Here is a 72089-nt window from a genome sequence, read left to right as displayed (position 1 = left end):
AGAGACCTTACAACGTCTTGTATTCATATGCGGAGCGCTGTTACACAGTTGTGTATGACAAAGAACGCTACCCATGGAGGGTTTGTGCAAGAAAGCAAAAGCTCACCGAAAAGTGGAGGATCATAAAAGTTGTTGGGCTACATAATTATGCTGACCATGTGCTGACACTGAAGCATCGACAATTGACATCTACCCTCATTGCCTAAGAGGTTGATGGGAATATTGCAGGGAGAACCCAATATGAAGGTTAGGACAATTATTAGGACCGTTGAGGCGTTGTATGGAGATTATGTGGTAACTTATGGTAAAGCTGGAAGGGCTAAGTAGTGAGCGTGGAAGATGATATATGGGGACTGGGAGGATGGGTATGAGCAGCTACAAGTACTTTTCAATGCAATCAAAGTGGTGAATCCAGGCATGAATTATGAGTACATTCCAAAATCAAATGCATGGAAGGATGAGAGGCAGATATTCTTCCGTGCTTTCTGGTGCTTCCCTCAGTGTGTCGAGGCCTTTAGGCACTATCGTCCTGTCTTCTCCATTGATGGTACGCTCTTGATTGGCAAATACCAGGGCACACTTCTTATAGCCATATCCTGTAACGCGAACAACAAGTTGGTTCCTTTTGCATTTACTTTGGTTGATAAGGAGAACAATGATAGTTGGGGATGGTTTTTAGGCTAGTCCGGATACATGTGGTTGGGTCTGACAGGAAGGTTGGCGTCATATCTGAAGGCATCAGGGCATACTTAATGTCGTGCGAGAGCAGATTGAGGGGTATGCACCTTTGTGCCATCGTTGGTGTACTCGACATCTTGCTGAGAATCTACTCCGGAAGGATGGTGTGAAGGATAACTTTGATATGTTCTAGGAGGCTACTTGATGGCTCGAGGACAAGTACTTTTAGAAAAAGTTGGAGCAGGTCAGAACCGCATCAAATGTAGAAGGTAGACAATGGCTCACATGTTTGATGAGGGATTTAGAGAAATGGACAAGAGCTCACGACATCGGTGGATGGAGGTATGAGTTTCAGTGCAGCAATATGGCAGAGTCATTCAATAAGTTGCTATTGGGGATACGTGGTTTAGTAAATTTTCTTCTACAAAAGAAAACAAAACTTGTTGCTATCTATTGAGAAGTAAATGTAGGAGTTTTACTTAGAAGCTAGCTTTATTAAAACAAGCTTTGTTTGAAATTTTATAAGAAAAAAACAAGCTTTGTTTATAATTTTAGAAGAAAAAAAGTTTCTGATTGTAGTTAGTTCATTACTTAATGTTTATGTTTGGTTGTGGAGGAGGCAACACACCACCACAATCTTATTGAGAACTTTGTTGCAGTGCAATACCCTCAAATGCTCAGTTGAAGATATTGAGCGCTTTCGTCCGAGAGTCAGGGACGATGACACGTGTAGCTTCCTAGACGTAAGATTCAAAATATTCTTTTAAATATATTATTAATATGTGAAATTCTTTCAGTTAACAAAATTTTGTACAACAGAGGCTGTCACGTCGGCTACGCCATGCGGCTGCTCGTTGTGGTTGCAGGACAGCCACAACGCAAGACATGCATGTTCCTTCCGCAGGTAGAGGAGGCTTAGATTCGTCTAGCCAAGCTCCTACAGGGTCCATAGGAATTGCGCACGAGGATGAGGACAAGGACGATGATAAGGTGGACCAGAGGCACGAGGAGCTTGGCCTGTCTCAGCTCTAGGATGCTCCCTTGACTCAGCTTACACAGCCTTCAGGCACTAGGCGACGCTGTCCACCGAACCCTTACACTTCAGGCACCGACGCTCTTGGTCACAAGGGTAAGGGTAAGACTAGGAGGCAATGAGGGTTTGTGGTAGATGTTATTTTGTACTATGAACTACTATGGACTGTGTGGACTATTAATATGCTCATGTATATGGTTTCAGATGAATGTGGTATATATTTGTATGTTTAAACATGCTGTATTGAGGTTAAATATTCATCTCATATTTGTGTATAGATTGCATCAAAAAATAGTGGAAATTTTGCCAAAATTTTTTGCCTAAAGTACGTATTAATTAGCACCATTAGTTTTTCCAGGTTCATTAAGTAATCAATTTGTTTTTTGTTATGAGTATGCATGTATGCCTCTCGGCCTACCGCATTGGTTGAGATTATCTTTTCTTTCATGCAAAAGAACCAAACATGATTATGTACCACATTGGTTGAGATTTTCTTTTCTTTCCTTCTATTTTATGCAAAATAACTGAACACGATTGAAGTCTGAAATCAAATAGGCTTTTCAGTCATGTCACCGTCGAATAGACTTTTCAGTGACCTTTGAAATAGTGATTGAAGTCTGAAATCGAATATGCTTTTCAGTCATGGAATCTAAGCTCTCCAGTGTCCTACGATGTAGGCTTTTCAGTGATTCTGAGTAGACTTTCTAGGAGCATTTATAGCACAATCAACGGCTAGCAAACCTGCCTCTGTCTATATATATGCGTTCTAGGATGCATTGCTAACCAAAAGGAAAACCAAACTAGTATTCGGTTTCATTGGAGTAGGAATGTTTGGAGGGTCATCTAGAGGAAAGGGTTTTGGGAGTGGGAGAGGAAAGGGGGAGGGGGGACGAAGGGAACTCCCATTGTGTGGGAGGGGTCTCTTGGGCCTGATTTCTTTGAGGAACCAGTGTATCAGTTTCCCCCGAGAGAAAGAGTGATTTTACTAAAGAGTGCCCTCTCAGAGGATATGATAACAAGAAGGAAGATTGGCCGAAGGAAGATTGACCAAAATGCATGCATGGTGAGGACTGCTTAGTGTAGATGTTCACCGAGGGGATCGATGAAGGTCGTCGCTTCTTTAAATGACCGCAAGCATGGGTAATTGCTATTACATTTCGTTTGTTAAATATGTTTCTTGAATACCCTTACAACTCACAGGACATACTTATTGTAGTCTCCCGAGTTGAAAGAAAACTGTGGGTTCACTAGGTGGGTCGATCCTCGACCAATTTATCCACATCAGGAGTACTCTACTACCTGCAGGACTAAATCTTCGATCTACAAAGGAAAGTTAGCAGCAGGTATAAGGAAGATGAAGACGACAACAACAACAATGGTGCAAGTTCACAGGAGGCACTCTGCAATGATCCATATTGCACCTGCCCTAATTATAAGAATAAGGGGCCTCCGCCATCACCCCCGCCACCACCACCACCAACAATGGGAGCCTACTGTAGAGAAGGTGCAATACAATTTGCTATGTGGCCACACTACTAGGACGACCCTATCTTATTCACATGGCACATCCATGTATTTGTTGTTTAGTTTAATTACCTAAGGCATGTTAGGTTTAGTCGAAGGAACTATGTACCCTTGTTTGGTACATGTTCTCACATGCCATTTTGTGTACTTGTTGTTCGCTTCAATTACCTAAGGCATGTTTGGTTTAGTTCAGGACCTCTGTACCCTAGTTCGGTATATGTTCTCACATATCATTTCATGTGTTGTGTGTGTTAAATTATATAATGTCTTACTTCGTTAGGTTTTGTTTGTAGCGCGTGATCACATTTCACTACGTCCACAATATTAAACTGAATATTATGACCACAAATAATAAAACAACTACATAATGAAAAGTCCAATACTATGACATATTAAACAACACAATAATACTAGAAGTACGTACCGACAAACTAAATAACGCAGTACATGACCTAAGCATGCATATACTTAAAGTGCATTACATGACAACACAATAAAAAGTCCAACAGTAGACAACATTGTTCATGAATAAACCATAGAACTAGCAAGTAATGGAGACTACTGAGTGCAACGAGGCCACTTTTCCTTCCTTAGGGCATCGAGATTCTCCCCTATCGTTGCTTTCGCTCGGCGTGCACGCTCAAGCTTCTTCTCCCTCTCCTCCCTGTATGCAGCAACACGCCTCCTTTCCTCCTCTTCCTTGTGCTCATTTTCTGCAACCTCCTCTCTGTGTCTCTTCTCCATCATCTCCTTATCCTCTGCCTCCCACCGCAACAGTTCTGCATCCATTCCTTGTCTTCAGGCTCGATCTCAGTGTCGATCCACTGCTCAAAATCACAGAGCGATGGAGGGGTCTACAACAAATGTAATTGTTACAAAACAAAAAAATCATGCAAGATGTCATATGACACAAAATAATTATTACACAACATCAATTCATCACCATCTTGTTAATGAAGCGTTGACGAAGTGTAGGCTCAAACGCAAAATGGAACACATCCAATACCTCTGCCTATACGTGTCCTCTTCATCAGACTTGGCTACCTTGTAAGGATCGCCGCAAAAGCACATGGGCAATGGAACACCACTAGGCAGAGGCAATGGATCGAAGGCATTTCCGGTCATCCGGCCATAACTACAATTTAGCCATTTTCGTTCTAAGAACCGAAAGCAATTAATATTAAACCCTACAACTAGGGTTTCCCATTTGATCTACAACAATGAACCCATAACATAACAACATGCGCTGAGGTACCTTGGTTTGCTAGCTTTTCCACGCCTTGGCATCCTACGATTGTATAATATAAATATTAAAATTGCATAAAATCCTAAGTAATGATGATTCTTAAGTTAGAAAATCCGACTAATATATACCGAATCGATGTGAAAAAACTAGGAGGGAGCGAGGATACCTTGCTCTCAAAGATCTATGAATCAAATCAAAGTTTTCAAGGTCCAATATGTCAATTCATGAAGTAGGACAAAGTGGGGAGAGAAAAAACCTGAGAGGAGAAAGAAGGGGAAGAAGGCTCGGACAGGAAGGTTGGGCGCTAGGTTAAAACACCACCTCAGCGTCATAGATCTTGGCGCCGAGAATGGCGCCAATAACCAAGGCGCCAAGCTCAGCGCCAATAACCCCGGCGCCGTGCTGCCTGCCAGGTCAGCGTCCACGCCATCAATGTGGCCTCGACCTAGGCACCAAACCCTTTGGCATCGAGACTTGTAAGCTTGGTGCCACCAACGATGGCGCCGAGCTAAGGGTCTAGATTTTAAAAGCATACCTCTAGGGGCATATTTATAAAAAACTTTCAAAAAAGGGCAAAAAAAAACAAGAGACACGGTATTTGACTGCACCTTAGGGGCATGGCCCCTACTCACTAGTAGTACCTTTGATGAAGACCATAAAGCGCCAACCATGCATTGTTGGGTTTGAGGACACAGGTTTTTATTGTGTTACACTATACAATGGTCAGTGAGACGAGAAGGTGAGTGGAACTTTGTAGTTTCGTTCCTTATTGATTCCAATTAAATTAAACAATATCTTTCTTTTTATATTTGGTTACTGTTGTTGATGATAGTTTTGATTTTCTTAGGAATGGGAAATCTATTCTGGATTTGATCAATTGTCTCTACGAGGAAGAAGATGAACCTCCTTTTGTTGTTCCATGTTCAACTTGCCTAGATATGCATCAGCTTAAGAAATAGAAGAACTGCTTTGATTAAGGTCCTGTTCGGTTTCATTTAGTCCCTGGACTAAACTTTAGTCGAGGGTCTAAACTTTAGTCCTAGCTTGTTTGGTTTAAGTGACTAACCCAGACTAAAACTGTTGAAAGAAAGACCAAAATGCCCCAATTAATTGTCCAGAATCTTTTTCGGCCGGCGGGTAGAGGGCAATAATGAGGGGCAGCCCCTGTCAAAATAGGCTTTTAGTCCCTTCTAGTCACCCCTTTGGACTTGTTTAGCAAAAAAAGTGACTAAAAGGGATTAAGCGAGGTGACTAACTCAAACCAAATAGGCTCTAATCTATGTCCACTAGAAATCATGCGCGGCATTGCCGCGCGGATGACCCTGTGTCGGGCGAGCACCAGCCTGCGATACTTCAGCCAGCCGCTGCAGGCGAATAGGACCAGATTCCGTACACATTGTGTATAGCCTGGTTGAGGAAATCATTATCAAGAAAGAATAATGGCTATATCAACTTGAATAGAGAAAATGAAGTTCAGGATACGTGGTAGGCCTAGATAGTATAGCGATTCAGAAGAACTCGTGATAACCAAAGAAGACATGTCAACATCTCATTGATCTGATTTTGTGTATATTGCAGTATATACGACGGACACCACGGGGCCCCACATGGAGATACACAAAGGTGCTAGAACTCCTGTATATAATGACTGCAGCATGCAATAGCTATATAACCCTTTTGTTCCAAGTTTGTCTTCTATTTCCATGTTCCTGCTTGTTGAATAGTCGCTGCAAGTGTATAACAGGGAAAAACAATCAGAATATGTTTTTTTGGCTGTATGCCTATACCGAGTTTCGATTATGGGCAGTATACTTTAGGTTTACTCAATCAGAACTATGAAGATTGGAGAATAGGATAAGCGTGATACATTTGTCTCATGTGGAAGGGAACTTTGCTAATATCATGTGGAACCGAAAGTGATGATGGAGCTTAAGCTATAACCTGGTCCAGCTAGAGATGCTTTTTTATTACTTATTTACCTTTTTATTTTTCACTTATTGGTTTAGAAAATTAGAAGGTTTCAAATAAAGATGAGTTGAGTTCCAAATGTGCCCAGTAGCAACTCCATCTATGGGATACAATTCAATATAGCAATGCATCAATAATTTTAAGTGCTGATGGTCATATAAAAGTTTTGTAAGATCATAGTTTTATAAGACAAAAATATTTTTTGAAACTAAGCATACCTCATAGATATTGTCATAAAAACTGAGGCCATGCATAAGTATGCATCACTAAGTTTCTTTCAGTGGCACAGCACAAAAATCTCTTGTATAACCTTTAATGAATGATGAAGAGCTAGAGTACTTGAAGGGTGATGCATTAAACTTGACTGCCTAAGAATGGGGAGACTGTCTAGGAGGTAATGAATGCTTGTGTCATGGTTGTGTCGCAGGCAACATAAGCATCCATTCCATAGCATACTGAATTATTGATATAGGTCCTTGACTGAAGCCATACAATCTACTACATGGCACTGCTAAATAGTACCACATTGTCCTCATTGACTGAAGCTATACATACATACAGTACTACAAGACATTGCTAATGCACGATCATGATTGAAGCACCCACTGATTGAAGGCATACAACTACTGCGTGTAGTGGCTCCTACACCATACGACTATCTCTACGCTTTGTGCATCTAAAAGAACTTCACAGCAGCTGGGCTTGCAAACAAAGAATATTAAACAAATAGGAATTCCATCTTAATTTCACAAATTTTAGACAAGCAGTCATCAAGCATGTATTTTATCAGTGAAAAAAATCTATGATAGCTGGCATCTTGCCATATCTAATCCTATTGATTTCTGTAATATTTTGGTAAGAGGCTATGTGCATGCAAATAATTTCACAAACAGCCGGGCTTGGTAACAAAAAATATGAAGCAAATATGAATTTCCATCTCATTCTAATTCTAAAACAATGTCTTAGGGATGAAAAGTCAACAATAGCTTAAGACTGCTCATGCTCAAAGCTTATGTTTCTGCTTTGCGAGATCAGTTTGTTTTAGACATCTTCAAATTAACAATTCATGAGAGACGCACAAGCATCATAGTGAATATCAAAGAGGACCGGCTAGAAGCAGTACTGCAAAAGAAGGTCTCAAACATAGCCCGGATAAGCATCGATTCATGGTTGTTTACCTCATTGCCTCATGGGCATTCCGTCGAACACCACCTGTGCGCTATTGATGTCACATCCGGTCCAGCGTTGGTGAGTGCTGCCGGGGCAGTGAACGCCAATTTAGGTGGACGGGATGCCGTTGCTGCCGTCCCCTTCGGCTTGGGGGCCGCCGGGCATGGCCAGCCGCCTAGCCTGCACGCCCCTTTCCGTGGCTTCACCTGGACTGCCGTTATCTGCAGCTCGCGACGCGTGGTGGTGCTGGCAAGCGGGCGCTAAGGAGGATCGGGGGCGTTTGATCCCCGCAGCGGCGTCACGTGCTGCGAAGAAAAGCTCGGCTCGCCCCCGCACCGCTCCAACGATGGACCGCGCTCACATCGTCGAGGGCGCACCTGTGACGCGGTGCCCGTGCTGGTAGTCCATGGCCACAGCTGTGCGCCTCGCCGGTGCGGAGGCCGCGGCTTCCGCCGGCGCGGAGGACAGAACGTACGCCAGCACTGTTGCGGGTGCGTCGGTAGCCGGAGCGACGTGCACGTCACGTGCTGCGAAGAAAAGCTCGGCTCGCCCCCGCACCGCTCCAACAGTGGACCGCGCTCACGTCGTCGAGGGCGCACCCGTGACGCGGTGCCCGTGCTGGTAGTCCACGGCCGCAGCTGCGCGCCTCGCTAGTGCGGAGGCCGCGGCTTCTGCCGGCGCGGAGGACAGAACGTACGCCAGCACCGCTGCGGGTGCGTCGGCAGCCGGAGCGACGTGCGCGGGGGTCGCCGTGGCCGCTGGGGCCCCCACCCACGACGGGAACGCCGCGCCCCCGCCCGCGCCGAAGGAGGAGGGAGGTGCGGGAGTCGAAGGCGAGGGGAGCGGCCAAACAATCGGCCTGCGACAAAGGTTCACGATGGCTCCGGTTGACGATAAAGCGGGCGAGGAACCTGATCGATCCGCAATCGGACGGACGAGATCGCTTGCTTGCCCGATCCAACGGTTAACGGGTTTGCGGGCGACGTGGCACGATGGTTTGCCCGCTTTTGGGAGGATTCCTATAGATAGATACCAAGTAGCGTGACATTTTTCTTGATGTACTAGTGTTACTCTATTACTCCCTCTGTCTCTAAATATTTGTCGTTTTCGCTTATTGAGAAATAACTTTGATTAAATATATATTAATATTTATAGTACATAATTAGTATCATTGAAAAGATATTTAAATCTAGTTTTTAATAAATTTATTTGGAGATATAATTTTTACACGTATTTTCTATAAATTGAGTTAAAATTATGGCACGTATATCAACGACGACAGTTATTTAGGGACGGAGGGAGTATTTCTAACACGTCAAAGTCTAATACTTGTACCTCTGTAGGACAGGACTGTCACATACTAGTAGGGGCTGATTGGTTACCCGAACAGGCCATCCTTGCACCCTTTGCCTGCTTCAACTCATTCATCTATCGTGTTTGGTTCGCCACCTCGCACGTTTTGCCTGCTTCGTTTCATTCCGCTGCCCTCCACCATCTCGCACGGCTCCGTCTTCTCAATTTCTACTTTCCTCGCGATGCAGGACGACACGATGCACCCATAGTACAAGGGCCTATGTGTCACACACTTAAAACTCTTATCCATGCATACAACTAAATAAGATTACATCTCGTACTAGACCAACAACAAAAATAACTAAATATGACTGAGTCCACGATTTGACCATGCATCTCACGATCCTAAATTGTCTCTTCATCCCGGCTCTCCATCACCAAAAATAACCAATCAAGCCCGTAGTGTACTAGTATCCGGGATAGTAATAAGGACCAGTACCACGCAATGTACCTATGGTTTGTTTTTTGTCGTGCCCTGGGGTACAATGCTTTAATAATAAGATGGCTGCCCGTGTCATTGACGCGTAGTCCAATCGGCCTCGTTCGGACGGTGCTAAAAAAGTACCGTTCATAAATAGTTTCTACTGTTTAATAGATGGTTTCTCATAAATTTTTTTTTAGGTTCATCCAGATTCCTCCGAGCGAACGGATGTCAACCAACAACGAACACCACGAAGCACGCAGCAGTGTAAAAATCTCCATGAGTCCGCACAAGCACAGCTATAAACCTGGGCACCTTTTTCCTAAAAGAATTTAAGATTTATGCACTTGAGAACTTTTTTCCACTCTCGAAGTGCCACCGATTATGTTTCTTTAGGTAGCAATCATTCTCTATACTTCTATTATTTCGTTTTTAGTAGTGTCTTTAGTAGTTCACTTTTAACATCGCTGTACTTGATGTTTTCCGTTGATGATACTCAAATTAATTTATATACCTTTTATAAGCCTTTATGAGTCCAATGACTGCAACCTGTTACTTTAAAATTGTACCTTGCACCAGGTCATAGGTACACTTCTGTTTTTCTAATTTGTTTTTGTTGGAAGTTACCTCAATTTCAAAATGTTTCTTTCCTTGGAAATTAATTTTTGCATGCCAAATCTATATCCCTTTTATTGGAGCTATGTACATGTATATCATGTTACTTCTACTTCATGTTGTACTTGTCTATATATATGAAAGCCACCTCTATGCACTACTGCAAATAATTGAAAACAATGTTTCCGGTAACCTCTGTGCTATTTTTATCTAAAAATATATCAGTTTGTTTTTGCCATCCACCATCTTTTTAGATAACCTTTTTTATTAGAGGTTGAATTCTGGAGTCGCTTAACTTTTTGTTGATAAATATGACATTTGATTTGTCGTTTATAGATTTGGTACTGATTTAATTTTTTTTGGTACAGGTCCCGTTTATTGAATTCAACATTAAACATTGTTTTTGCCATCCGCCATCTTTTTAGATAACCTTTTTTTATTAGAGGTTGAGTTCTTGAGTCGTTTAACTTTTTTTGATAAATATGACATTTGATTTGTAGTTTTATAGATTTGGTATAGATTTAATTTTTTGGTACAGGTCCAGTTTATTGAATTCAACATTCATTAAACATTATGTATTATTGCTTATAATTGTAACCAGGTCACCGGTAATATATTTTTTTGGTACAAGTCCCGTTTATTGAATTCAACATTCATTAAACTACTGAGTATGTTTTTTTTCCATCCACCATCTTTTTAGATAACCTTTCTTTTATTAGAGGTTGAGTTCTTGAGTCGTTTAATTTTTTGTTGATAAATATGACATCTCACTTGTCGTTTATAGATTTAGTACTGATATTTTTGGTATAGGTCCCGTTTATTGAATTCAACATTCATTAAACATTGTTTTTGCCATCCACCATCTTTTGAGATAACCTTCCTTTTTTTATTAGAGCTTGAGTTCACGAGTCGTTTAACTTTTGTTGATAAATATGAGATTTGATTTGTCATTTATAGATTTGATTTGAGTTAATCTTTTTTGGTACAAGCCCCGTTTATTGAATTCAACATTCATTAAACATTGTTTTTGCCATCTGCCATCTTTTTAGATAACCATTTTTTTTTATTAGAGGTTGATCTAGAGTCATTTAACTTTTTGTTGTGACATTTGATTTGTCGTTTATAGATTTGGTACTGATTTAATATTTTTGGTACATGTCCCATTTTGCGTATAATTGTAACCAAGTTGCCGGTAACTCTGTTGAAAAAAATGCTAATAGATTTGTTGTTTGAGCATGACTTGTCGTTTACAGATTTGGTACTGATTTAATTTTTTCCTACAGGTCTCGTCTAATGATTCAACATTAATTAAAGTAGTACTGCTTATAAATGTAACGAGGTGGCCGGTAAGCTTTATTGGGAAAAAATGCTAATAGATCTGTTGTCTGAACAAAAGTGTTTTGAACACCAATTACTGGTTACTGGCATGATCTATTTTAATTGTTTTTAACTGCAAATATGTACTGAGATTTTGAAACAGTTTGGTCATTTTTTATTTTACTATTGACTATTCCTCTGGTAAGCTATTGCTTCAATTTGAAAGCAATTTCTTACTAAGATAATTTTTTAATCTGTATTTAGTATCTCCATCTCATATGTACATCCTCAAGTCTATATACTCGGCGCACATGTTCTTTCTTTTTTATCTGTCATATTTGTAGTGCATGGTTTAGATTTATAGTGTCCTTGCCTAACTTCTAATTGCATCATAATCATCTAAGTACCTCCTCGATCAAGTGTATATTTTGTCTACGTTGTCTTCTTTATTATACTGCAGTCTATGGTTCAGATTTAGTTCCAGATGTTGGACAACATTTGAAGAATTTAATCTAATTCTCATTATTTTTTGTCTTTTTATTTGCCAATCTCTCATATCTAAAATGGTAATGGTTGGTGCCACGAGCTATAAGAATCGACTCATAATTGAAGCTTAATTCATAACCAACGATATTTAGTTATTATTTTTTTAGAATTACTACACACCCTCACTGTATATTATTTAGGGAGATACTAATGTTCTTATGTATCTAGTAACTTCACATAGGCATTAATTAATTACTAGTTGCTTTCTATCCCCCCTTTTTTTTTTGCTAATCCATATTACAGAACAATTTTTTCGTTGAGGGTGATGTTAAACTTTATAAAAAAGGTATGATGTTAAACAGGCTAGTATTCCTTCCATCCCAAGCTATCATTCTACATCCAGGCACGAAAACCATAGAACTGAGTAGGCCTCAGTTCACATTCCCTCAATTCACATTCTAAATAACAAATTACATATATACCCCTGTAACAGTTGAGCTCAGTTTACTGCCAACCCAATCTTTCTAAGTACACCTCTGCCGGCCCATTTCTAATTTGACCAAGTCTACTTGAAAACACACAAATATTTATGAATTATAAACTTAAAAAAAAAGATTGTCCTAACCCTTGAATTGCATTCTTTTTTTACATCCCGAAAACAAGATGGTTTTCACTTCTCGATGAGTTAAGCAATTTAAATTCAACAAAATTTATAAACAAATATTAACATTTCCATCTCAATCCCGATTGGTAGAAAAAATGACACTGATCCGCATAAAAAACATGGCAAACAAAAAGTCTATTGCTGGAATCGGCAGAATTAATCTAACTTAAATAAATAGATTATCAAGACGACTAATCAGGAGGGATCGAGTATCCCCACAAATGGGAATTCAAAAATACTCACGAGTAATCCAAACTAGACTAATAAAAAGTAGTCATCAAAGTACACCAATTAATAGGTGGGGTGACCATGTTTAGGAGATACTTAAGTAGTTTCCAACTTGGACCTAAATCTCGGTGCTAAGTAAGTTCGTAACACCAGGGGTGTTACAATCTTTCCCCCTTAAAAGAACCTGTGGGGGTATTAACCCCTATACCCTTACGGCTAGGTTTGGGCCGGCCCGGACCTAGGGGGTCCGACCCACTAGAAGACGACGCGCGGCCCAGCCGATCTACTCGGAGTCCCGCGCAAGAAATCAAGGCAGACTTGGAGATCAAGCAAGATCCTGATCGGTTAGAATAGGAATCCTTATCCGGCCACCTATGGCAATTGTAACTGGTTGGGATTAGTTTTCAGATCTGTAACCCTGCCCCCCAGACTATATAAGGCGGGTAGGGGACCCCTCTCAAAAATCATCTCATTTACACACAGCAATACAATCAGACGCAGGACGTAGGTATTACGCCTTCACGGCGGCCGAACCTGGATAAAACCTCAGTGTCAGTCTTGCAGTCACCATATCGTTCGTAGCTTGCGCATCTAGTCTGCCGATAATCTACTACCTTGAGCATACCCCTAGGTAGACTGCCGACCATATTTTATCCCAAGATTCGAAACAAGAATCAGAAAGGAGAAAATACGAATACACTTCGCAGATCTGAATTTACACGAAAGATTGTACGACGTCGAACACTAAACCACACCAGGGGTTTAGAGATACCCTATTAAGAGCAACCTAATACAACCAAGGTTTAATCCAGAAGTCAAGATAGACGAGGACAATGGAGAAATAATAAGAAAATGATTATCCAAACCATAGCGTATGTTCAACAGATCTAGAAATAGGAGACTGAGAACTCAAACTATCATGAACCCTAAGACCAAACTAATCAAAGATAGACTTGAACTTCTTTGACGGAAACTAGATCCCTTCTTCTTCTCGGATTATGCAATCACCTCTAACTAGCGACCCTAGTTTTATGAGCGATGGCTAGGATCTCGTAACTCTGCTTTGGATTCAAGGGAATGGGGACGAAGGAGAGGCGCACAAGGTGGCATCTTATAGCTTGGTGGACGGAGGTGGTGGTGCAGCGTTGGCCATGGTTGCTCCCTGCGTGAGCTTGAGTGGAGGGAGGAAAAAGGAGAGGAGAGGGTTTCGCTCGATGAGGAAGGCGTGCGAGCGGCCGTGTTCCCAAAAGAAGAAAAAGGAGAGGGGAAAGGAGGGGGTCTGGTACAGAAGTGAGGGCAGGGATCGAGAGCCGACTAGGTGCCGAGAAAAGGGGAAGTGCACAGTGCATGAGTACGGCGGATGCAACATAATGCCGTGGTTACACGAGGACACAGTGCTAGTGGTCCTTGACACCGACGGCATCCACAGGGCATGCAACAATAGTGACCGGCATGCATAGCGTGGTCGAGCAGGACATAGGGCTTGGGACATGACGTCCACTCAGGCTTTTCCAATCACTCCCAACTACCCATGGCTAACTTTTCTTTGTTGTTCTTCTTTTCCTTCTCTTCCTTGACCACAATAGGTGCCAACCTTTTGTATGAACTAAGATCACGACATATATGCTTCCTACAAAACCACATTCTCTTGTTTACTTTGAGGGAACACTATTTTATCAACCCACTGTGGATTTCTCGTTCGAACATCCGAATATTTCCAAGAAGAATATTTTGTATCAATAGCTATATGGCGGTGTAACTTGGCAAAGGTACTTGGTCAACAACGTCGATACCAGCGCGTGCTGAGCAGCATCACCATGTGGCAGCTATTCCACAGGGCCCCTCGGTTTCATCACTGGTACCATAAGCTATTAACCAGGCAACTATTACCAACTTACACGCAATAAAGGCGGTGGGGTCATAGACCACAGAATCAGAGAAGTATTGTAAGGGAAGATTTAGACAACAAGAGTTCCTTTCACAACAAAGGACAAGGAATTCAAATCCCACAATGGATTTGATTTAAGAGATTCAAGTGTTCTACTAGGACATCCACAATTAGTCAATACAGTATCCTATGTTATCCCATCATGGCTGGTCTGCTAGGCATCTGAATGGTTGCTCTCTTGTAACCCACTTAACATCGTCCTTGAAAACCCTAAGCACATCTAACGAGACCTAAGGGTAGATGGACGCAATAAACACAATAAAATTAAAAAAAATACACATTCCAAACGTCCTTATACTGGTACAACATACAAGCACTCACTCTCCTATTCTCGACACATCGTTCACCTTCCCTGCGACCAGATGATCTCAACAACTATGGACGAAATACAACGGAAAGATTACAATACTAGAGGATAGTGATGAAAGGCACCACTAACTATGGGTACATCTTCCCAAGGCAACTAATCTACTTTGTCGGACCACACACCATTATTCCCTAGGCTTCGGTGGATTCTTCTACCTGCCCTAGCTATGGATCTGCCTCCTCTCTTGGTAGTGGCTGAGTGAGGGGAAGCAAAGACTCTACTTCTGACACTTCCTAAGGGTGGGGGATGCTGGTGGCACTGCAACACCTGGTTCTCCTTCTTTTCGGTGGGTGGACAAGGATTCCCTCCAAGATTAAGGGATCCTGCCTTTCAGTGGCCTAGCGTCCTACTGCTTAGCCCTGGTGACAAGGTAGACCTCTCCTAGCCGATGGGCATGCTAATCTTTAGCCTCCTTTAGGGCTTCTAACATGGCTAGTCTCAACTCTCTGCGGCTACCACACTAGCATGCGCTTCAGCGAGCTACACCTTGGAGCATCTTAGAGAAGATCTCAGCTTCCTCGGCTCGCCGAAGGCACTTCCTCAGCTCCGATGCTTGCTGATCATACTACTTATCCAGAGCAAGCAACTATGTGGTCAAGTGCACCATGGTTGGGATGTCTTCTTGTGTATCCCACCCTTACAAGGCCTCCATGCGAGCCCTCCATACCCATCGATTCTTTTCCAAAGGTGGAAAGAACCTCATGGGGGTACGAGCAATGGGCTCTTCATAGATCTGGCAAAGGTGACGCAAGGCTTTATGGGCCACAACTTGGTAGGTATCGACGAAGCGAAACCCAGTTGTAGTCACATTCTAGGCCTCAGTGATGTTGGGGAACTCCTCACTCTTCCCAATATAGACGGTAACTTCACACCGCTCAGTGCCATGCTTTTCATACTCATGGCCCTTATAATCGGGACGATCTTTGACTCTGAGTTTTTGCAGGGTGGCATACATGATTTTGGGAAAACCCTTAGTGTTCAGGCAGTAACTGCTAACCTAGGCTCCTGCCATCCCTAGTGGGTGGTTGCAAGGGAGGATTGAGTAAAAAGCTTTCTCAAGAGGAAGGGCTAGGTGAGCTGGAGTGCACCGAGTGGTGGTACCAATGGCTAGGCCAGGCCCTTCTTGTAATAGCAGAGCAGGTCAGTGGTCTTGGTGTAGTCCACCTTCAGGTTCCTACGCGTGGGCCACTACAAATGAATCGATAGATTTTTTTCGCGTGTTCGAGGTGAGCGATGTCCGAGGCCATTAATGACTAGCACGGCTGTAGGGCAAGGGTCCGTCAGGAGCGCAGAAAAGAGTACGGAGAGACATGGGTCATGATAGGCGTGAACCACAGGTGAACGCAAAGCACGAAGCCACAGTACAACAGTAATTCCCTGAACAAGGGCTAGTCAGTCGTGCACAATACAACTCGTGTGACATCTTTGAAGGGTGCATCTACCAACAATACGGTCACGATGACTAAGGCAGTAACAGCACAACTAACTTAAAGATCGTATACTACTGCTGAGAGTCATCCACCGGAGAAAGCCTAGTTAAACCTATTCTGAATACTTAACCATCACAATAAGGCTACTTATATATTTCGTAGGTAAACGCCCTAACTTTTTGTAAAAATAGGTTGTCAAATTTTAATTTAGAAAAGGGTTTTGAAGATTTATTTCCTCATTTATGCTCTGATACCACCTATGGCAGAATCGCCTAATCTAATGCCCTCCCAAGAGTACTTGTCTTCTATTAGACACTAAGTACCCAAGAGAGTGCACTAAATCATTCTGTTCCATCGAAGCACACCCCAAGGGAGAACTAAAAAATACATATTTTTCCATTAGGATCATAAATGAGAGAATAAAGCTTACAACATTCTTAAGCCATTTCTTACATCACTTTATTACAGTAACGTAATATTACCTAATTGATTATTATAATAGCAGAATATAACAATGCTATCAGAGTTACAGAGAAAACAAAGATTAATTTAATGACATGGTGGTGTATTAACATAGTGGACATTTATATACAAGAGATGCTAGCAGATTTTATATCTTTTCTTATAAAAACCTTTAGTGAGGTTTATAAATAAACACTATGGTCGTAGCATGAAAGGAATCCTTTCTGAGCACACCAGGAGGTTTTGAGGTTTCCACACATAAGAGTCAGCTCTATGTATCCTCCGATCACCTACAATAGGGGGAATAAAACTCTGAGTACTCGATTATACTCAGCAAGACTTACCCGACAGGAGAAAAATAAAAGACTCTAAGGATATGCAAGGCTTATTTGGCTTGTGGGTTATTGCATCTGTGGAAGCATTACTCAACGTGCGTCCTTATATTAAATTTTATTAGCAGTCATCATTAGTTCATTAACTATCCATTCTATGTAAGTTCCTATGCTACTTTAAAGCAGGTAGTGAGCAATCAGAACCATTCTACCATCTTTCATATTCTAGTTCTTACTACGGTGCTAGACCATAGCCAAGTCGGTACCATCTCACAGAAAATGGCGATTCGTGAATCAATGTATCCCAACTGGGTACCCTGAAACACACTCCCCGTTTGTACCCTAGGCACAAACAAGACCAACCCATTCCACTCCTATCATAGGATCTAGGTCCCATCCAAACTTGGACTCTAAGCCCCCACACTTCAGACCTGGTCTCAGCATGGTGCTTAGACCTCCAACTTTCCCCACCTCCAATCAGTCGGTCCGAAAAGAGTCTGAAACCCACGACAAGAGCATAATGAGCCTTCTCGCTCTCATAAGCAAGTATGTGATCAGGATAATAAGTTTGTGACCTGACTACCATCCACAGCAACAGAGGGTCCTCAATCGACATAGGCGGAATAAATGCAATCTAAGCCTCGCTCAAATGCCTAACCAAATCTAGATCCAAAGTACCTTTCTACTCGGTCTCCAATTATCGTCCATATATATTCCATGTGATAGTAATATAATAACAACAATATATAATAGCTTTCCTATCTCTTGCGAGTGATAGGTAATCACTCGACCTTCTACCGAATCCTATAGCATAGCCATCTACTATGATTCTGATATACTAGTAGGACTCATAGGATAAGGATATATATTTGCAAGTGGTTTTCATTCAACTCCTTAAAACTTAATGCACAAGCATAAATTAAAAGTGCAGAATAATAGGGGTTATGCACCGGGGCTTGCCTAGGTAAGTTATAACCAAAAGTTAGCATTCTATAATGGTGACACAATCATCAAGGCATCATCTTTTTTGCTACTTTGGTCGACTCTATGATCCATCATTGTTCCTATTATGATATACGTGGATGCAACTGCAAAGACGCAATTAATCAACGGTAACCGCAACTCTTAAAAATACTAATTACAGTCTCTCAAGCTAACGAGCTAGCTCTAATGACTAATGTACTAGGCTATGTACCACATTGTTGAGCAAAGCCTCATCTCTAGAAAATGTTCTAGTTTTAAAATCCCAAGGTGTTTTAGCATTTTATTGATTAAATACATATTTTTGAACTAGGGCTCATTTAGATACCTTAGTAAACTAATTATTAGTGGAGCTACAAAAATTATAGTGAGCACCTAATAATGTTAGGAATTTACTGTGAAAGTTTCAGAGCCAACACTATCATAAATTTATCACAACAATTCCTATAAGTTTATATCTTATAATATTAAGCATTTCAAATTAATTAGATAACTCCTAAAAATAGTATAAAACCATTTGAACAAAATATACTAGCAGATAGATCATGATTTTAGGAACCTAACACAATAACTTTCACAATTTTTGGCTGAACTACACAAATTTATATTGCATTTACAAGTTTGCCTTAGAAACTAAATGAGAAAATGGTTTAGAAAACAAAAAGGGCCGATGGCAAACATTCGGCCTAGCAGACCCGGCGGCCCAGCACGGGACATGGCCCATGCATGAGATGGCCCACGGTGGGGAGCCCGTGTTGGCACTTTAGCAAATGAGCCCTCGGACTTTTCCTGAACCACAACTAGGTCCTAATACTATTTCTTCCTTTCTGTGATGAATTCACTTAACCTCCTAGATTTTTCCAAATTTCCCCATGCACACCCCAGCCATCCCATGCACGGCGGCGTGGCGAGCGGCGGCACCAGGCGTCCACGCCGGCCACCAGAGGCCTGCGTGGACCCATTTAGCGGGTCGGTCGCCATCTAATGCAAAACCCACAAGGATGGGCGATGGTTAGGGACTCAGAGACACACTAGCTCGAGCTGCAGCGGTGAGCGGCTATCCATGGCAGTGGCGCGTCCATCCCGATGACCTATGGCGCCATCAGAGGAAAGGGGTTAGCGAATAAGCACCAATAGCTCACCGGGATTCGAGCTACGGTGGCGGCTGAGGTGGAGGGGTGCCGAGATGGCCTGTCCACGTGCGACCGATCCATGCAGCAGCGTTTTGAGCACGGCACCAACACGTCACTACACCTATGGTGAGCTTCCTGTCCAAAACCGTGTGAGCATGAGAGGGCGTGAGTCAAGATGAGTTTAGAGCCACAAGCAATTGAACTATTACCGCTCCAATCCTACCTCTCTCCCCCTGTCCAAGGTCACGGCGGTGAACATGGCCCACGATGAGTTAATCACTGAATTGTCGTGGCGTAGGACTCTACCATGGCTAGATGCGGTTGAGGCAGCTAGCTAGCTCTCCCTGCTACTTAATGATGTGAGGAGATGGGCTAAGAAACCATGGGCTCGACGAATTTGAAAGGCAGGCGTGGTGCCTAGGCTGAGACCACGTCATGGGGAAAAGCATGCGAATGAGCTCGAGCAGTAGGGCATGTTAAAGCGAGGCTCTAGGTCGACAGTGGCAGAGCAAGCTCAGTGCACACAGGTGACGAGACCAGGTGGCTTGGCATGACGTTGAAAGTTCCTAATGGCTAGAGGGGTGGGGGTGAGTAGCCAATTAAAAATTTCTACAACAACACTTAGCAAACTGGTTAGACAATTATGAGGCGAAGCAAGTGTTGCACTAGCCTACTAAAATTGTAAGCCACCTACCACAATTCTAGTTTATATGGTTTCTATCCACACAATAGCTATGACACTACACTAAGTTAGTGCGCTCTCAAAAGCTAACTAAAGAGCCACACTAACCAAACTAACAAGCTCTCACAACTAGCTACACTAAAGAGCTTGACAACTAGTTTGTGGTATTATAACGAGAGAGAGTAAGATAGTTATACTGCCATATCAAGGAGTGAACCAATCAATTACAAGGATGAATACTAATGAAGACCAATTACCTTGGAATCAAATGACAATACAATGATTTTTTACCGAGGTTCACTTGCTTGCCAGCAAGCTAGTCCTCGTTGTGACTGATTCCCTCACTTGGAGGTTCACGTGCTAATTGGCATCACACGCCAAACCCTCAATAGGGTGTCGCACAACCAACACAAGATGAGGATCACACAAGCCATGAGCAATTAACTAGAGTACATTTTGGCTCTCCACCGGGGAAAGGTCAAGAACCCCTCATAATCACCATGATCAGAGCCGGAGACAATCCCCAACCTCCGCTCGATGATCCTTGCTGCTCCAAGCCATCTAGGTGGCGGCAACCATCAAGAGTAACAAGTGAATCTCACAGTGAAACACAAACACCAAGTGCCTCTAGATGCAAACACTCAAGCAATGCATTTGTATTCTCTCCCAATCTCACAAAGATATTGAATCTATGAGGGAGATGAGTGGGAGGGCTTTGGCTAAGCTCACAAGGTTGCTATGTCAATGCAAATGGCCAAGAGAGTGAGCTAGAGCCAGCCATAGTGGCTTAAATAGAATCCCCCATGAAATAGAGCCATTGGCTCAATTATTAGGCTGACTATGCATCGACCGGACACGCTGCTCGAGTGCACCGGACGCTACATCGGACACACCGTTCGTGAATACCAGGATGTGTCCGGTAGGTCAACCGGACAGTGTTCAGTCGCTCCCAGACCACCATGTGTCTAGTTCAAATGAAAGTAGCCGTTGCTGCCCACACTTGCTGACGACCAGACGCTCAGACCGGACGTTGAAATAGAAATGACCGGACACTGAGCCGTAGTGTCCGACCGAGTCCAGAGAGTACCCGAGGCCAACCGGACATGTCCAATGACTCTAGACCAGACGCAGAAGACACAGTGTCTGGTCGAGTCTAGTAAGCACCTAGGTCCAACCGGATGCGTCTGGTCACTTTGGACCGGACGCTCAGCGTCCGGTCGACTATTTACTGAACATCGACTTTGCACATTCACATCGGACGCGTTCGGTATGGTGACCAGACGTGTCCAGTCATTGAGTTTGTTGTTAATACCAGGACATGGCCGGTCACCATATCGGACGCGTCCGGTCACTTTGTGACCAGTGCGACTAATGGCTTTGCTATCACTCATGCCAAACTTCTTGATTATGTCCTTGATATACTTGCCTTGACTCACAAAAGTACCTGATGAGGACATTACTTCTTAGAGGTACCCGCTGATCCTCCAACCGTCATGCAAGGTCCAATGACCCGGGCTCGAAAGCGACAACTCAATTTATAGGTGAGCTCGTTCTTAAGCGATACTTTTCATACTTTTGATAATAGACTACTACCTAATGATGTTATCTTGCTTAGGAACATTGGAGAGGATCATGAAGGACTTAGAGCGAGTGGTGGAGGTGATGATGACCAGCAAAGGACGTCCAACACAAGCCGGAGGCCCAGTCCAACAAGAATTCGAGTCTGCCTCAGGCCTCTAGGACCAGTCTAGCCTTAAACTAGTCACCCAGGACGCATCTAGACTCTATTTTCGATGATCCACATATGGATGGAAAGATAATTTGATAAGTAAGCCAATACAAGTGGTTTCATGTCAAAATCTATTCGGGATCAACATGGGAATCATTGAAACAAGTCAGTGTCCAGAAATCTACCAGGGTGCTGCGACACCGTCTTTTGGTCTGTTGGACCATGTATCAAGTTTGGGCCCATTAGGGGCGCGTCCAGGGGTCTTGCATGACCCTAGAGTCTTCATAAACAGCCACTGCCCCTCCATTAGGGTTGGGTTTTGCTTAGATTAATCTGTCAAGAACAGTTTCGCCGTTCATCAGTTTGTGAGACTCCAACTTCATGAGTTTAATCATTCATCTGCAATTTGGTTGCGTTCTTTCTTGTTCTTGCTTGTGTTCTTCGTTGCGCGGGCAGGGATTAGCCTTCTTGTTGAGGTCAACCTGGTCTATGACTTGGTTGATAACTAGAGGAGCTGTGGTGCTAAGATTGTAGGGTTCGATCTTTCGATCTGAAGCCGGATCGGTGTGTCATTCTCCGCCACAACAATAGTTACCATCACCTGACGGAAGATTGGGATCTCCGTCTCCATTAAGTGGTAATAAGAGCTAAGGTATATCATCAAGTTCACTTTTATTTCTAGTTTTGAGTGTTTCACATTCATCCTATAGTCCAGTGCTATACTCATTTTTCCTGTCCTAGAACCTTCCGCGCCATAGCCTTTGCATATTTCAGTTTCAGAGTCCATCGTGTTGAGTTTGTGTCCTGGTCGAGGTCTTGTTGCTGGTTGGGTCATGTTAGAGTCCAGTTCATATGTTTTCCCCCATCGTTTCCATCAAATCTTTGCTTTTGTGACCAATTTTGCGTACATTGTTTCCAGTTTTGTCCTCTAATTCGGAGCCAATTCTTAAAACTGGTCTAGTTTTCGCATATGAACTCTATTTTTGACGTTCCATATATGCAAATCGATTAGAAAAAATTTTTGGATTTGTCCATCCCCTGCTTTATTGGGGTCGAAGATTTTTAAATTGGTCAAAAAGTGGTCACAAGATCCTCTTTTCGTGGTCACAAGGTTTTTGTCGATTTTGATCTAGTTTTCTGAAAATTCCACAAGCCACGTCTTTCACTTGTTTGAGCTCATATTTTCTGTGGTTACTTCTTTTGTGCTCCTAAGTAAATAAAAAATATCAAAAAAATAAAATAAAAAATTCAAAATTTCCCAAAAAAACAACGACAGCCCAAAAAATTGAAAAAAAGAGGAGCAAAAGAGGAACAATATCTAGAGCACATAAAGAAGACCAAAGTGAGCTATGTTTGCGTGTGTTGTCTGGTTCCTTGTTTGTGTTGCTGTTTCCATCCATTATACTTGTTTTTCATACACATGTCACCTTGCTATCCACCATACTTTTGTCACATGCCTGATACTTGGAACATTTTAGAGCAGCAACGAGAACAAGTACTTTGGACTATAATTCAGCATTACTTTCTGTTACTGACTTGTATACCAAATATACATATTACTCTTTGTGTGCCTTTCAAGCTCCACAAACTCTTCAGATCAGTACAGACAAAGGGCCTTGCAATCTCGGTACCACTGCCTCATAGGTATCACGAACCAGTCACCGGTTGTACCGCCCACTGCTTGTGTTAGTAAGAACTTTGTAAGAGCTTGGTAAGACAAGCTTCCACTTGTTGTGAAAAGTAACACCACTGCAACCACGTAGTCATTTGGTAGGGATAACTTTCACCATTTGTTCCTATTTTTGTGTTTTCAATGGCAGGAGATAACAGACTGGCAGATAACAACCCTAAGGGTTTTAACTGAGTGTGTTAGTCAAGAGCAACTACAAGCTATTGTAGAGGATGCCCAAAAAAGGATGAATGAGGCCATCAGGAAGGCCATCACTACGTACTCATTGAACTCAACATTGGCAACAGCATGGAGAGGTTGGACAAACAAATTTCCACACTAACCGACAAGGTTACTGAGTTAGAAACATTGGTGGCGATCAACAACAATGACATCTCCGGTAGCAACACCTGATAGTCTCTTGCTAGAAGACACGGTGCATGATGTCACTGGAAACATGGATCGAGCAGCCTTCCGACAAGCAAGATTACGATGACGTCTTTGCCGCAACACGATAGGTATGGGTGATGTCCACCACCATCAAGGTAATAATCACCGTGTACCCAATGATCCTTATGCTAAGATTAAGTTCACAATACCATCTTTTTTGGGTCATTACGATGCTGAGGGATATCTTGATTGGGAGATGATAGTAGAACAAAAGTTTAGTGCCCACCTTGTGCCTGAGCATTATAGAGTTCGTCAAGCTACTAGTGAGTTTAAGGATTTTGCTATTATTTGGATGGAATGGGCAAGCTGCACAGGATGCTTTACCTAGGTATATGGGAAGAACTTAAGGTAGCTATGCATGATCATTTTGTTCCTCCTTATCATAGAGATTTACGTAAGAAATTGATGTGTTTAGAACAAGGAGATAAATCTGTACAGGATTACTATGGTGAGCTCCAAAAGGGATTGATGCGCTGTAGTGTTGTGGAGGGAAACGAAGATGCCATTTGTCGTTTTTATTCGGGTTTGAGGCCTGAGATTCAGGACATTGTTGATTATAAAGAATTTAACGCTGTCAACCAGTTGTTTTCAGTTTGCTATTCTTGCAGAAAATGAATTGTAGGGGCAGTGAACAGCAGGGCAAGAGCAAGGTCAGCACTAGCACATACATGCCACGCTCGGCACCATCTTTGGGGCTGACTAAGCCAACCACTTTTCGGGCACCTCCACCAGCGAGCAAGTGACCAGCAGCCTCTGGAGTTTCCGCTACACCTAAGGCACCTCCCGCATGACCTACAGATTTAGGTAAAAATTCTTTGTAGGTGCCTACCAAGAGTTCCTCATCCGTTGCATCGACAGAACACACTTTGGGTATTCAGTGCCACCGCTACCATGGCATTGGCCATGTGCAGAAGGACTGCCCAAGTCAGTGGGCATATATTGCTATAGAAGATAGTTACATCAGCACCTCTGACATTGAGGATGAAGAAGACTAAGATGCAGATGAGGACGACAGCGAAGTCCTTGGTGAAGAGGCCACGACATCCTATAAGAGCATCATTGTATAGTGGGTGCTCAGCTCACAAGTCCAGCAACCTGAGAAGCTATAACGCCATAACTTGTTCTAGATTTTCTTCGTCATCAGCGACCGTCGAGCACGTGTCATTATTGATGGAGGTAGCTGCAACAATTTGGTGAGTTCTGATTTGGTCAAGAAGCTTGGCTTGACCACACGCCCAAACCTACGTCCATACCATATTCAGTGGCTAAATGATTCTGGTAAAGCAAAAGTAACATAAACTTGCAGAGTTTTATTTTCCATTGGTTCTTATGCTGATTCTATTGATTGTGATATGGTACCTATGCAAGCTTGTTCACTCTTATTGGGTTATCGTTGGAACATGATAATGATGCTACACACCATGGTAGAAGTAATAAATACACTTTTGTGCATAAAGGAAAGAAAATTACTTTGGTACCTTTGACCCCTGCTCAAATTGTACAAGCTGATAGAGAATGCGCTGCTAGTTTGAATGATGTTCAATCTAACAACCAGCAAATTGCTAATTCTATTTTCCCACCTAAAAAGGATAAGACTACATCTATTTCTAAGGCTGAGGGGATTAAATTGAAGGGTGGTGTTATGCTTGCAACAAAATGTGACTTTGCTAAAATTTCTGATGATGATATTTGCTATACTTTAGTATGCAAACGAGCTATGTTTTCGCTTGATAATATTGTTAGTTCGGTACCTCCTGCTGTCACTAACCTTTTGCAGGAGTATGAGGACATTTTTCTAGCTGAGATACCCCTGGTGCTGCCACCTATGAGAGGGATAGAGCATCAAATCAATTTGATTCTAGGAGCGACCTTGCCCAACCGAGCTGCCTATCGAACCAATCCTAAGGAGACTAAGGAAATTCAGTGGTAAGTCCAAGATCTTTTGGACCGTGGGTATGTACTGTGAAAGCCTTAGTCCTTGTGCCGTTCCTGTACTTTTGGTTTCTAAGAAAGATGGAACTTGGCGTATGTGTGTTGATTGTAGAGCCATCAATAATATTACTATTCGGTATCGTCATCCTATTCCTAGGACTAGACGATATACTTGATGAGTTGTGTGGTTCTATAATTTTCACTAAGATTGACTTGCGAAGTGGCTACCACCAGATTAGAATGAAACTTGGAGATGAATGGAAAACTGTATTTAAAACAAAATTCAGGGTTGTATGAGTGGTTAGTAATGCCTTTTGGTTTGACAAATGCACCTAGCACTTTCATGCGCTTAATGAATGAGGTTTTAAGAGCTTTTATTGGACAATTTGTGGTAGTTTACTTTGATGATATATTAATTTACAGCAAGTCTTTTGATGAACATATGGATCACTTACGTGATGTTTTTAATGCTTTATGTGATGCATGTTTATTTGGTAACCTTGAGAAGTGCATCTTTTGCATGGATCGAGTTTTTTTCTTGGCTATGTTGTAACTCCACAGGGAATTGAGGTGGATGAGATGAAAATTGAAGCTATAAAAAGCTGGCCGATTCCCCAAACCGTCACACAGGTGAGGAGTTTTCTTGGTCTTGCAGGATTCTATCGCCACTTCGTCAAAGATTTCAGCACCATTGCTGCCCCGTTGCATGAGTTGTCGAAGAAAGGAGTGGTGTTCTATTGAGGAAAGGCACATGAGGAGTCCTTTGACACTTTGAAGGATAAGCTTACACACGCACCGTTGCTGCAACTTCCAAACTTTGGTAAGACTTTTAAGCTAGAATGTGATGCTAGTGGAGTTGGCATTGGTGGTGTTTTGATGCAAGATGGTAAACCAGTTGCTTACTTTAGTGAAAAATTGCATGGTCCTGTTCTTAATTATTCCACATATGATAAACAAATATATGCACTTGTTCGTTCTTTAGAGATGTGGCATTATTATTTATGGCCTAAAGAATTTATTATTCATTCTGATCATGAATCGCTTAAGTAGTCTTCACTCTCAAAATAATCTGAATTGTAGGCATGCTAAATGGGTTGAATTTATTGAATCTTTTCCTTATATTATCAAACATAAGAAAGGGAAGGATAATGTGATTGCTGATGCTTTGTCTAGAAGATATACATTGCTGTCCCAACTTGATTATCGAATTTTTGGTCTTCAATTAATAAAAGAACAATATGCGCTTGATCTTGATTTTAAGGATGTGTTGCTTAATTGTAGAGAGGGGACGTATATGGAATAAGTTTATGATTAACGATGGGTTTTTGTTTAGAGCTAACCGCCTATGCATTCCTAGTTGGTTCCGTTCGTCTTTTGTTGTTGCAGGAGGCACATGGAGGCGGATTGATGGGACATTTTGGTGCCAAGAAGACGGAGGAGGTGTTGTCCACATACTTCTTTTGGCCAAGGATGAGGCGAGATGTAGAGCGGTATGTGGCTCGATGTGTCACATGTCAAAAAGCTAAGTTACGGTTGAACCCACATGGTTTGTATATGCCTCTTCCTGTTCCTTCTACTCCTTGGGCAGATATATCTATGGATTTTGTGTTAGGATTGCCAAGGACTAAGAGGGGGAGGGATAGTATTTTTGTGGTGGTTGATCGTTTTTCTAAGATGGCATATTTTATTCCTTGTCATAAGAGCGATGATAGCTATTCATATTGCTGACCTTTTCTTTCAAGAAATCGTTTGCTTGCATGGTATGCCTTCTACTATTGTTTCATATCGTGATACAAAATTCTTGAGTCATTTTTAGGCGCACGTTGTGGAATAAATTGGGGACCAAGCTACTGTTTTCTACAACATGTCATCCCCAAACTGATGGACAAACTAGAGGTTGTGAATCGAACATTGTCCACCATGTTGAGAGCCATTTTGAAGCGCAATTTGAAGATGTGGGAAGAGTGTTTGCCGCATGTGGAGTTTGCATATAACAGGGTGGAACATTCCACCACCAAGGTAAGTCCTTTTCAGGTAGTGTATGGTTTTAACCCCCATGCTCCTATTGATCTTTTGCCTTTACCTACCACTGAGAGAATACATAGTGATGCTAGAGAGCGTGCTGATTTTATTCGTAAGTTGCACGAAACAACTAAAGCAAATATTGAAAGAATGAATGAAAAGTATAGAATTGCTGGTAGTAAAGGTAGAAAAGAGATTAAACTTGAACTGGGTGATTTGGTTTGGTTACATTTGAGAAAAGATAGATTTCCTGAGCTGCGTAAGTCTAAATTAATGCCAAGAGTAGCTGGTCCTTATAAGATCATTGAGAAAATAAATGATAATGCCTACAAACTTGAATTGCCACCCTGAGTTCGGGGTTAGTCCCACCTTTAACATTGCAGATTTGAAGCCTTATTTGGAGAGAAGAAGATGAGCTTGCAGTCGAGGACGACTCTAATTCAAGAGGGGGAGGATGATGAGGACATTACTTCTTCAGAGGTAACCACTGATCCTCCAACCGTCATGCAAGGTCTAAAGACCCAGGCTCGAAAGCGACAACTCAATTTAGAGGTGAGCTCGTTCTTAAGCGATACTTTTTATACTTTTGAGAATAGACTACTATCTAATGATGTTATCTTGCTTAGGAACATTGGAGAGGGTCATGAAGGACTTAGAGGGAGTGGTGGAGGTGATGATGACCAGCAAGGACGTCCAACACAAGCCGAAGGCCCAAGTCCAACAAGAATTCGAGTCTGCCTCGGCCTCTAGGACCAGTCTACCTTAAACTAGTCACCCAAGACATATCTGGACTCCATTTTCAATGATCCACATATGGATGGAAAGCTAATTTGATAAGGAAGCCAATCCAAGTGGTTTCACGTCAAAATCTGTTCGGAATCAATAGGAATCATCAAAACAAGTCAGCATCTAGAAATCTACCATGGTGCTGCGACTACCGTCTTTTGGTCCGTTGGACCATGTATCGAGTTTAGGGCCCATTAGGGTGCATCTAGGGGTCTTGCACTGACTCTAGAGTCTTCATAAACAGCCACCTGCCCCTCCATTAGGGTTGAGGTATTGCTTAGATTAATCTGTCAAGAACAGTTTCGTCGTTCATCGGATTTGTGAGACCCCAACTTCGTGAGTTTAATCATTCATCTACAATTTGGTTGCGTTCTTTCTTGTTCTTGCTTGTGTTCTTCGTTACGTAGGCAGGGATTAGCCTTCTTAGCAAGGTCAACCTAGTCTGTGACTCAGTTGATAACTAGAGGAGCTGTGGTGCTAAGATTGCAGGGTTCGATCTTTCGATCTGAAGCCGGATCGGTGTGTCATTCTCCGCCACAACGATAGTTACCATCACCTAATGAAAGATCGGGATCCCCGTCTCCATTAGTACCATTCTTCAATTGCTTGATTTGAAGACTAAGGAAGTAACTTAACTCTCTAATCATGGATATCTCAAACTCTTTAGCCATCATCTTTCCAAATTCTTCACAAAATTTTGATTGGTTGATCCAAATATAATGTCATCTACATAGATTTGCAACACAAACATGTCTTTGCTAATTTTCTTGATAAAAGAGTGGTGTCAACCTTGTCTATCATGAACCCTTTAGAGAGTAGGAAGTCCCTCAATCTCTCATACCATGCTCTAGGTGCTTGCTTCAAGCCATACAATACCTCTTTCAACTTGTACACATGGTCAGGCTTCTCATCATCCTCAAAACCGGGAGGTTGCTCAACATATACTTCTTCATTGATGTGACCATTGAGAAATACACTCTTTACATCTATTTGATAGAGCTTGATGTTGTGAGCACAAGCATAGGCTAGCAAGATTATAATTGCTTCCAATCTAGCAACCAAGGCATATATTTCTCCAAAGTCAAGACCTTCAACTTGTGTATAGCCTTGTGCTACCAATCTTGCTTTGTTCCATACTACTATCCTATCTTGATCTTGCTTGTTTCTAAAGACCCATTTGGTTTCAATCACAATGTGTCCCTTTGGTCTCTCTACTAATTCCCATACTTGATTTCTTATGAAGTTATTCAATTCTTCATGCATAGCATTCACCCAATCAACATCCGTCAAGGCTTTCTCTATCTTCTTTGGTTCAATGGATGACCCAAATGAGAAATACTCACAAAATAAAGCCAATCTTGATCTAGTTTGCACACCTCTTGAAATATCATCAATGATAGTGTCTAATGGATGATCCTTTGCAATATTAGTTGGTTGGAGTATTAAAACTTGATTGCTTGCACTTGCTTGATCATTGGGTTGAGATGATATACTAGCCACTTAATCTTGTTCATTATTATGAGAGCCACAGTGTACTAGCTTGATTTGTATCATCTTGCACATTTGAGTTAGAGAGCACTCTCACTTGATCATCTTCATCATCATTTACTTGCCTAGGCCTCAATTCACCAACATCTATGTTCTTCATGGCATTTGAAAGTTGAATGCCTCTAACATCTTATAAGTTCTCATTATCTTCTTGTGAACCCTTGGTTTCATCAAATTCAACATCATGAAACTTCTTCAAGAGTACCACTATCTAAATTCTAAACTCTATATGCTTTGCTTATAGTGGAATAACCAAGTAGGAATCCTTCATCATATTTCTTGTCAAACTTGCCCAATCTAGTGCCTTTCTTCAAGATATAGCATTTGCAATCAAAGACCCAAAAATATGCAATGTTGGGCTTTCTACCATTCAAGAGCTCATATGGTGTCTTCTCTTTCAATGGGTGATAATAGAGGTGGTTGCTACAATAGTAAGCCATGTTGATAGCTTCGGCCCAAAAAAATTAAGTCACATTGTACTCACTAAGCATAGACCTTGCCATATCAATGAGTATTCTATTCTTTCTCTCAACAAGGCCATTTGATTGTGGAGTATACTTGGCCTGAGAATTGATGTCTAATTCTAAATTTATCACACAACTCATCAATTCTAGTGTTATGACTCACTACCATTGTCACTTCTGACTCTCTTGATGGTTGTTTCAAACTCATTGTGAATGCCCTTGACAAATGATTTGAATGTTGCAAACACATCACTTTTGTCCACTAGGAAGAATATCCAAGTGTATCTAGTGTAATCATCCACTATCACAAAGCCTATATTTGTTTTCACCAATGCTAGTGTATTGTGTTCGCCCAAATAAATCTATGTGCAATAACTTCAACTGATTTACTAGTGCTCATCATGCTTTTCTTAGGATGGGTGTTTCCAACTTATTTGTCGGCTTGACAAGAGCTACAAAGTTTATCCTTCTCAAACACAACATCTTTTAAGCCTCTAACCAAGTCATGCTTAACCAATCCTATTCCATTATTTTATTCCAACATGATCAAGCCTTCTATACCATAACCAACCCATGCTAGACTTAGTGAACAAGCAAGTAGATAATCTAGCTTCACTAGCATTGAAATCAACAAGTATAGATTCTCATATCTAAAGCCTTTGAAGATCAAGTTAGAGCTATCTACACTTATGATCTCTACATCATCTACCCCAAATATGCATTTGAATCTAAGATTCACACAATTGAGCCACGGATAGCAAATTAAAATTCAAGCTCTCTACTAGCAACACTATTGGAAATGCTCATGTCAATGGATATTGTAATTTTACCAAGCCCTTTGACCTTGCCTTTTCCATTAGTCATCAAATGTGATACTATCATAACCATCATTGCCATTGGTATTGATTGAGTTGAACATTCTTACATCACTGGTCATGTGTTGAGTGCACCCCACTATCAAGAACCCAATGCCTTCCTCCAGGCTTTGTAATTGACCTACAAAAGAAGATCAATTCATTTTAAGTACTCAAACTTGCTTGAGTCCTTGAAGGTTAGTTACTAAGCTCTTTGGTACCCAAATGACTTTCTTCTTTGAGCCCATCCATGGTTTACCAATGAACTTAGCCTTTATACTATTTGCACCCTTGGTAAGCATATAGAAGGAATCAATCTTAATGGAGGAATACATTAGCATTTTTGCTCTTGTTGTTGCATTCATGCTCTTTATGACCAACTTGCTTGTAACTAGTGCAGAACTGACCATTGTTCTTCACAAAACTAGTCCTATGAGGAGCAAAGGCTTATCTTGCCTTTCTTGAGGGTATAGCCCAATCCTCTTTATAGAGAGAAGCTCTTTAGCTACCCAAGCACATAAGCAAGCGGTCCTCACCACTATAGGCCTTAGCCAAAGTGTGAGTGGGCTTATTGACCTTCTTCTTGAGGTTCTCATTCTCAACCATTAGTGAGGCATCACATGTGAAACCATCACTACTAGATGAGTTGGAAGTAGAAGTACTACAAGAAGAGTTAGCGGGAGCAATAATGGTAGGCATAGATAATGATTCATCAATTATATCACAAGTTAATCCTGCATTGCAAGTCTCTACATGTTTCTTTTTATTTTGCTCATCAAGCAAAGAGGAATGAGCCTTTCAAACTTTTTGTGAGCCTTGCCAAGCTTCTCATGGGCTTCCTTTAGCCTCTCATGAGATGCATTGAACTCATCAAAGGCTTGCTTAAGGGTTTTTAGTTCCTTATGCAAGCTTTTGCATTCCCTTCTCTTAATGCCAAAGTGTTCTTTAGCATCTTCTAGCATGTCAAATAGTTCATCCTTAGTAGGTTCATCATCATCACTATCACTTTCATTTTCATTTTCATTATTATGTTCCTCGTCACTTCCATCATCATAAATTTGTACCTTAGTGGCCTTAGCCATGGAGCATGATGTAGTGTCAAAGAGAGAAGGCTTCTCATTGATAGCAATGCTTGCAAGTGCCTTCTTCTTGGTGGTCTTGTCATCATCACTATCATCATCATCACTTGAGGATGCATCACTATCCCAAGTGACCACGTATGAACCACTCTTCTTCTTCTTGAAGGTCATCTTGTGCTTCTTCTCTTTCTTTTCTTCTTGTCCTTCTTCTTGTTCTTCTTGTCATCATCTTTGTCGCTATTGTATGGGCATTAAGCAACAAGATGATCTTTGCTTCCACAATTGAAGCACCTTTTTAACACTTCCTTGTTCTTGGATGAAGACTTCTTTCTTCTAGCACGGTAGCCCTTCTTCATCATGAACTTACCTAATCTTTTAACAAAGAGAGCCATCTTTTCATCATCATCATCATCATCCCATTTACCATCATCTTCACTTGATGATTCTTGCTTTGCCTTGCCCTTAGATGATGTGGCCTTGAATGCCACACTCTTTTTTTTTCTCATCCTTCTTCTCATCTTTCTTCTCCTTATTTTCTTCCTTCTCTTCATCATCTCTATATGTATCATCACTCATTATATCTCCCAACACTTGGTTTGGTGTCATGGTGTCCAAACCACTCCTTGCTAGAATAGTGACCAACGTGCCAAATCTTGAAGGCAAGCATCTCAAGAACTTGTGGGAGAAGTCCTTTACTTCACCTCTTCTCCAAGTGCTTTGAGATCATTGACAAGCACTTGAAGCCTATGGAACATCTCTGGCACACTCTCATCCTTCTTCATCTTGAAGCTTGCAAATTTCTCTTTGAGAATGTATGCCTTTGCACCCTTCACGGCTTGAGTGCCCTCAAATGATTCATCTAATTTCTTCCATGCCTCATGAGCTCTCTCAATATTCTTGATTTGCTCAAATGTTCTTTTATCCAAAGCATCATGGATGGCACTAAGAGCAATGCCATTATTTTAGAGTAGCATCTCTTCGGTGGCGGTGGGAGCCTCTTTATCCTCAATCTCAATTTTGGTCTCCACCACCTTTCAAACCTTCCATTGATTGACTTAATATAAGTTGTCAGCTTAGCCTTTCAATAGGGATGGTTAGAGCCATCAAATTAGGGTGGCTTCTTGGTGTTGTTGATTTGAGCTATTTTTACACCGAAGGTTGTTAAGCCTCAAATCACGGTGACCTCGGCTCTGATACCACTTGAAAGGTCCTAATGGTTAGAGGGGGGGTGAATAGCCTATTAAAAATTTCTACAACAACACTTAGCAAACCGGTTAGACAATTATAAGATGAAGCAAGTGTTGCGCTAGCCTACTAAAATTGCAAGCCACCTACCATAATTCTAGTTTATATAGTTTCTATCCACACAATAGTTATGACACTACACAAAGCTAGTGCGCTCTCAAAAGCTAACTAAAGAGCCATACTAACCAAACTAACAAGCTCTCACAACTAGCTACACTAAAGAGCTTGACAACTAGTTTGCGGGATTGTAAAGACAGAGAGCAAGATAGTTATACCACCGTATCGAGGAGTGAACCAATCAATCACAAGGATGAATACCAATGAAGACCAATCACCTCAGAATTAAATGATGGCACAATGATTTTTTAGCGAGGTTCAGTTGCTTGCTGGCAAGCTAGTCCTCGTTGTGGCGATTCAGTCACTTGGAGGTTCATGCGCTAATTGGTATCACACGCCAAACCCTCAATAGGGTGCCACACAACCAACACAAGATGAGGATCACACAAGCCACGAGCAATTAACTAGAGTACCTTTTGGCTCTTCGCCGAGAAAAGGTCAAGAACCTCTCACAATCACCACGATCAGAGCCGGAGACAATCCCCAACCTCCGCTCGATGATCCTCGCTGCTCCAAGATGTCTAGGTGGTGGTAACCACCAAGAGTAATAAGCAAATCCCGCAGCGAAACACAAACACCAAGTGCCTCTAGATGCAAACACTCAAGCAATGCACTTGTATTCTCTCCCAATCTTATAAAGATGTTGAATCTATGAGGGAGATGAGTGGGAGGGCTTTGGCTAAGCTCACAAGGTTGCTATGTCAATGCAAATGGCTAAGAGAGTGAGCTAGAGCCAACCATAGAGCTTAAATAGAAGCCCCCATGAAAATAGAGCCGTTGGCTCAATTATTGGGCTGACTGCGCATCGATCGGACGCGCTGCTCGAGCGCACCCGACGCTGCACCGGACGCACCGTTCATGAATACCAGACGTGTCCGGTAGGTCGACCAGACCGCCATGTGTCCAGTTCAAACCAAAGTAGCCGTTGCTGCCCACACTTGCTGACGACCGGACGCTCAGACCGGATGCTGAAATAGAAATGACCAGACATTGAGCCACAGTGTTTGACTGAGTCCAGAGAGTACCTGAGGCCGACCAGACGCGTCCGGTGACTCCGGACCGGACGCAGAAGACACAGTGTCCGGTCGAGTCTAGTAAGCACCCAGGTCTGACCGAATGCGTTCGGTCACTCCGGACCAGACGCTCCCAGCGTCCGATCGACTGTTTACTGAACATCGACTTTGTAGATTCACAATGGACGCGTCCGGTGTGGTGACCGGATGTGTCCGGTCACTGAGTTCGTTGTTAATACCGAACGTGTCCGGTCAACATACCTGATGCGTCCGGTCACAGATCCATGACCAGCATGACTAACTCTTTTTCACCTCTATCTTCTTCACCCTTCCTCAAATATGCCAACTACCAAGTGTATCGCCTTGTGTACATGTGTTAGCATATTTTCACAAACATTTTCAAGGGTGTTAGCACTCCACTAGATCCTAAATTCATATGCAATGAGTTAGAGCATCTAGTGGCACTTTTATAACCGCATTTCGATACGAGTTTCACCCCTCTTAATAGTATGGCTATCTATCCTAAATATGATCACACTCACTAAGTGTCTCGATCACTAAAAATAAATTGGCTCCTACCATTTATATCTTTGCCTTAAGCCTTTTATTTTTCTCTTTCTTCTTTTTAAGTCCAAGCGCTTGATCATCACCATGGCATCACCATCATCATGTCATGATCTTCATTTGCTTCATCACTTGGAATGTGCTACCTATCTCATGAATACTTTGATAAACTAGGTTAGCACTTAGGGTTTCATCAATTCACCAAAACCAAACTAGAGCTTTCAGACGTTCATAACAACACGTGACAAGACACAAGCGAGATCGCCTGTGTTGGCTAGCGGGCAAAACAGGGCAGGGAAGCATCCCATCACTGCTGCGTCCGGCCCTTGACTCGTCACGATGGCAAGGTTCCAGCTTAAGGACTAGGCGGGGTAGGTAGGACGAGGGGCGGGGCAAGCACCACATCAATCGCGTGATGTAGCCACAACCACGACGTGGCCCAGTGGCTAGCCATGCGAGCGCGGAGTGCGTGCTGCAGCGGGACTAGCCGTAGCTAGCTAGGGATCGGCCGTCGCCCGGGGCAAGGCTGCACGGCGTCTGCCAGCCGCAAGCAGGACAACGGTAGTGGACTGACCATAGTTGGAACTCGGCAGCGACATCGCTCATGCTCAGATGGTGACCGCGTCCCTGGCCCTGAACGGCCAAACCACCTGCTTGCACGATTTTTGGAGCGCGTCAAACTTCAAACCCAGCTCGGTAGAGGTCTAACCAAAGTTACCAACCTAGGGCCGATACTATCACCTAGCTAGCAAAGCAAACCGCGCTCCCAGAGAGCGACCAGAGAGGGAACTAGAAAGATGCCAACATGAGCTCATCGCGCTAAGCGTTGGTTCATGAACGGAGCACCACGACATAATCTAGCGCGTTCTAATGAAATTTAGAAAATTTTTACGAGAGCAACGTGACACCCAACACAATAACCACCTATACCATGCCCAAGTACTTACTTTGATGCAATCAACAATACCAAAACATGCAGCTAGTGTTTAAACATTTTTGCTAGAAATTAAATGTCAAAATAGCATTGTCTTACTACTTTTGCCATACTTGAAAAAGTTAAGGTTTAGTTCGAACTAACAGCCATTAATATTTTTGTTATAATTTTTAAAAGGCATAAACCCTATTAACTGCTACCAACAGGTATTTCATGCAATAGTCCATACCTTATACTAACCCATAGGAACAAAATATTTAAGCACCATTTAACTATTTTGCTCAATATAATTCACAAAAAATGGTATTTTAAACAATAGTTCAAGTGTTTGCCGACAAAGAAAAGAGCTTATCTTAACGTCAAATTTGATTTTTGAGCTTCCAAGAGCACTAATTAACACTATTTATTTTGATTTTTCCCAACCATAAAAGTGAGTCACATAGAATTTGTTTGTCATTTCACGTGCGTTATAAATTTTTAAAACCTAAAAACTTGTTTGGCTAATCCATCTCGGACCTAAATATCGGTGCTAAGCAAGCTCGTAACACCAGGGGTGTTACAACCTCCACTTTCCACCCAAAATGCAAAAGCTCCAAGTATGTCTATAGAAAAGGGCAAAGCTCTATTTTCTTCCAAAAGAGAAATCCATAAGGGGCCATTTGGATCTCTTCATTTTGGAAGAATTGAAATCTACATAATGGATTAGGCTATTTGATTTAAAATTTAACATTCTATAACATTCCTAAGCTCACAAATAAGCATATCTCAAATTCACAGGATGGGGGATGGAAATGGATTCTATAGATCACTATGTTATAATTCTATCCTTCAACTTATAGCACACTCTTCAACTCACTTTTCTACAATAGAAATGCAACATATAAGTATGTCTCTTGTATGCCTAACAATAAATATACAAATATATTCTATATATAACTATATTAACTTAATTAATCTATGTCTAAATTATAATTATTAGAATGAATTCAATTCCAAGGATACAAACGAACCTAAAGGAAATTGTTGATTTATATCAACGACAAATGGAATGTTGATCTTGAAATTGGAAATCGTATTCTTTGAAAGTCTTTAGAAATAATGACTGGACTAGTGCCTGCACATGCAAGGAGATAACTAGCTGGCCTGCGCTATTGTTGGTCGTTGGTCCAGGTAATGAACTTAGAGCAAGTATAATAGCAGGTTGTAAGTCGACTAAATGCTGAGGTGAAGGAGAGAGGGGGGGGGGGGGGGAGAGAGAGAAGAGAAGCAGGTTGTAAGCTTACAGTCGACTTGGGCACAAGATTCAAGAAAGTCTGTGAGAGAGACAAGTGTGCCATGTATTAACTGTAAAGAGCTAACTAATATATGAGTGGACCGAGAGAAGACTGTAAGGAACCTTACAGCCAGCAAGCCGGCTGTATTATTAGCCTTGCTCTTAGGACAGCTTAGGCTCCGATTTCTTGCAGTTTTTGTTAGGGAGGCGTGTCAAACAACTGTCTAATAAATGTCTCCTTGCAAGTAGTCTCGGAGAGTCGGAACCATTTTTATACTGAGAAGTCAAAATCACAAAAACGTGATTTCTCCCCACATGCTTGATATAAATTGTTACAAAACTTTCACTGGAGCTATTTTTTTAAAACATTTATCAAAACTATTTTAGCTCCATCAGAGAAGCTGACTAGCCCTTAGCACTTGACTTATGAATGTTGGTGAATCCAAACTTTGTTGAAACAAATCCTTGTGTCTTCTCTTGGTATGCTTGATTCTCATTTGTATTGATATTCTTGTGACTTGAATAAATCTATTCCCTTTGTAACTACTTGTGTGTAGGTTCCCAACAAATTTACTTAAGGAGACCTCAGAATGTCACCAACATGCGTTGGTTTAATATGCATTTCAAAAGAGGAGTATATCTTGTATTTTGAGTTCCCTAGAGAAAACCAGAGGACCATTTCTAGACAATGGACCATCTAGGGTACCATCCGTTTTCTCTACTAATTTTGCTAGTAGATTATGTAAATAGTAGAAAAACACCTATTCATCTGTGTATAGCATGTAGCAGCATGATGACATTGGTCCTTTTCGTTAGGAATTAAGCCATTTCTCTTGAAATAGTCCTATTATCCTTAAAATGTAATCATACTTGTGAAGAAAACATATTACACTACTCTTATTAGTCTCTTGGTTGTTTTTGCTTCTGGCTGGACTCAGGGCTGGGTTGGACGGGTTGAGACCAACCGTGACCCAAAGAAAATAAATAATTAGCTTAATAGTTTGCTTTGGGATTTGTGCCATTTTTTTCGAAGGAGGAGTACCGGAGTGGTCGCCGAATCTAAACACATAGCCACATGATCCACTGTCTCATGGTGTGGCTGTTGTTCCCTAACACTTGTGGAATAACGTTTAAACTACTCTCGGCTACCCGAGAAAGCCTAACACTAGTTTAGCGAAGAGAAGAAAACAAACGATTTAAGCACTACACTTGGAGTGTAGCTAAAACACTTCAATGAGTTAAACTACACACAACAATAATAACGTAATGAAGCAGTTTTATTGTGAAGAAAAGAAAGAATAAGGGAGGGGGGGGGGGGGGGGGGGGGAAATGAAGCGAAAGTAACACAAAAGGAGGCGCTGTCCGTAGCAGCAGCAGCCGTAGGTAGCGCCCAACAGCCAAGGAACCAGAGGTACTGTCTTTTCTCTCCCCAATTTGAGCCTCTTTTCTTGCATTTTGGTCGAATCCCATGTCTTACCAAGTCAATTCTCTAGGTGACGTTTGGATAGCTATTGGATCTAGGATAGGGATATGGAGATAAATATGACCAAGTGGGTTAGCGAGAGGGATACTCATATTTCCTCCTTTGCCATGTTTGGGTTAATTTGGGTTTGGGTTTCATTATTCAGTGGGACCCACTAGGAGAAAAATAAAAACGAAACTATCGCTCGGCTACTGGGCTTCCCGTAGCCGCGTAGCTTTTCTCCTTCGCCGCCCAAATCTCCGCCCATCTTGTCGAAGCAGCAGGAAAGCACCGCCACAGTCGAGCGCCGCGCCGCTCCCTGGCCCCTGCTCCTCCTCCAGCTTCCCATCTTCTCTGGCGCGTCCTCGATCCAGCCGAGCCGCGGCTCCTCCCCAGCTTCCCTCCCTCTCCTGCGCTGATAAGCCCCGCCAGACCGCGACTCACGCCGCCGTGCAAGGCGAGAGGTAGGCGGCTTCGGGTCTCCCCGTGTGACTCCTCGCCGGTCGTCCACTGCGACGCTCGAAGCACAAGCCGCGTGGAGGAGGGGTCCCACCTGCCATAACCCGCAATCCAAACGCCACCCTAGGGTTCTTGCTCCCCATTTCCGCAATTGGAGCCACCTGCTTTTAGTTCCCATTTCCGCAATTGGAGCCACCTGCTTTTACTTCCCCCTCTGTACTCGCGGAGTTACCAAAGCTTCAGATTTCTTGCTTCTCCGCGGCAGTTTGGTAGGGGTTGGAGTGCCGGAGCCGGAGCCCGCTGGAAACTGAGTTGGATTGGTTCTTGAATTGGGCGTGGCGGCCGGCGTCATGGTTCTTGGTTTGCTGTTGGAGTGTAGGAGATAACACGGGAAGGAGATTGCGGGAGGATAACGGAGGTCGGGGAGCTGGCGGCGGGGCACGGGATGATGGAGCCCCATGTGGTGGACCTCGAGGATGATAGCATCAACTTCTGGGCCTCCCTCGGCGTCAGCCCCCACGTGGACCAGATGCCGCTGCACAGTGTCCAGATCGTCGACCACCAAGCTCAGCCACCACTGGCGGCGGCGGCGGCACAGCCGCAGTCTGTCTGCAGGGACCTCTTCCCGGTGGAGTCCGACGCCTGCCTGGAGCCTCGGCTGGGGATGGAGTTTGAGTCCGGTGAGGCTGCCAAGACCTTCTACATTGCTTATGCTGGCCGTGTTGGGTTCTCCGTTCGCATTGCCCGGTCACGCAAGTCTAAGTGCAGTGAGTCCATTATCATGCTAAGATTTGTGTGCTCAAGGGAAGGGTTCAGTAAGGCGAAACGAGTCGTCGCGGCTGGGAAGAAGACGAGGATGCGCCCTGCCTCCATCAGGGAGGGTTGCAATGCCATGCTCGAGGTGCTCCGCAGAGGTGATAGCAAGTGGATTGTTACCAAGCTTGTCAAGGAGCACAATCATGAGGTTGGGCTGCCCAGTCGAGTGCAGTATATCGCCATCGAGAGTGATACTGTGGTTGACCCTTACATTGGTATGGAATTCGAGTCCCTTGAGTCCGCCAAGACATTCTACTACTTGTATGCCAGCCGTGTGGGTTTTGAAGCTCGTGTACGTCAATCCCGCAAGTCGCAAGATGAGTCACTTAAGATGCTGAAGCTTGTGTGCTCTAGGCATCGATACCATTCAGGGCGGGAGAACAATGGAGAGGATACAAAGAGAGTACGTGCATTGGACCCCTCGAGGGATGGTTGCGATGCATTGTTTGAGATAATTCGGAAGGGAAAAGATACCTGGACGGTCTCCAAACTCTTCCTAGAGCATACCCATGAGCTGAACCCAGCACCAGCAAGCAAAGTTCACTGTGTTCGGTCACAAGGTGAGGTACTTGTCATTGCAAATAATTTTGCGGACACACGTAATCTCCTTCTGAATGGCCAAGATTCTCAGCATCCTAGAGAGATGAGGTATAATGATTTAGGGCCAGAGGATGCTCAAAGCCTATTTGAATACCTTAAGAAGCGACAGGAAGAGGACCCTTCATTTTTCTATGCTGTGCAGCATGAAAAGAATGGGCACTCTGCCAATATCTTCTGGGCTGATGCTAAAGCTAGGATGGCTTACTACCATTTTGGTGATGCTGTTAGGTTTGAGACAGCATATCGGAAAAACAAGGAGACTATCCCTATCGTCATATTCTCAGGTGTCAATCATCATGTGCAGCCTGTTGTTTTTGGCTGTGCACTACTTCTTGATGACTCTGAAGCATCATTTACATGGTTGTTTGAGAAATGGCTTGAAGCAATGCACATGGGTCCGCCTGTTTCTTTGCTAACAGAGTTGAACCGAGGAATGGCAGCAGCTGTTGCCAAGGTGTTACCCAATACCCACCATATTTTCTGTGAAAAGCATATCTTAGACACAATGAAAGAGGATCTACATGGTACGTTCCCAGATCCAGAGGCTTTCGTAACTGATCTAAGGAAGTGCATTGATGGGTCCAGAATAGAAGAACTATTTGACTCAGGTTGGAACTCGGTCATCATAAAGCATGAGCTCAGCAACAATGAGCTTTTACAAGTCTCTCTATGATATTCGCCAACAATGGGCCCCAGCATACACAAAAAAGGCATTTTATCCTAGAAACCTGATGCCAACAACATGTGGAAGTATCAAGAAGGCTATTGAGAAGTACTTTTCGTCCAAGACTGAATTGCGGGTGGCAGTTTGGCAACTTGGACAGGCAATTTCTAGTTCATTTGAAGCTGAAGTTCAGGCGGATTATTTCACAATGTTTCAAATGCCAGTGTTGAGTACAACCTCACCAGTAGAAAAACAAGGGAGTTCAATATTAACTAGCACAATATTTGCCTTATTTCAGGGGCAGTTTGTTGATTCTTTTGGGTACCATGCAGAGAGACTTGATGATGATACAGTACACAAGTATCGTGTCAAGAGATATGAAGGTGATGAGGAGATACATACCGTCTATTTCAATCCCAATCGAAGTACGGTGAATTGTAGTTGCTGCCTGTTTGAGAGCTGTGGTATCTTGTGCAGGCATGCTCTCCGGATTTTCATTATCGAAGGAGTACGTGACCTTCCAAAGGCTTATATCCTGAAACGTTGGACAAAGCATGCAAAAAATATTGTCACCTCTGATAACTACACTGATCTGAGGGGAGACCGTGAGGATCCTTCAACTGCAAGGTTCAATGATTTGTGCTGTCATGTGGTAAAATTTGCAAAAGAAGGTTCAAAATCCTCTGAAATCTATGCAGTCGCTAAAGATGCACTGTGCAAGGCTTTTGATGAGGTAGTACAGTCGTCGAAGAACTTTAGAGGGCAGCAAAATCTGCAAAGCTATACAATGTCACTGAAAAGGCCAATCAAGAAGTTTGGTAAGGCCAAAGATTCCTCCTGGTAAAAGCTCAAAGAGGTCAGCATCTAAAAATCCACTCATGGAGAGTGATGATGTTAGATGACCATATATCTTGAATTCAGGAACAATGTGATTTACCTGTCCTACCTTGTGTGTAGCATCATGCAATTTAATAGTACCAATTAGTGAATTAGATTGTAGCTGGCTGCAGGATTTGGCTATTAGCAGATCCAGTGGCTGTAAGGGTTCTAGTGAACCCCTCACCTCAGAGATTAATGCTCAGAAGAGTTGTAGAAAGATGCCTTTTTGTGGAAACATTTATAAATACTACTCCAGACAGACCACTTTTATGGGAATCTGTGATCTTAGGTTTCCATGTATCATTGCAGACCAATGTGATTTTCCTGCATCTGCATGCTAGTTGCAGTTCAATCTTGTTGCTGCCAGCAAGGTAAATATTGGTCTTTATGACCCTGCAAGTGGCAGAACACACAGTAGTAACAGCTGTGGTAGGATGCTGTATGCTTAGTGGCTATATTTAGCAGTTAAGTACTCTCTCTGTTCCAAACTGTAAGTCGTATTGACTTTGTCCTAAGTCAAACTTGTCTATCTTTGACCAAGTTTATAGAAAAATATATTAACATCTACAATATCAAATGAATCCACTATCAAAATATTATTTCCTGGTGTATGCAATGAATATAGTTTGATGTAGAAGATGTTTGTGCATTTTTCTATAAACTTGGTCAAAGTTAGAGAAGTTTGACTTAGGACAAAGCTAAAACAACTTACAATTTAAACTGATACAATGATTACATTTAGCAGTTAAATAGACTGATGCAATTGTTGAGTGGGCCTTGAATTGCATGCATGTATGCCCCATAATAAATACTTTTTCTTTGAGGAATTGAGGTTATCATATCTATAGGCATTCGAATGAAATTTAATGACCTCTTACATAACTATATGTGAACTAAGATCTTGAAGTATTTGTTTAATTGTTTTTATTCTGCACATATAGGTAGCTATCGAACTGCTTACAAGGTCACATACCACACAAACATTGTAAGGTATGATGGCAACTGGCTCACTGTTATTTATAACATTGCTTGAAAATGTGTAGCAGACATTACATTATACATAATCACATGTAGTGGTTAGTATCCTTTGTCCTGAATTCCAATGGCCAATGTTGCAAAACATCATTACTAGCCTATATCACTACCTAATAGTTACTGAGTCATTCATACCTGAATTGATTAGTGCCTTGGTGGCATGTGCTCCCCCCTCTGCATACCCCATTCTTGGCATCCTCTGTCTTAAAAAAATCCCATTCTTGGCATATATCCAATGGTCCTATACTCATCTGAAAAAAAGTTCCCTATACTTGTCTAACTTAGCTGCATCTCATGGCTTCACAAATGGAACAACTTCCTTTTGTCCTCCTGACCTTGGTACCTTGGACCCTGCTGCCATTTATACAGCACAGTAGAGCACAACAATAATAACCAGATCGATGCAACTGAGTCATTCTCTCCATTTATGCAGCATAGTTTGCCACATAATACTAGATCGATGCTACCTTGGGCCCCACTGCCAAGTTCAGAGTTATTTAACTGGTCCATGTAGAGCACAACAAGTTAATGAGTGTGCATTTGCAACTTCTGAATTATGTGAATTTGCATTCTAAATTGCACTCAGTTCTGATAAGTTCCATTATAAAGTACACATGGGGATGACCAATCATGCGATGAAGTGAATATTGAACACATGAACTTATGCAGGTCATATATATTCTTGATTCACATTCTTCTGTTAAATTGATATGAAAATTGCTCTATGTGTGGGATTGCTTGGTTACACTGCAGTGTACACATAGAATGGTGAGGTCCTGAGGTATTTCCACAGAAAAGAGAAATGCTTTGTTGAGAGCTTGTAGTCATGTATTTTAGCTTGGCTGAATGGTTTCCTTTACTTGATAGTACCATATTTTGTTACGATGTGCCCTTTCTATGCCCGTTTATATCCACAGCAAATGTGCATCTAAATGGTTGTATAACCTTTTAATATTCTGATTAACAGTGCTTTACTTTTGGTTTACCAGAATGGTGACTCTTTAGCAGTCATAGCTTAGAGCGATACAATTTACATTATGCAACAATATGAGTTTGCTTCCTGTACCTTTTTCTTTCATTATTCTGTACCACCATGTTGTGGCTTGCTTTTCAATCCAATTCATCGTTCACTGGAATGGAAGTGTAAAGTTAACTTTTGGACGAAAGGCCTGGTAGTTGTATTGTCACTGTTCTATCTTCTAAAAAATGTTTTTTTCACGCTGCATGTACTTTATTACTGTTCTAAGTTTGGAACTACAGACAAATCCATTCTTGAGGCCTTGTTTTGGATGGGCCTAAGCCCTGCCTACCTATGTGGATGCACAGGGAATTTGAACTAAATTCCCAGCATCCATGTGGATTGCAGGATCGGGTCGGTATTCAGCATCCAAACAGGCCCTAACATTGATGTCAGATACATTATGGCGTCATAGTGGGCTTTCCTATGTTTTTTTTTTTGAAACAGATTTCCTTTTTCTGCAAACTGTTAAGCATATTTTTGAAGACTACATGGTGTCGATATTTCTCATGACCTCTCATTCTTGTTCCTTCTATCATTTCCCTGACATTTCTGTGCCACTGTAATTTGTTTACCACTTGGTCACCCTGCATTCATGACCTAATCAAGATAATAGTCGCATCTTCCACTACTGCTATATTTCCTGTGTGTTATCTATCATTTTTTTTTGCCAGTGGATGCTATGGCAACACCCGTAGCTTGAGTCTTTGTTTCTTGAGTGAAAATTTGATTAGGCTTTCAATGACCAAGAACTTAAGCTTTTAAGCCCCTAACTTTGTTGCAGTGAGTTTTCTCCTTTCTTCAAGTTTTGCATTATATCTTAAAAGAAATTAAAGCTGCCTGATGATATTTTAATTTTGTGTTCAGACATCAAACATCAACACATACATGTGTATGAATTTCAGTTCACACTGAACATGGGCCAATTGAGCTCCTTTTTAAATGTCTTGATCTTCCTTATAGGTAGTTTCTTCTGCTCACTTGGACATCTTTGTAGAGTCTAGCACTTGCTTATTCCTGGTTAGTTTCAGGGGCACCTTTATTTCCAGTCACTTTGAGAAACAGTCAAAATTTTCTCCTAGTCTTGGAATGAGTTTAACACCGCATCCAACAGCTTATCTCGCTATGCAGTATTTCTGGTGCAGTTCAGTTGATGGTGAGACATGTGTGCTGAATGCTGGAATGAGGCCTTCACATTGGTTTTGCTCCACTGGTACTCTACAAATGATGTAATTCTTATACTGTCGGTCAGTTTCTTCCTCTCACTGTTTTGGTACCTGTGCATAGCTAAAGCCAAAGACGATGTGCCAATGCTGTGTTCTCTTTTTTTGTTTGACAGGATGCTAGCACCGAAAGTGTTCAATAGCAGCTGCATGCCGTATTTCAAGTTGGCAGCAGGCTGAAAGAACAGAGAGCTTTTTGTTCACTTGAGTTTCTTTGAGATCCTTCTTTTTGTGAGGGAGTTCCTGAAGATCCTGTCAGCATGGACTTTGACATGCTTTCAGCTGGAGGCCACTCTTTCTGTGTGTCATCTTGTCAATGTAAGCATGTTGTTACAGTACTGAGCAAAACAAAAAGATGAGTGGAGTCATCAAACAGAAGCCCTGTTTCCCCCATTACGGAAGCAAGTGTGATGAAAAGGTGACACCTCGTGTGACACATGTCTTCACAGTTCACAGTAGATCTGATTCGGTGGCTGGATCTTGTAGGGTGCTGTTGGACACGTTCCTTGGGGGCAAGAATGCTCAGTTTAACCTTTCTGGAACAGCTCCACGCATGAACATCAGGACGCAACATGGTGAGTGTACAGTGGATGATAAGTAAGAGCACACACAGAAAGAGAAGGACCACTGGAGCAGCGTGCCAAGATCTGTCGAGATAGAAAGCAACATGTGTGCACAGACACGGCGCAAGATCCTAGCTCGTGAAGCGAGCTGCGATCGTTGACTGTCGGCATGCTGACCACTGTGGCATCTTACCTGGGAACAGGAACGAATGGGAGGAGGGGAGGACCACCTTTCCTCCATCAAAGAATGAACAAGGTGGGTGCATCAGTGACCACTGATCAGGCATGTGCATCCTGCATCAGGCTCGCGCTCACTTGGCCGTCATTGCCTGGGTGTGCGTGCAAAAGAGAGGTGGTGATGGGTTTTCAGTTGCAAATTGCAGTGTTTGGTGGCAGTCGTGCGTGCGGTTGCCAGCCTGTTCACTTGCTCGTAAACGATCGTAAATTTCCAGCCGGAAACAGTGTTTTTCTCTCACACCAAACCAGCCAGCAGTAAATAATCCACGATCGTTTACGGCCTCCCGAACAGGCTGGTGCAAGTGTCATGCTCAGAATGGGAGCTTTCAGTTATTCGGTAAGTCCAGGCTCCTCCTTGGTGCTTCCAGTCCCAGGCCGACGTGTCCCAGCAGCGGCCATCGCCTCCCTGCTCACGTCTCCATCCGCCTGTTGATCATCCCCACCAAACCCGATGCCCCCGCCAGCCCACGGTCTCGCCGCGCGGCCGAGATAGGGACGGATGTGTGCTGTGTGTTGTCGCCGGCGTGGAGCATGTGGCCGAACTGATAGAGCACTTGTCTGGCTTGCCATTGGCTGCCGGTGGCCAAGGGTGCATGCCTGGGTTTCTTTAACCTCCCTAGCATCTGCTCGCTCCCGGCTTTTGCCTTGCTGAGTTCATCACCTGCATAATGCAGGATACATGGCCGCTGTATGTAGCCTGCTTAGTTCCCTCCCTCCCCAATTATCACTCTAATGTCATACCTTTCTTATCCTGCGGCTGGATAATTGAGTGTGCATCACTTGGATAATATTGTAATTAGCTGTTGCATCCCCTTTACTTGACTCAATGTGGACTGTGAGTTCTCTTTGCTCTTCTTTCTATACTATAGCAGAGGTGGACCAGTTGATCCAACCAAGTCATGTTCTATAGTATATATGCTTAAACTGAAGTGAATCAATGTGACTCGGTGGCTTCTTTCCATGTACTACCTTATCTATGCCGAATTATAAACAGTGTTTAATGTTAGTGGTGACTATATAAAGTGAAAAGAATTGGGTTGTGCACTAGATTATGAAGTGAAAATCGACGCTACATCGCGAGAAATATTCTGGTGATCCGCGTGTCCCAGTTTTCATATTGATCTAGTGACCAAACCAAAAGCGATCTGACATCGCCTCCCCTGTACCAAGCAAGTTTTGCTTGTATCACGCCTACTAAGTTTGGTTGTGACACGCAACATCGCAAAAAGCGAATTCGCCTCCCTTGAATTGATATCTTAGCTCTTCTTTTGGAGGCTTATCATCAACTTGGATGACATCTTAGCTTTGCTCACATTATACACACATATAAAATCCGCTCGTGGGGTGAACACATGGTGATGCTCACTCGAGTAAAGGCAAAGCTGCCGCGGATGAAGAGATCAGTGTAGGAGTTCGATGCAACTAGCCTAGTTGGCATTGGGCCTCACCCTTCAAAGTATTCCCAGAACTAACTTAATGATTCCATCACCCGTATATATAATGCATTCTCAAGTGACAGTGCTTTCTTGTCAACAAGTACATGCTATAAAAACGTTAAACTTGATATGGGGTCAAATCAAGGCCTAGTCCTCCGTGCTAAAACAAGCTTCTGGCCAGTGTTTTTCTATTGTGTTGTGTTGCATTGTAGCATCACCATCCATCACTAGTTCTGACTCCCAATGCAAGAGAGCCTTTGAAAAGGGGGACAGAGAAGGCAGTGGCATTGTTCCTGGCTTGGCTAGCTACAAGAGCAAGGGAGGAGCTATGTGCTAACCCAGTTATTACTAAACTCCAAAGGAGAATTTAGGAAAGCATGGTGCATCATGTCCTGTCCTCCTCATTCAACCACATGTCATCTCGATAGGATATGATTGAGTTACAACTTTCAGCAAAAGATAGGACCGTGTTAGAACCATCTTCATAAAAATCAGGGAAAACGAAAACGACGGTTTGGCCATCCATTAGAGCAACTCCAATCATTCTTTAATATATCATTTGCTAATTTTTTATTATTCCAACTCCTATAAAAGAGTATGGAGGAAATTTGCATAGTATCTCTAACCGTTTCTAGTAATTTTGCTCCTATGTTGTTTTTCAAAACACAGGGTCCACCGCTCCAATTCGGCCTCTTCCACCGACCACCGACATTTCTTCTTCCATTGTGTCGACGCATAGACTTCCATGGTTGACTATGTCAGGCCAACGACCATAGTAGGCACCCCAAGAATCTCCAAAGCGGAATCTCAAGTTGCCTGCTCTACAGTCTTAGTATTCTCATATATGAAAATAGTGGCCAGATAATCAATTCCGATGAACCTCCCAGGCAGCGATGATGGCAGAACTCTTCCATGCCCGATTATGGCCGTCCATCGCCGACATCCTCACACCCAGAAACTCTAAAATGGAATTTTCATTGCCGGTTCTATCCCAGTATCATTAGAGACGTAGCAAGAGGTTTTTTGCATTCTCTAAAACACTTATCAACTCTTATCTCACGTCTCAATGCCTCGTGTGAGTGTGATTTATGTATTTTATGCATATTTTGAACCATTAGTATTGCAAGCTTTTTTTTTGCACATTTCAAATTATTAGTATGATATTTGGACTATTTATATTGGTTTATTTATGCAACTTTCCAATTTAATCTTTGGATTGAAGATTGATCATGTTATTTTGCTCATATACCTAATTGCAATGCAAAATTTTCAATTATTTAAGAGTTCGGAAATGAATTTTTTTTCGAAACGCATATGAAACTTTTGTTGTGGCATACCCTCTCTATTAAAATCCTAGATCCGCCAACTGATAGCCACAGCCATGGCTGCCCTCCTTCGCTTCGCTTCCCGGCAGGGGTGAAGCTGTAGTATGACCAGGGGTGCACATGCACCCCCCAAAATTTCAAAAAAATCAGTTATAATGACCAAATTTTCATCGTATATGCACCCTCCTTGGCACGCCAGCCGCTGTCCACTGGTTGATGGCGATGAGCCCCGCGATCTCCCAGCGTGTCTTAGCCTCCCCATCCACCCCGAATGCCACGACGCCGTCGTGGAGCGCGGTCTCAATGGCGGCGCTCCCGGGGGCGCCTAGCTGGGTGTCGTGCGCGCTCGCCATGTACGCTAGTGGCAGGGTGAAAGGTCCTTGTTTGGTTTTGGTAATTGAGTGACAACTTAGGTGGACTAATTGTGTTTATGTGAGATACACAGGTGATTAGTCCATAGGTACATGTGTGTGAGCAACATATGCCATGAAGGTGAAAATGGCTTGGAGATGTTGCAAAGCTCACACATGTGATGATGAAGGAGCTTAAATGCACATGAGACATGACATTGAGTCATGTGATCAAGGTGGAGAAGATCAAGACAAGACTTGGCTTGATGGACCGGTTGCAAGCGTGAAGGGCAAGTCGAAGGCTTTGGAGTGATGGACCGCGTGGCGGTGAAGCTTGAGCAAGACTTGGCGCCGATGGACGATGGCAACGGTGAAGAGCAAGTAGAGTCAAGATCGATGAACCAATATGATCATGTGATGATATGAAGTGGATCATATCATTGTTGATTGTGTTGGTGCATGTGTTGCATCGACATTGAAGGAGATGGAATGGAATGCGCAAGGCAAAGGTATAACCTAGGGCATTTCATTTCACCGGTCATAGGTGTGTAGAGAAGTTTATGACCGGGTTTAGGATAGATGGCCGTACTATCAAGAGGGGCAAACTTGTTTGCATATCAGTCATCTAGTGCCACTCGAGTGATCTAACTTTGCATTGTCGCTAGGATCGAGTGGCGTGGCAAGTTGAGTGGCTAACATCCTTTGGGAAATGATTGTGAAAATGCTAACACACATACACATGGTGGTGTACACTTGGTGGTGTTGGCACATTTACAAAGGAGGTGGTGTTTGCAGGGGTGAAATGGGTTTGGGTCCCTATTTTCTATTGCGCCGGATGCAAATTCTTGGTGGTTAGCTCACTTGAGCAAGGGTGAAGTGAATGGAGGAGATGCCAGCGTCGGTCAAGTGACCGGACGCTGAATCCAAAAGCACCGGACGCTGTTTGCCTACGTCCGGTCACGCTGACGTGGAGCATAGCAGTAGCTGGAGAGTGACCGGACGCTGGCTGCGTCCGATCGCGTTCGACCGGACGTGTCCGGTCATGCTCAGGAGCTTACTGGAAACGATCGGACGCTGAGGGTCCAGCGTCCGGTCAGTTGAAGTTGCTGCGTCCGGTCAAGTCAAGTGACCGTTGGAATCGGGACACGTGGTCGTCTGCGAGCGATCGGACGCTGAGGTCCAGCGTCCGGTCAACACGACCGAAGCGTCCGGTCGGCCCGACCGTTGGCCAGTGAAGGGGTAACGGCTAGTTTAGCCCTTGGGGCTATAAATAGAAGTGGCCTTCGGCCATGGCTGGTGCTGAGCTCCTTGGGGGACTTTGTGTCCATGCTTGAGAGTGCTTAGGAGCCCTCCATCACACATATACTTGATAGTGATCATTCGATTGTGTGAGTGAGCGATTCTAGTGTGATTGCATCGTGAGGTTGCATCGAGTGGCACTAGGTGATCGAGTTGCAAGCCGGTGGTGCTTGTTACTCTTGGAGGTTGCCACCTCCTAGACGGCTTGGTGGTGGTCTCCGTTGAAGCGCGCAAGAAGCTTGTGCGGTGCTCCGGAGAAGTGCTTGTGAGGGGCATTGTGCTCGCCCCGCGGGAGCCGCGAAGAGCAACTCTAGTAAAGCGTGTCATTGAGCTACCCTCACTCAAGGTGTAGGTTCTTGCGGCGCCCGACGTGCGGGCTTAGCGGGTGATGCTAATTAGCCGCCGAACCATCAAGTGAGCGGTCGACACAACGGGGACTAGCGTGTTGGCAAACACATGAACCTCGGGAGAAAAATCATCGTGTCAACCTTGTTCTTCCCGTTGGTTTGCATCCCCGTTACACAAGCTTGCGTTTACTTTCATATACATTAAGCTTGTGTTGTTGCTTTTGTAATTAGTTAGCTTGTGTAGCTTGCTAGTTACCTTCATGCTTGTGTAGCATAGAAGTAGCTCCCTTGCGTAGCTAATTTGGTTTGTGTAACCTCGTTAGTCATATTACTTAGTTTGTGTAGCTAAGTATTTGCGCTCTCTAATTAGGCATTGGTTGCCTTGTTATTGAGCATTGCTAGTGAGCTTAGTTAGCTTTGTGCTTTTGCTTACTAGCATGTGTAGGAGCTCCCTTGTCGCTTAAAGTACTAGTGGCATAGGTTTGTATAACCTTGCTCCTAGAATTGTTTAGGAGAGCTCTAGCTAGCCCGGCACCTTTATTTCTTAATTGTTATCTTTGCAAGGTGCTAGTGAACATATATAGTGGGGTGTAGTCTTGGCTAGACCATTAGTTTAAATTCCGTATTTGTATCGGTTAGCCAACGCGATTAAGTTTTGGGAAAAAGACTATTCACCCCCCTCTAGTCGCCATCTCGACTCTTCAAGTGGTATCAGAGCCCGGTCTCTCATTTGTGGTCTTCACCGACCCGAGAGGATGGTGAACTTTGGGCTAGAGGTTGTTTGTGACACACACATTTTTGATGGCACAAACTATGCACGGTGGAAACGTCATATGCTTGATCATTTCCGTGAATTGGGTCCCAAGGCATGGTGGATCATTGTTGTTAGTTTTTCTCGTGATGCTTTGGATAAGGACAACCTAACCCAAGCACAAGAGGATTGCTTACAACTTGATCATCGTGCTCTTTATTATCTAATATGTGCTTTACATGATGATATTTTTAGACGTGTGTGGGACTTGGAGAATGCACATGATATGTGGCTAGCACTCCAAGCCTTCTACGGTGATTCCTCCACATGGGATGATGGCAAATTCAAGAAGGAGGATGAGCCTAAGAAGGAGGTGCATGAGTGTGTTGAGCATAACCACAATTTGGTGATTGTGGAAGATTGCTCCACCTCATTGTCAAGTGAGGATGATGATGATCAATCCACTACAAGTTCACTTGACAAGGTTGATGATGATGCCACAAGTGTTGCAAGTGATGATGCTACCCCATGCACACTTGATGGTGATGATGGTTCATGCTCAAGCCATGATGATGCTACTACAAGCCCATCCACTACACCACATTGTCTCATGTCACAAGGTGACACCAAGGTATCAAATGATAATGTGGTTGATCATGTTGATTCATATGATGAGCTTGTTAGTAGACTTGCTAGCATGACCATGTCTTTAGAAAATGAGAAAGCTAAAACAATGAAATTAGAAAATGAAAACTCATTTCTAAAGAACTCTTGTGAAGATCATAAGAAATTACTTGATGCATATAAATCTTCACTTGATGAGCTTAAATTGAATCATGAGACACTACTTGCATCTCATGATGAATTATTAGAAAAACAAGCTTCTCTCATTAAAATATTTACAAAGAAACTTAAAAATAATGAGAGCTCATCACATGGATCAAATGATAAATTGCAAAATGTTGCTAACCATTGTGATGTAGGCAAGAAGCATGTATCCACCTCTTGTGATGATTTATTAGATATGCCATGCTCTTCACATATAGATGCTTGTTCGACTTCTATGTCTTGTGAGACTAACATTTTGAAGGAGAACAATGAGCTCAAAAATGAAGTGAAGAAATTGAGCAACAAGTTAGAGAGGTGCCACAACTCTCGAGTCACCTTTGAGCATATGTTGAAGACTCAAAGAAACTATGGTGACAAGTGTGGCCTTGGCTTCAAGAAGAAGATGACAAAGGGTGAAATGAAGAGAGAAAGAAAGATGAAGAAGCTACAACAAAGAAAGCTCTCTCATACCATGTGCTTCTAGTGTCATGAAGTGGGACACTTTGCAAATGGTTGCCCTAACATCGAGAAGCTCAAGAAGCTAAAAGAAGAAGAGAGGCTAAAGCATGTCAAGTGCTTCAAGTGCAGCACTTGGGGTCATCTTACCTCGATGTGCCCAACTAAGAAATTGGTGAAGCAACAAGTGAAGCCTCAACCAAAGCCACAAGTTGAGCTAGAGAAGACACCCCAAGAGCAAATCAAGATCAACCAATGATGGATGATTTGATGATCAAGAAGAAGAAAACAAGAAGGGGTGGTAAGGCAAGACATCCAATGCAAATTCAAGATGCCAAGATGATGAGCAAGAATGACAATGAGAAGAAAGTCTATGCTCACATCAAGTGCTTCAAGTGTGGAAGTATGGGACACTTTGCCTCTAAGTGTCCTAACAAGCTTGAGAAGAAGGCTCAAGAAATACATGAGAGGCAAGGTAATGAGAAGCACCACATGAGCAAAGAAGAGAAGGCTCAAGCAAAGAGAAAGTGCTACTCATGCCGGGAAAGGGGACACATGGCACATTCATGTCCCCTAGGTAAAATTTCTAAGTCTATTTCAATTGATGATCATGATATGCTTAGAAAGGATGGTAATGGTACCTCTATGGTTGCTATTGCAAAACATTCCGCTACTCATACTAAGGCATTGCCTAAGTATGTTGCTCCTAACTTGAGAGGACCCAAAGTTGTTTGGGTACCATCAAAAGGTGGATGAATGTGTGTAGGTACCATTGGCATTGGAGGCTTGATTCAATTGTCTTCATAGTAATCATCATATGTTGAATCAAGATATGAAGTTTAGTGCACATCCAATCCCAATGCCATGACAAATTAAGTGAAGTCCAAATGTGCTACAACATACAAGTGTCAATTTCAAGTTGTTGGTAATTCATTGGATATATTTGATGACCTGCAAATAATTGAAGTCAAAGCTTGCTAGTTGGATGATCATGAGCTAACCAAGGTATATCTCTTGTTGATCATTTCATTTGGGTGCATATGAGTTGATTGAATTAGATAAATATGCAATGTTGCTTGCTATAAGATGTTTGAATGGATAATTGCTTAGTAATCAAGTTTGGATTGATTTGTGTTGGATAAATTCATGAGATGACATTTAGTAAGTGATTTGAATAGATATATGTCTTATGGAAGTATTCAAACAAGTTAGTATCAAGTTTGATTCATATTTGATGAAGTATAGCTCAATTGCTTGAAATCTATCCTATATTCAAAATCTGAGCTAGCTGTGATCATAGCCATGTTTGAGTGATCAAATCTTATTGGATTGGCATGAAAATTGGTATACATGCTCTAGACTTATGGTATAAGATGCTGTAGAAATTTCATGAAAATTGGATAAGAAATGCTTCGGTTTTGGAGTGGTTCTTGTCAGCTATAGTGCAGCAGTTTTCAGCATGTAGCAGTGGTGGAAGAATTAAAATTTAGCAGTCCATATGAGATCAAATGAAGCTAAAATTTTTATGGCTGCTAGATAACTTAGTGAAGCTCATCTCCACCAAATTTCATGGTATTTGGATTTGTACTTTGAGAAATATGCTTAGTTCTTTGGAGAGTACAGAATCTGCCATAAAAGTGACAAATATTGGATTGATCTAGAGTCACTTTGATTGAAAGGTCCTCAAGTTGGAAACATGTTTACAAGTGTTTGAGGTACCTAAATTTGGTTTTGAAATGATCTAGAAGCATGACAAGATATGAGTACAAAGCCACTTGATTGAGAAGTGTACTTTGCACACTTTTGGTATTCAAATTAGAAGATCAAGATCAAATTCAAGATGAAGATAAAGTTTAAGTTCTAGTTGTGATTGGAAATCATTTGGTAGAAAGAAAAGAACTTAAACAAGAAGAAAGAAAAGGACTTAAAGAAGGAATCGAGGTTACTCATCAAGTTAAGTCCATCACTTGGATCAATCAATCAAGTTATTTCAAGTGAGTGTCAACAATGGTTCTTGGAGAGAGGTCACTTCTCCCTAGTGTAGGGGCTTGCCGCCTATGAGTAGGTAAACCAAGTGTGGTACTTGGAAGGCTAACATGGAAGTGGTGATCCGAGAAACATTTGAAATGCTTAGTTGAAGCAATCAAAAGGGTTGATCAAGAAAAGCAAGCAACACCCAAAAGAGAGATAGTTATTTCAAGTGGTATTTCAAATAGTTCTCTCATAAAAGCAAACATCAAAAGAGAAAGCAAGTCAACCACAACAAGAAAATGCACTTGATCATAAGTGGTATTCATTTCATATGGGTGAAGAATGGAATTCAAAATTGGTATCTATTGGTCTTTACCAAGCTTTTAATTGGACTTCACATTGCTATTGGAGTAATGAATTGGAATCTATGTGACTATCCTCTACTCCAACATAGCAAAGGTATCATTGTAATGTGCATGATCATTTCATCCCTTACTAGTATGCGGTTAGTGCATATAGTACATGCTTCATAGGATCATGCATTACAAATGAAATGTTTGAAATTCATAGCCTACCACTATTGTTTGAATGATTACTTGATCTAGTGGTTAGTACATGAATTTGTTCATGAGCTAGTGAACCCAAGTACTTGACTTAATTTGGATTGCTAACAAGTGACAAGTACAACATTGGCAAGATAACCCTTAAAAAGAGGTGTGAAGAAGCTTGTCATTGGTTCAAACCGGACTTGAAAGCTTAAGCAAATCAATTTAGTTCAAGTCACATAAGAAGCTCATGATAATGATGAGAGTACAAGCACAAGACAACAATGCAAATGGATATCTAGTTTGTATGTTTCAACACACAAGTAATATCCTATAAGTGGTACTCATAAAGATAGCAAATGTTCAAGAAATGATCTTTATTGATAAATCAAACAAGTGGTTCCATACTAGAAGATTCTTTCAAATAGTATTCACTTCCTACAAGTGGTATCTATACATAGTAGACGATGGTTCCACAAGTGATCCTCAACTTTAAGTGACCATCAAATAAAGAATGCATCCCTCACCTACAAGAGCTTAAGTGAAATAAAATGGATGACCCATACATAGAATGATAAGATACAAGTAGTACAAGTTGCAAATTCTAAATGGTATCTACATGTGGTGTCATTCCAATATTCAAGTAATGTCCATCAAAAATGTAAAATTCTAGTCTCAACCATCTACCCCAAAGTGCACACCTTTGCATCAATAAGAAGCATACCTTTTATGGAAATTGATGACAAAGGGGGAGAGATTGTACAAAGATATGAAGCTTGGGGAGAGATTATACAAAGGGGGAGAGATAAAAAGATAAGATATGAAAGAGGTTGGACATGGACATGGACAAAGAGGGAGCAACATTGGAGAAAAGAATGGATCACAAGTGAACATTGGAGAAAAGAATGGATCACAAGTCTTGGACAAGAGAAGCACACAAGTAGGGGGAGCAAGCTCATGAACTTTGATTGATTGCATTTGATATGTGCATAATCATGTGCTTGCTTGCATTGCATAAGCTTTAAGATTCAATATGCATGCTTGTGTGGTGTATGCTAGTTGTAAAACTTGAATGATGATTTGATAACTAGCATGCATAGGATGATAGCTAGACACTTGGTATGCTTTTCAAGTAATGCTAGTACCTTGCTTTTAATGTTGATCTCACAAGGTATCTAGTGCTTTTATTTCCAAGTGATGTCTAGCTAACCATGGTGCTAAGGATGAACTTTAAAGGTGCAACTCCGATTGGTACATGCTTCAAAGGTTTATTCTATACACCTTAGCATCATTTTGTAGTATTTACTCTCCCACAATTTCAATCTATGCATATGTGCAAGCTTCAAATTAAATACTCTAGCACATATATAGGGGGAGCTAATACTACCATTTCGGGTTTGTGGTACTTGTCCAAAATCATTTACACATGGTAAAATTGCTTGGGCAAGCAACATGAATCCAAAAGAGCTTAATTTCCATATCTTTGTAGAGTTGTCATCAATTACCAAAAAGGGGGAGATTGAAAGGTCCTTGTTTGGTTTTGGTAATTGAGTGACAACTTAGGTGGACTAATTGTGTTTATGTAAGATACACAGGTGATTAGTCCACAGGTACATGTGTGTGAGCAACATATGCCATGAAGGTGAAAATGGCTTGGAGATGTTGCAAAGCTCACACATGTGATGATGAAGGAGCTTAAATGCACATGAGACATGACATTGAGTCATGTGATCAAGGTGGAGACGATCAAGACAAGACTTGGCTTGATGGACCGGTTGCAAGCGTGAAGGGCAAGTCGAAGGCTTTGGAGTGATGGACCGCGTGGCGGTGAAGCTTGAGCAAGACTTGGCGCCAATGGACGATGGCAACGGTGAAGAGCAAGTAGAGTCAAGATCGATGAACCAATATGATCATGTGATGATATGAAGTGGACCATATCATTGTTGATCGTGTTGGTTCATGTGTTGCATCGACATTGAAGGAGATGGAATGGAATGCGCAAGGCAAAGGTATAACCTAGGGCATTTTATTTCACCGATCATAGGTGTGTAGAGAAGTTTATGACCGGGTTTAGGATAGATGGCCGTACTATCAAGAGGGGCAAACTTGTTTGCATATCGGTCATCTAGTGCCACTCGAGTGATCTAACTTTGCATTGTCGCTAGGATCGAGTGGCGTGGCAAGTTGAGTGGCTAACATCCTTTGGGAAATGATTGTGAAAATGCTAACACACATACACATGGTGGTGTACACTTGGTGGTGTTGGCACATTTACAAAGGAGGTGGTGTTTGCAGGGGTGAAATGGGTTTGGGTCCCTATTTTCTATTGCGCCGGATGCAAATTCTTAGTGGTTAGCTCACTTGAGCAAGGGTGAAGTGAATGAAGGAGATGCCAGCGTCGGTCAAGTGACCGGACGCTGGATCCAAAAGCACCGGACACTGCCTTCCTGCGTCCAGTCACGCTGACGTGGAGCGTAGCAGTAGCTGGAGAGTGACCGGACGCTGGCTACGTCCGATCGCGTTTGACCGGACGCGTCCGGTCATACTCGGGAGCTTACTGGAAACGACCGAATGCTGAGGGTCCAGCGTCTGGTCAGTTGAAGTTGCTGTGTCCGGTCAGGTCAAGTGACCGTTGGAATCGGGACACGTGGTCGTCTGCGAGCGACCGGACGCTGAGGTCCAGCGTCCGGTCAACACGACCGGAGCGTCCGGTCGGCCCGACCGTTGGCCAGTGAAGGGGTAACGGCTAGTTTAGCCCTTGGGGCTATAAATAGAAGTGGCCTTCGGCCATGGCTGGTGCTGAGCTCCTTGGAGGACTTTGTGTCCATGCTTGAGAGTGCTTAGGAGCCCTCCATCACACATATACTTGATAGTGATCATTCGATTGTGTGAGTGAGTGATTCTAGTGCGATTGCATCGTGAGGTTGCATCGAGTGGCACTAGGTGATCGAGTTGCAAGCCGGTGATGCTTGTTACTCTTGGAGGTTGCCACCTCCTAGACGGCTTGGTGGTGGTCTCCGTCGAAGCGCACAAGAAGCTTGTGCGGCGCTCCGGAGAAGTGCTTGTGAGGGGCATTGTGCTCGCCCCGCGGGAGCCGCGAAGAGCAACTCTAGTAAAGCGTGTCATTGAGCTACCCTCACTCAAGGGGTAGGTTCTTATGGTGCCCGACGTGCGGGCTTAGCGGGTGATGCTAATTAGCCGCCGAACCACCAAGTGAGCGGTCGACACAACGGGGACTAGCATGTTGGCAAACACGTGAACCTCAGGAGAAAAATTATCGTGTCAACCTTGTTCTTCCCGTTGGTTTGCATCCCCGTTACACAAGCTTGCGTTTACTTTCATATACATTAAGCTTGTGTTGTTGCTTTTATAATTAGTTAGCTTGTGTAGCTTGCTAGTTACCTTCATGCTTGTGTAGCATAGAAGTAGCTCCCTTGCGTGGCTAATTTGGTTTGTGTAACCTCGTTAGTCACATTACTTAGTTTGTGTAGCTAAGTATTTGCGCTCTCTAATTAGGCATTGGTTGCCTTGTTATTGAGCATTGCTACTGAGCTTAGTTAGCTTTGTGCTTTTGCTTACTAGCATGTGTAGGAGCTCCCTTGTCGCTTAAAGTACTAGTGGCATAGGTTTGTGTAACCTTGCTCCTAGAATTGTTTAGGAGAGCTCTAGCTAGCCCGGCACCTTTATTTCTTAATTGTTATCTTTGCAAGGTGCTAGTGAACATATATAGTGGGGTGTAGTCTTGGCTAGACCGTTAGTTTAAATTCCGCATTTGTATCAGTTAGCCGACGCGATTAAGTTTTGGGAAAAAGACTATTCACCCCCCTCTAGTCGGCATCTCGACCCTTCACTGGGCACCTCTGTCAGGCACGTGGAATGGGTTTGTGTGAAGCACCGCGAGCGTCTCGCCGGCAAACTCGAGGCGGCACTAGAGGCGCGAGAAGGTCGCTGCGGAGTGCACGTTGTCGTTGCGGGCCTCTAGACGGAGTGAGATCGAGCTGCACCTCTCTCAGCGCCCCCGGCTGGTCGTACCTCAGCATGTCCAGGTTCACCGCCCGCACTGCCACGTATGACATGACCAGGATGGACACGGAGCCCAGCAGCACCACCACCGCCAGCACAGTGAACAGAGGTGCACATGCACCCCCCCAAATTTCAAAAATCAGTTATAATGACCAAATTTTCACCATATACGCACCCTCCTTCATGCGGGCCAGAAGAACTAGCTAGATAATATAGAGGGCATGGCGGTCAGAAGAACAAGAACTTGGACTTGGAGCTGCATCTGCACGAAAGGAGAGAGGGTTGAGCAATCACAAAACAATTAACGACAACTGTTCAATGACACATTGATCTAAAGCAAAGCCCAAACCCTAACATGTGGTGTGACGACTCAATATAAGGTCTAAGGGTCGTCACCCCCTGGACGCGCCCCCTAACGGGCTCTAAGATGATACACGGCCCAAAAGGACCAAAAGACGATGAAGCAGCACCCTGACAGATTCTGAACGCTGACTTATTTCGACGATTCCCCTTGACTCCTGTTGAATTTGGACCTCAAACGAAAGCCACTAGTTAGCTTATAAAATTATGTTTCCATCCATACGTGGAACGTCGAAAATGGAGTCCGGATACATCCTGGTCGTCCGTTTTATTGCACACTGGTCCTAAAGGCCGAGACAGACTACCCGAACTCGAATTAGACTGGGCCTCCCCAACTTGTCACGGACGTCGTTGTTGATCTTCTCTGCCTCTGCACTTTTCTCCAAATATTTCATGACCCTCTCCGATGTTCCTAAGCAAGATAACATTAGGTAGCAAAAAACTATGAAAAGTATCGCTTAAGAACGAGCTCACTTCTAAATTTAATTATCACATTTGAGCTCAGGTCATTAGGCCTTGCATAACGGTTGGAGGATCAACGGACGCATCCAAAGGAGTTATGTCCTCATCAGTTCTTCTGTCCCCATATGGGCCTTTAAGATTAATTGAAAATTATTATGAATATTATGTGGGCCAAGCCCAATTATCCTAACAATAGCTTATATAGAACATAAAAGGCATCATTCTACGTAAGATAACCTAGATAGTGTGCCATTTTTTCGCCACACAAACAAGTAAACATTGCTCAACACCTGCACACAGATATATTGGCCAAGTCAGTCAACATCCCATGACTTGTAGGAATCAAGGCAATCAACACTTGTGAAACAACAGATCCATACATGCTTTGATTCAAGGCACGTATAAGTGTATTCTCGTTGCATCCATCGGTCACATTCAGGTCTTCCATGTATGTTTCTTTGCGAAGGTTACCCATGTAAATATAATTAGATATATATTTTGTTAAAACAATACATAAAATCTGCCACTCAATTAAGACGAATGGAGTTTATGTACAAGAATATAATTAGATATATATATATAGAGCATCAACTGCATTCAAACATGTGTCTTTCATGTATGATTTGATTGCATGAAATGCATCATGACCGATGTCACATGTAGCGTACAAATTCCCTTTACATCAAGAAACAAGAGAACTTTGCAAATTGCAAGTATTCCTAGCTCAGTGGAGTAGCAGTAGTAGCTGTCCAAGAAAGGTAATGGTAGTTTAAGTGATGGAGGCAACAAAGAGAGAGAATAGGTATCAATGTGGTCATGCTGTCGAAGGATATATATTGCTCGTTCCAATTAGTATGCTATGGGATATTATAGCTCATCACTAATCATACTAAATATATGGATTAAAGAGAACAAGGCAACGACTTTGCTGGCACTATCTAGATTGCACAAATCTGAAAGATCCTTGAGAATCTCCTCTACGAATTTTGAAAGAGGAGGTGTGGGCGTTGTGTTTTTCTTGTTATTTTCTGGGTTGGGGCCGGGCATGGAGCGACGGTGAATCGAGGCATAGAGCGACGGTGGCGCCCCCTTCCCTCTTTCCCGGCAGCAGCGCATGGGGGCTATGCAACGCCTCTGTGCCTGTCGCCATCTATTCGACGACTAGGTGCAGCTGCCTCTGCTCGACAGGACAAATTTGCCATCTATTCTGGTTCTCTCGTGTGGTGTTGAATTCCTTCTCTGTGCTGAGGTGGGTTCGATTTTTGTTACGGTCGTTACCGGAAACCCGCACTTTACCGAGTGCCGGAAGCTTTATCGAGTGTATTTTATTGGATACTCGACAAAGACGGCTTTGCCGAGTGTTTTTTTCGGCACTCGACAAAGATGGCTTTGTCGAGTGTTTTTTTGGGCACTCGGCAAAGATGTATTTTGCCGAGTGCCATTTTTCGGCACTCGGTAAAATGCGTCTTTGCCGAGTGCCTTTTTTCTGGCACTCGGCAAAGATGTATTTTGCCGAGTACCATTTTTTTGGCACTCGGCAAAATACGTCTTTGTCGAGTACATTTTTTTGGCACTCGGCAAAGAGGCATTTTGCCGAGTGCCATTTTTTTGGCACTCGGCAAAATGCGTCTTTGCCGACTGCCTTTTTTTGGCACTCGGCAAAGAGTCATTTTGCCGTGTGCATTTTTTTTTGGCCCTCGACAAATTATTTTTTCAAAGCAATTTTTGAGGCCCGAAATTAATTCAAATGAAAAACTTTTCAACTATAAAGGTGCATAACTTCTCAAGATCTACAAAGTTTATTTTGGTCATTTCTTCATTTGACAAAGCGACAATAACGTTGTTCATAAAATCTACATCTCTCTCATATGTCTCATATTAGTTTCATGAAAGTAGAAGAGGGATATATAAGATTTGTGAATAATGTTACTACCACTATGTCGGATGAACAAATGACCAAAGTAAACTTTGTAGATCTTGAGAAGTTATGAAATTTTGTAGTTGGCAACATTTTGATTTGAAATCATCTTGTCATGCAAAAACGGCGTTTGAATTTGAAAATTTTAAATTTTGAATTTTTCAAAAGACCTCGAATGGAAAAACTTCCTAAACGAAAATTGTAGATCTCCAAAAGTTATGAAACTATGTAGTTGACAACTTTTTGATTTGAAATCATCTTATCATGCAAAACTACGTTTGAATCTCTCAAATTTAAAATTCGAATTTTTCAAACAACCTCGGATGGAAAAACTTCCTAAATGAAAATTGTAGATCTCGAAAAGTTATGAAATTTTATAGTTGACCACTTTTTTATTTGAATTCATTTAGGGCCTCAAACAAGCAATTTACTCTCGGTTTAGTATAATATATGAGGATAGATAATGGAATTTAGATACAAATTACAGTGTAGTGCAGCACTCTACCGATTAATTCTTTGCCGATTAATTCTTTATCGAGTGCGGCACTCGGCAAAGCCTTTGCCGAGTGTATTTCGGGCTTTCCCGAGTGCCGCAAACACTCGGTAAAGTGCCGGTTTTCAGTAGCTCAGGTTACTTGCTCTATTCCTTTGTGATTTTTGGGGGAATTTTCTCAGCTTTGGAACTGGTGAAAAAGAAGAACTTCAAGTGTTCCATTACGAGGAGAAGAAGCTCCAGATCGGAATCTGATGCTGCTTGTACGGCAGCCGCTGTGGTCTCTGTTTCATGGATCTGGCTGCTCGCTGTGGCAGACCGCACACGTCGATTGATGAATTCCAGGAACGGCTGCTGCTAGATTTGTTTTTTTTATGGATTTTTGTTGTACATAGTACAGATGATTTTTGTTTGATTTTGGTCCAAAAATTCGTGTGTAATCTTACTGGTTCAAAAACGTTTAGAGACCGGTTATGTAAATTACTGCTTGATTAACGCTACTGATGACGACAATCAGAGTGATTATTGCTGCTGATGACGCCGCTTGATTATTGCTACTGATGACGCCAATCAGAGTGATTATTGCCTGATCACGCCAATTAGGAGTAAAAAAAGCGGTTTCCTGATTTTTACGGCTCCGTTACCTGGTTAGAACTTACAGTCTAACGGAATTACGGTCAATAGACAAAGATCATTCGCAGCCTACCTGTACTAATCAATAAGTTCTACTACTTGATTATGATATTTTTTTTTGAAAGGCGATTATGATACTTTGTACTACTAAACAAGAGCTTTATGGTTTTTTGGATGCTTAGTTTTACGGTAAGAGGCAATGGCCGCCCATCTGCATATGCCTGAACGAAGCAATTCACATGCATGCTGAGGTCAATCTATCTCATCAGTTGATTAGCTAAATTTAGCTCTAATTTATTCATTGTGTTTTTCAAAAATCAAATAATTACTACTAAACATCATTTCCATATAAAAAAATTATTAAAAGATTACTGCTATCATTGCTATTCCTACTACGGCGCCTCCTATAGACACCAGAAGGAGCAGGAGTAATTCAAATAAAAGCAAATTAACAAAGAAGTACGTAAATGAAGTTGATGTATTTATTTTTTTCATCAATGCACGACATCACAGCAGCTAATTTGACAACTGATGTAATTTGTCCTTTATTGCATGTTGGTGCTTTACAGCACGTCAAAAATCAGCCACCACTCTTTTACGGTTGGAGTTAGTCAGCAGTGAAAAAGTCCTGCATCTAATCAACTTTTATGGACACGAAGTAGTACCTTACGGTCATCAAACAGAAATCACAGATGCTACGGAATCTCGGGCTACCAGGCTGGTGCGCGTGGAGTCACTGTTACGGTTGCTGGAGTGTGTCTCTATTGCTGCAGTGACTTTTATGGTTGTGGGAGATATTCCTTTGCTTTTTACGGTCGCAGAAGCACGGTCTGCTACGCCCTGTCGCGTTGGTGTCAGATGCCGCCGCGCCAAACAATATTTAGAGCGCTGTATATATATATATATATATATATATATATATATATATATATATATATATATATATATATATATATATATATATATATATATATATATATATAGAACTTCTACTCTTCGGCTGGCTATAGAATAACTTATTCTGTAGCCACTTTGAGTTACGATAATTATTATGTTAATTTACGAGATTATAGTAACTCCTTACTAGGTGGTTTACTATAACGTTACGGTAAATATGGCCATGTGTTATAGTAACCCGTAAATATGTATTGACATTATCGTAAATTAGTATATAAAATTATCGTAAATGAAGGTGGCTGCAGAATAACTTATTTTGTAGCTGGCTACTGAATATATATATATATATATATATATATATATATATATATATATATATATATATATATATATATATATATATATATATATATATATATATTATGGTAGCCAGCTAAGATAGTCACCTTCATTTACGATAATTTTATATACTATTTTACGATAATGTCAATACATATTTACGATAGTTGGGTTACTATAATACATGGGGATATTTATCATAATGTTATAGTAAATCACTTAGTAAAGAGTTACTGTAATATCGTAAATTAACATAATAATTATCATAACTCAAAGTGGCTACAGAGTAAGTTATTTTTTAGCCAGCATATATATATATATATATATATATATATATATATATATATATATATATATATATATATATATATATATATATATATATATATATATATATAGGGGTTTTAGCTGCTTTGACATGTAGGGGTTTTAGCTAATTAATAATCAAAATTTTTTGTTCCATCATGCACACTAACTAAATCTATCAGTAGATTCTTCTTGGTTCCCAAATATGGACTAATTGTCTGATCTTGTGAATATAGGTTGTAGGCCAGTGCAGCCTATAGATTATTGGCGACAACAAAAGTCAACACTGGACACCGATTAACCACATCGCTAACTCTAGTCCTGTTGTTTATGGAAGTTATGAATTCTATGGTAGTTTATGCTTTATAACGTACCCATGCAGGAGGTAAATCATTATGTTGGTAAAATATGTCAATTCTCAATTGACACTAGATAACTATTATGCAAACAAGTTTGCCCCTCTCCTAAACCCCTCAAGCACATCTCTACATAGCCTTTGACCAGTGAAATAAAATTCCCTACAAATATACCTTTGCCTTGTGCGGATTCCATTTCATCTCCTTATCGGTGATGCCACACAAGCATCCATCCTCCATCAAGCCACTTGATCATCAAATAAATCAACACATGGCTTGATCTCTCATAAATGATATGATTCACTTCATAGCTTCACAAGACCTCAGCCTTGCATGATTTTCACCATTTGCCCTGGTCCATTATCGGTGTTGAGCACCCTTTGCTCACCCATCACCCCGACAACTCAGTCCTTCAAAGCCAAGCCTTGCCTCTTGATCTTCTCCACCTAGCCATATAACACTGTCATATCTTATATGTAATGAGCTATTTCATCTTCACTAGTTGAGCACTATAATTATGCACAAGTCATTTCTCCACCATGGATCCATGTATTGCTCACTACTATAGGGAGGATTTGTAGGGGCGGCTTAAGATGGTTTATAGGGGCGGTTTGCCCAGCCGTCCCTACCCAAGCGCCCCTACAAATCAACGATTTGTAGGGGCAGTTCCTAAGCCACCCATACAAATCGATTTGTAGGGGCGGCTGAAAAACGAGCACTCACACTAGTGTTCTTGTGGACTAAATACTTATTCACCTCACATGAAACACATTAGTCCACCTAAGGTTATCACTCATTTACCAAAACCAAACTAGGACTTTCACTGGTTGCCACTTCACATATGGCCTAAACTCTGGTGCTGCTCAAGTGCAAGCACTAGAGAAATCTGGTGACCACAAAATGCCTCCATCTTCGTCCAATTCAATCACATTTGAAGATGGTTCAACTTCCAAACGATCTTAGTGCTTCCATTGAGCTACCTAGTGCTAAGTTTGACAATTGTGCACCACACCCACTCACTAGACTCACCTAGGTCGAGCTACCCATTCATACCCCTCTTTATAGTATGGCCAAAAGATTAAACAAAGCCTAAACTACTCTAAGTGCCTCCAAACACCAAATGACACTTAGAACTAGTCCGTCCTTAGACCTATCACTCATCCTTTGAAAACCGACATGATAATCATCAAAAGAGGCATAAAAACATAATTGCATGATCAATCTCCATCATTGTGATCTACTAAGTAATTGTCGGGGACCAATACTAGGGTACCTGAAGAGGAGAAGCTAATGACCATCAATATTGATTCATCCGTGCGATCAAGAGCGTGACTACACCTCTTGTCGGGCTTCGCCTGGTCCGGCCACTGAGGCCATGGGCCCTACCTAGACTGACCCCCGAGGGTTGGCTTCGCCTCAGTGGGTGCTATGGCCACAGGCTTTGCCTCGCCCAACCCCTGAAGGTTGGCTCTACCTCGGCTAACTCCCGAGGGCTGGCTCTGCCTCGCCCGACGTCTGAGGGCTAGCTCTGCCTCGCTCGATCCCTCGGGCACGAATCCGTACAGAAGCTCATGACAACCACAATGGTCCAGAGGGTGTGACCCAAGGTCAAACCCCTAGAATCGTGCGGGGAGCGGTCACATCTCAGCACGACCTGTCCCCACGACATGTCATTCCAGGGAACTCGCATCGACTATAGTGATGGACACATGGTCACTATGCTGCCTACTCCCTATATGGCCGCTGATCAGCATGCTGGTTTGCCGCGCTGTCGGCCAGGGTGGAGAGGGACGTGACAACCCGCTGATAATGCCAAAGCATGGCATTGTCAGTGGACAGGCGCCCAACGTGGTCTTGTCATGGTCAGTGGATATGCGCCCAGCGTGGGGCTGTTCCTATCACTGCCTACCATGTCAGCGAGGCCCGCATAGAGTAAAAGGAAGACCTGGTGACCCTAAAGGACTTCCTTTACCTCTTGTTTTCCTCTTTTCTCCCATCTGTAACCCATGCTCTCCCTTGGCCTATAAAAGGGAAAGCAGGGCACCCCACTAAGGGGCATCGATTTACCGCATCGCATATCACACCACATCACAGCAGAACCACTAGCTTCGAACCTCGAGCACATAGCTGAGCAGCAACCGAGCTCTCGACACCCATTTGATCTTTCCATCAGAGACTTGGGAGATGTCCCTCTCTCGCTCGTTTATAACCCCTACTACAAACTTTTCAGTGCTAATAACATGAGCAGCAGCCACGAACTAGACGTAGGGACATTCTACCTGAACCAGTATAAACCTTGTGTCTTCTTAGCACACCATCCAGGCCAGACATGCAATAATACAATTTACTCATTGGTGTTTACTCGAAACACCAACAGTTGGCATGCCAGGTAGGGGCCTTTGCGCGTCCTAACATTAACATCAGGCCATGGATGGCTAGTAACGGCATCAGCTAGGTCCCGGGCGCACACATGCATTTTGGGGACCTAGACTTCATCGTCATGGCAGAGGGAGAGCTGGCGTGGGCGCCCGTTGTCGTTCTACCCTTCCACTCCACCAGCTTCGATGCAATCACCGAGATGCTTGAGGAGCTATGGCTACATGCACCAAAGGCCCACGTCCCCGAAAGCGGCTAGCTCCTCGACTTGGACTACGGAAGGTTGAAGCGTTAGCTCGGTGTCTTCCTAGGATCCCAACTGTCCCAGGAGGACCTGCGCCACCTCACCTTCTCATTCACCAATGTCATGGCGTAGCTTACCGAGAGAGAGCCGTTTCCCTAGAATACCTCATCCGGAGTGCCCCGACAGTGCTCCCATTCAGTCTCTGCAACGCCGTAGAGACCATTGGCCACCTTATGGCGCAACGCATGATCCCGTCCCCACAAACAACAAGTTCGTGGTGGTAATCAAACACATCATGGAGTCTTTCCTTGACCTCCTTGTAGAGGAGCCAGAGTCGCCCTCTGGCTCTGACTCTAGCAGGGGAGCCATTACCCCTCTCGTGAATGCTTCATGATAGGTACCCCTGAGGGACACGTCGAAAGCATCCCCGAGGAGGAGGCTACCCTGACAAACGACCTCAATGATGAGGCTAAGGGGGAGACAGCGGCCCTACCTCGCATGTGGGTGGAGCAACTAAAAGCCTGACACCAAGAGCTCGAGGAAGCATGACTACAGCTCGAATAGGAATGCATGGAGCTCGATCGGGAGGTCGAGCACCACAGAGACGGTGGGTGTACATGCACCATGGCCTGCGACATGAACCAGAGGATCATTATGGACAATGAAGCCCTCCCTTGCTTCACCTGGGTGAGCCAGAACATTGCCACTATGGTGGCCTTGCTCTATGGTCTTCTAGAGGCCACGACGCCCGAGGATCATGAGGCCCACCATGAGATTCGCACGCTGCTCGAGCATGTGGCGGCATAGCAGGCCGAGAGCTTGTTATCTCGGCGATGCAAGGTCGACACCAGCCAGCGCACACCCTAGAAGCACCTCGGTAGGGATGCGTCGGTCCACCAGGCGCCATAAGGCGATAGGCAGCACACCGCGGTCCTAGTGCATCAGCGTCTCAGCTACAACTGTGATACATGCAACACCCTCGACACCCACAGGCATACCTACGATGACCTAAGAGAGGGAGCTAGCCTTAGCTATCACCCTTGTCATGGTGGACGCTACGACAGCAGCGAGGACCAAAGCTTGAGCCCTGGCCTACCAGGGCCTTAGGCCTTCGGCCGACACATCCTCAATGCCGCCTTCCCGCTAAGGTACCGACCACCAACCAACATCCCAAAGTACTCTGGGAAAACGAACCCTGGACTATGGCTCGAGGATTATCGGCTTGCCTACCAAGCTGGTAGTCTAGATAATGATGATTTCATTATCCATAACCTTCTATTGTTCTTGGCCGATTCAACATGAACATGGTTGGAACACCTTCCGTCCAACAAAATCTAAAGTTAGGCAGACCTAAAGCAGATCTTCGTGGGAAACTTCTAGGGCACATACAAGCACCTTGGGAACCCATGAGACCTCAAGAACTACCAACAGAAGGCCAGAGAAACCCTCTATGGGTACATCCGGTGCTTCTCCTAGCAATGCAACGAGCTACCTAACGTCGCCGGCACCGACGTTATAGGAGCTTTCCTGTCTGGGACTGCCTGCGAGTCCCTAGTTCACAAGCTAGGATGCAAGGGCTCATGAACCACCAAGGAACTCCTCGACATCACCACCAGCCACGCCTCAGGCGAAGAAGTGGTCGGAGCGATCTTCGACCACCTCAAGGGCAAGGCGAGGCGGGACGAGGACACCGGCGAAGGTGCCTCTAATTGTCCCACCAAGAAGAAGAACAACCAATGCTGTGAGGGCTCGCTTGTGGCCACCACTGACTGCAGGGGTGGTTGAAAGCCCATGGAGGGCACTCCGAACCACTTCAAAAAAACTACTTGAGGGTCCATGCCCGAACCATGCCTTCCCCATCAAGCATTTGTACAAGGACTGTGGCCTCATGAAGTGATTCTTGTCCGGAAACTCCAACAAAGGGGAGCATAGGAAGAACCCTGACCCGACCACGGATGACGCCGAGGAGAAGGATGGTGGCTTTTTGACACCGGATGGTTGCCTCATGATATTCAAGGGGTCAGCGGCCTATGACTCCAAGCACCACTAGAAGGTCGCACGCTGTGAGGTCTATATGACCAAACCGGCCACGCCTACCTTCCTCTGATGGTTAGAGTCTGCCATAGCCTTTGATCGGACTGACCACCTGGAGAGCGTTCCACAACTAGGGAGATACCCGCTCATGGTCAACCCGATCATCGGCATGAAGTGGCTCACCAAGGTACTAATGGATGGAGGTAGCGGCCTCAACATTATGTACGCCGAGACGCTCAATGCTATGGGCGTTGACCGAGCGTGCATCCGACCAACCAGAGTACCTTTCCATGGCATCTTGCCTAGAAAGCAGACCGTGCCACTTGGGCAGATCGATCTACCTATCACCTTTGGGGGTCCATCCAACTACAGGGCAAAGACCCTCACCTTCGAAGTGGTTGGGTTCCATAGAACTTACCACGCCATCCTAGGACAACCATGCTATGTGAAGTTCATGGTCATCCCCAACTACACCTACCTCAAGCTAAAGATGTCGGGCCTCGGTGGGGTCATCACCGTTGGCACCTCCTTCTAGTGCACCTATGAGTGCGAGGTCGAGTGCTACAATCACTCCATGACAATCATCACCTCCGGAGAGCTCGCGGCCATCAGGAAGGAGGTCATCGAAGAAGCGCCCAACCCTAAAAGGTTGATTGGGTCTTTTGAGCTAGCGAAGGGCTCCAAGAAGGTCCTCATAGATCCTAACAACCCTGAGGGCAAGGTGGTGCGCATTGCCGCCATGCTTTCCTCTAAATAGGAAAGCATGCTCGTTGACTTTTTCTACACCAACAAAGACATCTTTGCGTGAAAACCCTCTGACATGCCAAGCATTCAGAGGAAAGTCACCGAGCACACCTTGAAGATCCACCTAGGCTCCAAGCTGGTGAAACAACGCCTGTGTCGCTTCGATAAGGGGAAATGCAAGACCATTAGCGAGGAGATCACAAAGCTTTTGGTGGCTGGATTCATCAAGGAAGTGTACCACCTAGAGTGGTTAACCAATCCCATTCTTGTATGAAAGAAGATTGGGAAATGGAGGATGTGTGTTGACTACACGAGTCTCAACAAAGCGTGCCTAAAGGATCCATTTTCTTTGCTGCGCATAGAACAAATAGTCGACTCTACCTCAGGGTGCGAAACCCTCTGCTTCCTTGATGCGTACTCTGGGTACCATCAAATCATGATGAAAGAGTCCGACCAGCTCGTGACACCTTTCATCACCCCCTTCGGATCATTCTGCTATGTCACAATGTCGTTTGGTCTAAAGAACGCTGGGGCTACATACCAGCGTTGTATGCTCAAGTGTTTTGGGGACCTCATTGAGTGGACCGTTGAGGCCTACGTTGACAACATCGTGGTCAAGTCCAAATGGGTTGACCACCTCATAGTCGATCTTGAGCAAACCTTCACAAAACTCTAAGCAAATGGCATCGAACTCAATCCTAAGAAGTGCGTTTTTGGGTCCCGAGGGGCATGTTGTTTGGTTTCATCATCTCTGAGCGTGACATTGAAGCCAACCCAAAGAAGATCTCAGCCATCATGAGGATGGGTCCAATTTAGAATATGAAGGGGGTACAGTGGGTTACAGCATGCCTTGCCGCGCTCAGCCACTTCATCTCATGCCTCGGCGAATGAGGTCTCCCCCTTTATCGACTTCTGAAGAAGGC

General features: G+C 43.0%; 1 pseudogene; it reads left to right on the top strand.

Annotated features, from left to right (window-relative positions):
* The first annotated feature begins 39416 nt into the window (after positions 1 to 39416).
* On the top strand, positions 39417 to 47618 carry LOC136476419 (protein FAR1-RELATED SEQUENCE 9-like; annotated as a pseudogene).
* Positions 47619 to 72089: the final 24471 nt, after the last annotated feature.

This window comes from Miscanthus floridulus, chromosome 8 (genome assembly GCF_019320115.1).
Source record: "Miscanthus floridulus cultivar M001 chromosome 8, ASM1932011v1, whole genome shotgun sequence".
Classification (NCBI taxonomy): Eukaryota; Viridiplantae; Streptophyta; class Magnoliopsida; order Poales; family Poaceae; genus Miscanthus; species Miscanthus floridulus.
The sequence above is the reverse complement of the archived record's forward strand: the minus strand, read 5'-3'. Positions and strand labels throughout refer to the sequence as shown.